The sequence below is a fragment of the Phyllostomus discolor genome, chromosome 1 (assembly GCF_004126475.2).
Source record: "Phyllostomus discolor isolate MPI-MPIP mPhyDis1 chromosome 1, mPhyDis1.pri.v3, whole genome shotgun sequence".
NCBI classification, from domain to species: domain Eukaryota; kingdom Metazoa; phylum Chordata; class Mammalia; order Chiroptera; family Phyllostomidae; genus Phyllostomus; species Phyllostomus discolor.
The window spans coordinates 167,347,083-167,419,171 of record NC_040903.2 but is presented as its reverse complement, the minus strand read 5'-3'; the positions used below and the strand labels follow the sequence as shown (position 1 = coordinate 167,419,171).

The following is a 72,089-nucleotide window of genomic DNA, read 5'->3' as shown; positions in this document are numbered from 1 at the left end:
CCTTTAATCCCCTCTGCCCTGCACAGCCCCTCCCACCCACATCCCCACCCAACCCCTGCTTTAGTTCATGTCCATGGGTCATACATATAAGTTCTTTGGCTTCTACATTTCTTACACTATTCTTAACCTCCCCCTGTCTATATTCTACCTACCATTTATGCTACTTATTCTCTGTACCTTTTCCCCCTCTCTCCCCCCCACTCCCCTGCTGATAACTCTCCATGTGATCTCCATTTCTGTGGTTCTGTTCCTGTTCTAGTTGTTTGCTTAGTTTGTTTTTGTTTTAGGTGTGATTGTTAATAATTGTGAGTTTGTTGTCATTTTACTGTTCATATTTTTTTATCTTTTTTTCTTTGATAAATCCCTTTAACATTTCATATAATAAGGGGCTGGTGATGATGAACTCCTTTAACTTGACCTTATCTGAGAAGCACTTTATCTGCCCTTCCATTCTAAATGAAAGCTTTGCTGGATAGAGTAATCTTGGATGTAGGTCCTTGCCTTTCATGACTTGGAATATTTCTTTCTAGCCCCTTCTTGCCTGTAAGGTCTCTTTTGAGAAATCAGCTGACAGTCTTATGGGAACTCCTTTGTAGGTAACTGTCTCCTTTTCTCTTGCTGCTTTTAGGATTCTCTCCTTATCTTTAATCTTGGCTAATGTAATTATGACATGCCTTGGTGTGTTCCTCCTTGGGTCCAACTTCTTTGGGACTCTCTGAGCTTCCTGGACTTCCTGGAAGTCTCTTTCCTTTGCCAGATTGGGAAAGTTCTCCTTCATTATTTGTTCAAAGAAGTTTTCCACTTGTTTCTCTTCCTCTCCTCCTTCTGGTACCCCTATGATTTGGATGTTGGGACGTTTAAAGATGTCCTGGAGGTTCCTAAGCCTCTCCTCAATTTTTTGAATTCTTGTTTCTTCATTCTTTTCTGGTTGGATGTTCCTTTCTTCCTTCTTGTCCACACCACTGATCTGAGCTCCAGTTTCCTTCCCATCACTGTTGGATCCCTGTGCATTTTCCTTCATTTTGCTTAGCATAGCCTTCATTTTTTCATCTAATTTTCAACCAAATTCAATCAGTTCTGTGAGCATCCTGATTGTCAGCGCTTTGAACTGTGCATCTGATAGGTTGGCTATCTCTTATTCACTTAGTTGTATTTGTTCTGGAGCTCTGATCTGTTCTTGCATTTGGGCCATTTTTTTTTTTTTGTCTTGGCACACCTGAGCCACAAAAGGTTAAGTGCCTAAGGCAGGTTCTGCTGAAAGGACTGATGTGCCCAACTGACTCAGAACATGTAGGTAAAGGTGCTGGAATAACTCATCCCAGTGTAAAAAGTCTACCTGCATCCACACAACTGCAGTTCCTTAGAAGAAAGTACATTCTCAGTGGAAGGGATGGATCACAGCTCTTTTCTTTCCAAGTTTTCCACCTGCTGCATTCCTTTCCTCCTCTTCTTAACTTTAAAGGTTGTCTTCATACATTTAAGTTTTTAATCAGTGTGAGATGTATTTTTTTGTGATGGCATGAAGTGAAAACTAAAAAAATTTCCCCTGTATCTACACTGGCTGTGGCCAGTTGTCTTGGCACCATTTAAATAATCACCCCTCTCTGCTGATACATACAACATCTCTGCCCATGTCAAGTTTCCATATATGTACCGGTCAGTATGGACTTATTTTGTTCATTCTGTTCCTTTGGCTCAGTTTTATGCCCTTGCTCCAACACTACACTGTTTAAATAACTATAGCCTCACAATTAGCCTAGTAGGGCAAATTTCTATCCCTCAGTTTTGTTTTTCAAAAACTTCTTTGCTAATTTTGTTCCTTTACTCTTCCATATGAACTTTAGGGTAGGATTGTTACATTTCATGAAAAATCTTGTTTGGATTCTGATTGGAATTGCAATGATTCATAGATCCATTATAAATTCATGTGGAGAACTACAGAATCTAACAATTATATCCTTTAATCATTCAGTTTCTCATCATTTATCTAGGGCACCTTTTATGTAAATATTATAATTTTCCCCAATATGTATTTAATTAATTTTGGCCTAAGTATCTATTGTAAATGAGAGATTACACACACACACACACACACACACACACACACAACATAGTTTTTGTCTTTTATACCATGAACATGTATTCAGAATGCTGAATTTTCCTATTGGTCTGAATTATTTGGCCACAAATTCTTACATTTTCTATGTCAGTAATACTATAGTCTGCAAATAAGGAAAATTTCTTTTACTCTTTCTAATTCTTATTCTTTTTAAAGGTATTGCCCTGGCTAGGACTCTTTCCAGTATTTAAGAGAAGCTATACTAACAGGTACCCTTGACTTGCTCCTGACTCTGAAGAGCACACCTCTAATGTTGTACCACTAGGTATTATGTTTCCTGGGGGTTTCTGGTAGATACATATAGAAGACACTGCTGGTCTTCCCTGCACCTCCCACCTCCCAGTGGGTTCTTCCATTTTTAACTCAGAAGAATCTTTAAATTTTATTTTGGAGACATGGCTATCAAGAAAAATGCCTGTATTCTCTGCCACCTTCAACTAGGTGAGGATATGTAACTTAGTTGTTGCCATTGGATGTCAGTAAAAGTCATTTATGCAAATTCCAGGAATATCCCAAAAGGGGAACATAACCACTTTCCTCCTTTCTCCTACCTACCACCTGAAATGCAGGTGTGATCACAAATTCAAGCAATCACATTGGATTTGAAGTAATTTTGGAAATAAAGACCACACAAACCATAATACGTAAGAGAGACAGAAAATTCTATGAAATTAGGAGTTTTCTGCCACTCACAGCCAGGCTCAATCCTACAACATTCTTTATCAGGACAATGAAGCTGTAGTCCATTCCCAGTTTTCCAATAGTTTTTCTTTTTTTCCCCTATAAGTTGTAGTTTTATGAACTGCTCATCTGCTTAATGAGATGAATTACAATGATAGATTTTTAATGTTCAATGACCCTTGGAATTCTGCCTTGGCATATTTTTAGAGGCTGCTGATGTTCAAACATTTCCCAAGGTTCTAATATGAAAAATTTTAAGCACACAAAAAAGTTGGTCTGTACAGTGAATACCCATTTATCCACCACCCATATTCTATAATTAACACTTGATTATATTTGCTTTGTGCCTTAGCAATTGTGATGTGTTTTCAATGCATTGCTTATTCACTTAGCTAATATTTTAAATATTTGTGCACATGTTCAAAAGTAAGGATAACCACCTTTTTTATGTTTTCTTTGGTTTGAGTGCTAAGAATATACTTATTTCATAAAATGAAGCAAGGGGATCTTCTATTTTTATCTTTACTGAAAAAGTCTGTCCTGTACAGCAAATAAATTTGAAGATTTAGTAAAATTCACCTCTTTGGGTAAGCACTTAGTTGGCATGGTGCTTTATTATTGGGTACAATTTTTTAAAACTACAGATTTAACTCATTTAATAGGTATAAATAAATACATTGATTGCCATTTCTTTTTCAAGTTTTAGTGATTTATATATTTCTAGAGAACTTTATTTCATTAAATTGTCTAATGTATTAAGGATAGTCATTGTATTCTCTAGTACTTTTAATAATCTAGATTCTATTTACAGTTATATCCTTTTCTCCAAATCTTTTCTCTTTTTGTCTCAATCCGTTTGCTAGGGTTTTCTATTTTATCAGTGTTCTGAAAGAACTAGCTTTTGGGTCTATTGATTCCTTACTGATTATTTTCCCTTTCATCTATTTCTTTTCTTTTTGTTATTATTTCTTCTACTTTCTCTGTTTTTTTAGGATTTTATTTATTTGTTTGTTTATTTGTTTGTTTATTTATTTATTTATTTATTTTTAGAGAGGGGGAAGTGAGGGAGAGAAACATCAATGTGAGAGAGAAACAGTGATTGGCTACCTCTCACACATGCTCCAATCAATAGGGAACCGAACCCACAGCCTAGGCATGTGCTCTGAGCAGGAATTGAACAAATGCCCTTTAGCTTTGTGGAACAATGTCCAGCCAGCTGAGCCATACCAGTCAGGGGTATTTTCTCTACTCTGATTTACTTTTGAGGTACATGCTTCCCTCTTTTCTGTTACATGTATTTGAAACTAAATTTTCTTATAAATACTGCTTAAATGGCATACCACACATATTGGTACTAGCATTTTCATCATCTGGGCAGGGCAAAACGTGGTAATTTCCACTAATTTGTCTATCTTTATTATTATTTAGAGATTTGCAAAATTAATAGAACAGTGTAAATATTATAGTGATTTCTGATTGTATTGCATTGTTGTTAGAGAACATGTTTTATGTGACTGGGGGTCATTGGGTATTTGTTTGAAATTTATTTTTTTTTTTGATATTTTTATTTATTTATTTTTAGAGAGGGAAGGGAGGGAGAAAGACAGAGAGAGAGAGAAACATCAATGTGCAGTTGCTGGGGACCGTGGCCTGCAACCCAGACATGTACCCTGACTGGGAATCGAACCTGCAACACTTTGGTTTGTAGCCTGCGCTCAATCCACTGAGCTACACCAGCCAGGGCCTTGAAATTTATTTTTTGATTTATTATAGTCAGCTTTAAAAAATGTTTCATGTATGCTAGAAAGAATGCATTTCTTGAAATTTGGGTATAGGATTAATTAGGTTGTTTACATCTTCTATAGCATGATGACAGATTTGTACATGTATGCACATATTTGAGGTTCCAAATAACTGTTTCTTCAGTGTGAATTAATTTATTTTTATTTATCTTTGTATTCCTATGTAATGACTCTTTTCGTCTTAAAGTTTTAAAAGTTGATATTGTTATGAGTTTAATATTAATATTTTAATAAATATTAATATTTATTTATATATTAAATATAAATATTATATCTTTATTTAGTTTGATATTAATATTTTCCTAGTAAATTTTATTTTGTTTATATTTCTTTACATAATGACCTCCCCATCATCATATTTTAGGTGTGTCTCTGATAAGCAGTACATAGTTGAATTTTATAATATCCTTCTGAGAATCTGTGTTTTCATAAGCAAGTTCAATATATTAATATTTATATATACTTTGATTATTGATCTATTTAGACTTACTTCTACCATTACATTGTGTTTTCTCTTTACCATTCTTTAAATTTATTCTTTTTTTCTCTCTTTTCTACTTTCTATTGGGTTGATACAGTTTTTAAATGTATTTTTCCCTTTCCTCTCTATTGGGAGTTTACTATCTGCCTAGGGTTGGGATTAAAATGTAAAAAGTCCCCTGTGAGAAATTAAAACCCTAGGCTTCCATACCATTTCCCAAGCTAGGTGGCTGAACTTTTCTACTTCTTTTTTCATGGCAGGAGTAGCTCTTCAAGGGTCTTTCTCCAAGGACATCTCTTGGGTCCTCAGAATCGTTGGCTCAGGGAGCTCAGGGAGATCCTCTATGCAGCTTCTGAACTTGAACTGAGAAGGTGGCAAAGAACCTGGCCTGGGCACAGAGCCAGGACTTCTCTGCCCAAGGCTAGGGGTCAATATGAGATACAAGGGCACCTGAAGATAACCCTGAGCAAGAACTCTTTAGACCATTAAATGAATCAGAGTCAACTTAAACTGAATCCACTGTGGGTTTGTTCTTACTATTCATTCTGACAACACTTTTTTTTTTAAAATTTTGAGCTCAGCTATTCAGTTAAAAATTATTTTTATTGCATTTTAGCCAGCATTTCCATGAGCAGATACCAATCTGTGATACTCTAAAAAGCCATGGGAGTCTATTTATTTATTTTACAGAATAAATTAGAGGTTCTAAGTCTTTTTTAAAGATATGTTTATTTATTTTTTTACAGGTTCTAAGTCTTACCTTCCACCTCAGATCGATTTATTTATTTATTTATTTATTTATTTATCTCTTTCTTTCTTTCTCTCTTTCTCTCTCTCTCTCCCTCAGTTTCTGATTAGTCGACTTACAAGCAGATTCTTTTTTTTCTGGTTTGCTCTTTGGCAATGATGATTCATTTTGAAGTTCTGAGTGACTATTGTTCTGGCCTTTCCTCAAGTGCCCTTGTCTCTCAGATTGAGGCAGGGAAGCTCTCTCTGGTGCACAAGCTCCTAGACACCACGCTGTGTTAACACCCACAGTCCGGGCATGAAAATCAGACATACTTTTCTGTAGTGAAGTTTCAGGGTGTGTTGCCCTTCCTCCAGCAGTTTGTAAAATGATGGCCCTGACAGATCTCAGCCTTCCTGTCTGGACACGCCCCCGGCTGTGATGGAAACATACCCAGCTGGAGGCAGCTGACATGCCCAGACCTTCCAGCATTAGGCTTTCTAATACAGCTCTTAGGGCCTTTATTTCCTATCACTACTTTCTGGCCAGGTGGCTCCCTTCAGTTACAGGCTTTTCCTGGGCAGCTGAGTTAACATCTGAGCTTGGCCATCACTAGTGCAGCTATGGGCCCTGGCATTGCCTCTGGTGAGTACATTCCCCAGTGAGCCTGAAAAGCTGCCTTGATTTCTCTTTCAGGTACGATTATCTTAGAACAAAGCCAACTTGTCTTTATAAATGTGAGACCTATGCAGTTACATTAGGCCACACACTCAGAAAAACTAGTACTTAGGTTAATACTCTGATGTTGCTCTCTTGAAATTTTAAGTAACTTTTGAATAAAAGTTCAAAATTTTTATTTTGTATTACATTCCATTACTGTGTAGCCTTTGCTTGGGAGAAACAGACATACTGACACTTGAAGTAAGTGGAGCTTCTTGATTCACCTAGCTTCTTAGGAGTCTTAGGCAGGGGTGTCCAACCTTTTGGCATCTCTGGGCTGCACTGGAAGAAGAAGAGTTGTCTTGGACCACACATTAAATACATTGTGACATATAATCACCAAAAAAAAATCTCATAATATTTTAAGTAAACTTATGATTTTGTATTGGGCCATATTCATAGCCATCCTGGACCACCTGCAGCCTACCGCTGGTAGGGTAATAAACATTAAGAGTAATTGTTTAAAAATATATTTTCAGATATAGTGCCACATCCTGTAAAACTTATTTTTATGGGAAGTTTCCATATAAATAAAACACTTTAGTGCTTCAGGAAAGGGAGAAGGGTACCACTCGAGAATAGCTATCCAACAGAACTTTCTGCAATGATGTTAATGTTCTGTATCTTTGCTGTCCAATATAGTGGCCACTAGGTACATATGACTCAGGACCTGAATTTCCAAATTTTAATTAATTTAAATTATTTAAATTTAAAGTTAAATTGCCACATGGGGCTATTGGCTACCACATTAGTGTAGACCTAGAACAACAAAATAATTTCTGACCTCTTGTGCTTTGATTGTATTTTGCATTGATTCTACATCAAGACTTGATATTAAGCTTTGTTTAAAAAGGATTTTCTAAATTTAGACTTAAGGCATATCTACAACTGGGTGGGAAAACTCAAATCACAGTGTTCTTGTCTTAAGTGTAGGAAGATATCCTTCCCACTTATGAAAGCTAAGCCATGTTGCTCACTGACAAGGGAGATATTAATGGACAAATGAATTGCCTAAAGACTGCCCCTCTCAGCTGTAAGGGATTATGAAAGAAATAGGGAAGACAAAGTTAGGAGCCAAGGTCAGAGGCCAGAGTCTTGGCAAGGACTGATGGTGAGGAGGCGTAGTGGGAGGTGAGTTGGTAGATGAGCTTGAGCCATCCTTTCCGGGCCTCCGTGGCCTGGGTGTACATGTAACTCAGCAAGTCCCAGGTGTTCTGATGAGACATGGTCTTGAGAGCACAGAGATACAGCAGAGGACTCTACTCAAAACAAAGAGGTAGCTGAGTAGGAACTTTCAGAGGGCCAGAAACACAAATATCAGAGGCAGATAGTACTTCATCTCAAAAAGCCACACCAGAGAAACTACACTTCGGTATCAGCCCAGGGAACACAAAATCCAGCCACTGCACTATCCACCAGTGAAGATCCAGGTAACACCACCCCTGCTGCCATGGGTCATTACTGCTCTGACAGACCTCAGTACACACGGTTGTTACCTTGGAGGAGAACAAGGACATGGAGAGAAAGTTTGAAAGACACCATTTTTCCCAAAGAAACTCAAGAGAATTCACATAAAGGGGTTGTCGGAATTATTGAACTGAACTAAGTTTAAGTGAGTAGAATAAGTTTAGGGTTCTTCTTCCTACTTCCCTGTTAGTGAGCAATGAGTTGGAAATAAAGAAGCACATTTTCTCTGCATGTCAAAGTACAGAATGAGTGATATTGTGCCCCATTACAAATATGTATAACTTTCTGCCATGCCAGTTATAGATAGAAATTCTATTCACAAGTGTGAGTAGAGGTAGAATATGAGACAGGGGTGGGGCAGTGATGCTAACTGACTGTGTTGAGTCTAGGAGCCAGCATCATGACAGATGCCCTCTGGCATGACAGAGGTGTCTTACCTCATAGCCAGATGCTCTCTATTCAGAGGTACTAGCAACCTCACATGGGTAGGTCATTTGGGACTTATCTGGAAGACAGTTTTTCTCTTATTACCCACCTGGATTATACGAGGAGGTTGTACATAATCCAGCCTACTAGTCCAAGAACTTTGAGATCAGTGGGAGAGGGGCAGCCTGGAAGATTATGGTTCTTTTGCCTGTGCAATGCTCTAGTCATCTTCTTGTGCTGAATGAATCACATCCGGGATCAAGGAGGCAAGATCTACTTGGACAAAATCCTAATATATTTATCTGGATCTAACATCCCATCAGTCCCTCACCCATACAGTCCTCTGTGGGCTACAGCACCACCTGCAGGCCAACACTGAAAAGTACAAGTCTAAGAAAATGGAAGAAGTCCTGGTTTCTACTCTGTACAGCCAAGATATCTATCGGCCTTTTGCTTCAAGTATTCATGGTTCTAGAGTAAGAACCCACATGGTTCATAAAATCTATTTAGCAATTCCTGGAATTCATTATAAAATTCATTACACATTTCTTCTCAGCTGTTACGATAACTGACATTCTCAAAAGCAAAGGAGGCTTTTTAATGTTGTTGTTCTCAGAGACAGATGCAGCCTTCAAATATGCCTTGCTTAATTCTTCCAACCTCCTCCTAACCTGCCTGACCCAGCACAACCCAGAATGAACATGGCCAACCATTGAGATGGGAAATATTAGACCCCAGTAGGACCCCAGCCCTTGTGCCTCCATCCTTTGGGTTTCTTTCTCTGGGAAATTGGCTTTTGGAAAAATTCAATTGTTTATCCTCCTTGGGAAAATAAATTGCTTGTCATAGAAGCTATAATAGCTAGGATAGATACAGACATTCAGTTTGCACCAAGGTCATCTTTTTCAGGCATCTTGGATTTACCATTTCATGCCCAGTCCTGGGAGCCCCAGGGAAGACTGTCACAGCACCAACCCTAGAAATCATCTGGCTGGGAATTCCAAGGACATCTAGGTCTAACCACTATTAACTTATAATCAGGCGCAGACAGGGGTCTGTACAATTGAATTTTTATGTTACCTAGGTGTAAGAGGAATAAAGTGGTTAAGAATGAGCTATAAGTTTATATCCTGAGCTACTAGGTTTTCTTAGTTCATTCAGGCTGCTATACAAACTGCCACAGACTGGGTATATTAAAGCTTATATACAACAGGAACTTACTGCTCATAGTTCTGACACTGCAAGTCTGAGATCAAGGAGGCAGGGCGATCACCTCCTAGAGAGAGTCCTCTTCCTGTTCCATAGCCAGCACCCTCTTGCTCTGTCTTATGCTGAAAGGGCTCTGGAGTTCTTTTATAAGGGCACTAATCCCATCCATGAGTGCTCCATCCTGAAAACCTAAGTCCTTCCTAAGGACTTATACCATCAATAATACCATCCTACTAATACCATCACCTTTGGGGGTTAGGTAGGATTTGACATATGAATTTGGGGCATACATTCAGACCATAGCATGGATAGGTGGGAAAGCCAGTGGAAAAAGATTTGGGAAATAAGATTAAGTTCTAAGTAAATGTACTTCAAGGTGAATATTTTCCTACATAATAAGTGAGGCTGCTTTAAAAAAACCCCACACACCTTATATTGAAAGCCAGACACCTAGTTTGTCATGTGTCATGACTGACTCAGAATGATTTTGGAATTTCTTCTTTGGAAGTACCTCAGAGCTCTCTGTAAAATAGGGTGATTAACCATCTCAGTTTGTCCTGGACTGAAGGGTTTCCCAGGGTATGGGACTTCCAGTTTGAAAACTGGGACAGCTTTGGGTAAACAGTTCTGTTTTACCTGGAATGTAGAGAGATTTTTAGTCCTAAAACTTGGAGAGTTCCAGGCAAAATGGGTCTAGTTTGGTCACCTTCTTTATAAACTGTATAAGAACCGCCAGCTCATTGCTTTGTAGTCATAACTGTATTCTTCAACTCGATCCTCTCCTTATTTTAAAAACTTGGCCCTAAATGTCTTTTGGCTGTTTCAAAAGATCATACTTATCTTCCACAAACAGATATATGACAGCACTGAGAATAGTCTGATTTTGGATGGCAATTTGAAACAGTTTTCCCTTCCCTCTCTACTTTCCTTCTTCCCTCCCTCTCTTCCTTCCTTCCTATCTTTTCTTCTAGGTCTTGACTTTGACCTACATCCTGTCTTAGGCTTGTCTAGCCCAGTTTTACCAAAAACCCTTCATAGTCAATTTAGCAAGAATCCCACCACCCATGATCACCCTCAATATCTAATGAAATATTTCATCTTCCACTCTTAATATCTGATCACTTTGGCTTATCTACAGCAAGAGTCCTGTTAAGTTGTTTTAATAAGAATTCTCTTACTCTTTATTTTTAAGATTTTATTTATTTATTTTTTAGAGAGAGGGAAATAGAGGGAGAGAAACATCAATTGATTGCCTTTCTTATACTCCCCAACCGGGGTAGGAACCCACAACCCAGGCATGTGCCCTGACCAGGAATAGAACTGGTGACCTTTACTCTGTGGCACAACACCCAACCAACTGAACCACACTGGTCAGTGCTCCCCTTACTCTTGATGTCTCCTCTGAGTAATCTTTTATTCACTGACCCTCTATTCATTGGCTGTAAATCCCCAACTATCTTTGCTGTCTTTGTTGTAATCTCTCCCCTAGTGCAATGCTCTTATTGAAATAGTCCTGAAGAAAGTCTTCTTTACTATTTTAATGTGTCTGAATAATTTTTTTAACATTTTATGGTGTCATAACTCAGACAGGATCAAATTCATCATTGGACACCTGAACCTTTTGTCCAGGACCACAAGTGCTGGTGAGGATGTGGAGATAAGGAACCCTAGTGCACTAGGATTGGTAAAAATGCAGATTGGTGCAGCCACTGTGGAAAACAGTGTGGAATTTCCTTACAAAACTAAAAATGGAACTGCCTTTTGACCCAAAATTACTGCACCTGGGAATATACCCTAAGAATCCCAAATCGTCAAATCATTTGCACCCCTATGTTCGTAGCAGAATTATTTACAATAGCCAAGTGCTGGACACAGCCTAAATGCCCATCAGTGGATCAAAAAATTGTGGTACATTTACACAATTCAATGCTACACAGCAGAAAGAAAGAAGAAACCCCTACCTTTTGTGACAGCATGGATGGAACTGGAGAGCATTATGCTGAGTGAAATAAGCCAGTCAGCAAAAGGCAAACACCATATGATTTCACCTATAAAAGGAATCTAATGAACAAAATAAACTAATGAATAAAATAGAACAAGAGGCATGGAAATATGGAACAGACTGAAAGTGACCAGAGGGGAGGGGGAAGGGAGATAATTATGGAAAGAAGGGGAAGGGACTAGACAAACATGTTTGAATGACCCACAGACATGGACAACAATGTGGGAATTGACTGTGGGAGCAGGGGGTGGGAAGGGTGGAGGAGGGCAAAAGGGGAAAAATTGGGACAGCTGCAATAGAATAACAATAAAAAGTGATTTAATAAAAAAAGAATGTTATATTTCACATCATTAACAACAGAAATAGTATCCACATACAGGGTCCAGCACAAGTAATGCCCCTTTCTTATTACAAAATTGTTTATTACAAAATCATAAGCATATAATTCTGTAACATAAAATATCACACAGAAGCACACCATATGACATTTTAGGTGAAATGTTCAAAGTAAAACTATAAATTATTACACCCATATTATTACCCTACCAACCACACTCAAGCAGATATTACTTCTGCCAGACCCTGTTTATTAAATTATATAGTTCTGTTACTAAATATGACTAAAGATGATGAAATTGGCTCATTGACACATCTTGTTAAAAAGTGTATGTAAGACAATGGGCACAATATTTACCTCAGGGGGCTGAAGTTCATGGATTGAGGAAGCCAAGTAAGAAATAACATAGGGATAATAAAATTTAGATTTTTCTTGAGAACAAGAGTGTTCTGCCTTGTTTCTTCAGCAATGAAATAGTGCTAGTTTATAGAACCTGTCATTAACATTTTAATTTCTGTTTATTTGTTTATTTACTTATTTATTTATTGGCACTATTACAGATGTCCCCGTTCCTCATTTGCCCCTCCACCCAGCCCTGCCCCACCCTCCTTCTGTCCATCACCACACTGTTGTCCATGTCTGTACTCCCTGGCTCTTGAGTGGAGAATTCCTGGCTCTTTTGGAGGCCTCTACTCTAGAAGCTGGTTAGAGTCCCAAGCTTCTCTGTTTATAAGGTACCATGAGTTAAGAACCCAGGAGCTTCTCATACCCCTGCTGACTACATGCCCCACCACCATGGCATCAACTCTGTCCACTTCCTTTCATGGTGGAATGATTTTTACCAAGGATAATTTGGAACTTCATATGAATTCCCCAAACTGGTTCCCCTAAGACATCGTGAAGATTCCTCAAAAAAATAAAAATAGAACTACCATATTGGTCTACTGTTAATAAAAGATTATAAAAAGGCTTTTCTTTACCTTTTAAGTAATTTTAAGTCTTTTGTCATCAGCAGATAGTTTTTGTTTTGCTCTGATTTTTCTCTGAAAGCACTTATCAGCTATAGGCAAGAGTGCTTCATCTTGAACAAAAAGAGACTGTCACTGAGATTCATTGAGTGGTCTAGGACAGGTCTCTGGGATACAGGCTTCTGATGGCATTGCTAAAATAACTCTGAGGCCATATCATTCAACTAAGAAAGGGTTTCTAGAACTCTAGTGGAGAAGCTGATGGATTTATCAAACTGCTAACCGAAGACCAAGCAGAATAAGAAGTAATTACATGAGACTCAATGAACTGATGAAGTATGACTATGCCTTTTGCTTTGGAATATTTCTGCTGGATTTAAGGGACCACTTTCCCTTTTCTCTTAACCCATTTCCTGTTTAGGAAAAAAGTGCAGCTTGCTGTTACCACTACTAAAAACAGTATGCTATGAGTAGGATGATATCATTTATTTCCAAAGACTATCAATATACTAGAGCAATATGAAAATAATAATAATAATAGTGAGATATTTCATGGTTAAGGTTAGGACTGTAATCCATGAGTTACCTCGGGGTAAACGCTGCAGCCCCAAGCACTGCAGGTGAGTATTATCAGGCAAAAGGGAAATGGGTTAAGTTATAACTCATTTAGTAGATAATACTTTTGCAAGCAGAATTGAAGCATTTTTTTCTTCTTGCCTGATCTCTCCAGAATTCAGAAACACTTAAAAGAAAAGATTTTATTTATTTATTTTAGGGAGGGGAAGGGAGGGAGTAAGAGGAGAGAAACATCAATGTGTGATTGCCTCTTGTACGCCCCCTTCCAGGGACCTGGCCTGCAACCCAGGCATATGCCCTAGACTGAGAACTGAACCAGTGACCCTTTGATTCATAGGCTAGCACTCAGTTCACTTAGCCACACCAGCCGGAGCAGAATTTAGAAACTCTTATTGAGTGTTCTCATTTTTATGGGAATATAGTTATTTGCGTAAGTTCAATAAGAATTTGTCCTCCTTGCCCTGACTGCTGTGGCTCAGTTGGTTGGGCATCATCCTGCAAAGTGAAAGGTCTCAGGTTCGATTGCAGGTCAGGGCACAAGCCTGGGTTGCAGGTTTGGTCCAGGGTGGGGGCATGTACAAAAGGCAACAGATGGATGTTTCTCTCACATCAATATTTCTCTCCCTCTCTTTTCCCCTCCCTTCCCCTCTTTCTCTTAAAAAAAAAAAAAGTCCTTGAAAATAACATAATTGGAAACATTGGTTATATAACCAAGTCTTTGACTGAAATGTCATATTTGAGAATGATGTGCACCGAATCAGATATAGCCAGATAATTTAAGAAACTAAGGTTGACTTTATGGAGCCAGTGCTTATAAAACCTTTTTAGGAAAACAAAGCTGGAACCTGGCTTACAGTGTTCCCACCTTACAGCTAAGCAAGGAAGGTCATTTACTGGCAGGCCTGGGAAACAGGATATTTTAGGACCTAGAAAAGAGAGAAATTCACCCAAATATATAGGTACCACAGATCAAATCTGGTGGTAAGTTCTTAGCTTGGCTTTCTAGTTTTCAAAAGTTTTTAAAAGTCTAATTTGAGATTCCTTATGAAAAGTTACAGCAAAGCAATCTTTCAAAGGTCTCTGTGGTCAATTACTATTGTTGCTGCACTTGTGTAAGTAATAGGCCAAATCTAATGAGACAAGACTTATTTTATAAACAAGAATAATCTCATTTTGGTTAACTTTGATGCAAAAAGGGTAAGTGTAGAGAAAAACTGTATGCATCAGTGGACAACAGTAGCACAACCTGGTGAGTTATCAGACTCTAGTCCTATCTTTATCTTTGAGGTTTTATTATCTACTTAGAAATTAGACTGAAACCTGCATCTTGCCATCCTTACCAAATTCTCAGTTCTTCTAATTTCCTCCAATGTCTGGCTATAACTCTCCAAATTAACATTTCCAGTTTTTCTCCCACTTTGCTAACTTGGCGTTCCTGAGAACTAAAACTAAGCCCAGCTCTTACGGGGACTCAGGTTGTCTTTCAAGCTGAAGATGGACAACAGGAACCTTCATGCTTAGAGCTACGCACATGTAGGCCACCAGGAACTTTACTAACATTTCTCATCTTACATGCTCTGCTCTGGGAAATAACTGTGACTGCGACACTGATGTTTATGCCATCACCAACGACATTCAAACTGGAAGGAAATCTGTCCAATTGCCACTATTGTCCTCATTCCACCATCTAAAGATGCTCCAAGTCAAATATCTAGAAATCTCGACTGGCTGCCCTCTGGACTTAAAAACTAGATTTATGGGCTGCTCCAACCATTCATCTTTGTTGTTGTTGTTGTTGTTGTTGTTGTTTTCATAGAAATTCTCTTTCTTAAATGTCTGATGATTTGCACCCCCCCGCAATATCCTCTAGTCCCAACAGATGGCTCATCTAATCCTTAATAAAAAAAGGAGACTGCACAAGAAGTGGAGTTATATTGTTCAGAGGAAAGAAGAATGTCTCTGCTTTTGACTCTTCTTTCCTTGAACAAGAGGAGGTACTGAAATTCTCAAGCCTCCATCATGGCATGCCTAGCCTAGTTTTAACAAGAATCCTGCTTAGTAAGTTTAGTGAGATTCCCCTTCGCAATTAATAATCTGACAACTCTGGAAATCTGGTCAAGTGTCTCATCCCCTACCTTTGAAGTAGAAGTCCTTGACCTGCCTTTAGCAGGAATCCTGTTGAAAACGAATCACACTACTCTTGATCTCTCCTCTTAGTAATTTTCCATCCACTGACGTCTCACTCTGCCTCTTGGCCTGTTGTATTGGGAGGTGAGCCCAATCTCTCTCTCCTATTGCCACGGCGTCGGGGCCTATTGCAATCGCCTTGATAAAACCTCCTTTACCATTTTAACAAGCGTCGGAAAAATTTTTTCAGACACATCAGACAAGAGGGGTTTTCTAATCAGTAAATAAATCACAAGAGATATGCGAATCAGCATCTCCTCTTTTAAAGGTCATTTTGTCCTAGCTCCCAACCAGTTTTGGAATCCCCTTCCCCTTATTTTTGGCTGCTTAACACATTTCATGGTAATCACTAATTCATCACATGGAACTGAATAAGAACCATTTAATATGATTATCTTCTCCATTAAAGCTGTCATCATAATTAGAGCTGCAGTGATCTGTTTGCCAGGAATTATAACTCTGCCAAGAAAAACTTGGGTGTCATTTTAGAAAAATTCTTCAGTGGGGGAGGAGGAGATCAGGACCATCTGTGTTGGGATCCAAAACCGAATAATGAGAAATAAAGCCCCTTCCCTCTGCTATCTGCCGAACCCTGGCCGGCCCTCTGACTGGACCTGGCCAGAGACTTTCGAGTGATTCAGCTTTCAGGGCGGTCCAAAGAGCACACCCTCTCAGGGAATCACAGCCTTGGAAAAGTCACCTGTTAAGAAGACAAAAAAGGCAGCAGCAAATAAAAATTAGGCCTTCATGCATAAGGCTTCCTAAAAGTTGTTCCAAACGGTTTTGTTTGCCGCCCCACTGTTTCCAGGGTAACCACCTCAGCCAGGACAGAAGTAGAAGGAGACATGAGGCTAGAATGGGACCACCCACTGCAATTCTCATTTTATCCTGATGGCAAGAACCTTTATATCAACTCAAAGTGTTTGTCAGGCCTCTCGCTGTGAATCACTGGAATAACATTTACCCTGATGGAACTGTGTCACAGGCTGCTGCTCCCACATCCCCCCATACTGAGGTGTTTTTAAATGGAAGCAAATATCCCAGGGGAATTTTCTCTGCACTACTAGCTTTGCTTTGTCGCACATTTTCAGATTACACACTGTAAATTATAGATAAAATGCATTATGCTAATTTCCTCCTGCATATCTTGTAGTTATTTTTAGGAAAAATGTCTTTGACATTTAGCTTCTCAGGTAAATGTTTAAAATGAAGAGAAAAACAGAACCGAGGCAGAGGGATGCTTGCGACTGAGACTGCAGCCACATTATAGTGTGGCACTTTGTAGTGAGCATACGTGTGTTCAGCACGGCTTTTAGCTGCAGAGAGTGGAAGCATCCCTGGACTGGGCATAATGAGACTTGGTTGTGTCTTTGGGTTCTGCAAATTTTTCATTTTTATTTCATATTCCTCAGTCTTAGTTTCCTCATCTGTGAAATGAAAAATGTTCAACGAGATCTCTAAGGTATCTTACATTTCTCACTCCCCATGACATTCTACTAAACTGAGTAAAATGCCCTTGAATCACGTAGAGAAGATTATAAGGACCAGCTTTAAAAAGAATGAACTAACTCAATCTGTATGCATTTATAAAATTCAGTAACTCCAAAAAATAAAAATGCTGTATTCCCCACCCACACCAAAACAAAATTCAGTATCATTAAAACACTCAAAACCACATTCTTTATGATGTCTTACTGCAGTGCGTTGTTGATTTTTTCACTTGCTGTGCTGGGTATGTCCCACCTGCTCCCCAGGTCCACCCTTTGTTGCTTTCCACCCGGGGGAGGTTGTCATGTAAGGACTACAACACAGGTTCTTGTTCTCTGACTTCCAGGTGGGTTCGAGGAATTGACAAGAGAGTGAAGGAGGGCAGAGTGTGAGGTTGCCATGAGTTAGTTGCATCCCTCAACTGAAAGTCACAGCTCCTGGAAAGCATCCTCTCTACATAACGGTCTCCAGGTTTTCAAAAGGGCTCCCAGTCAGTTTGGGCTGCTATAACAAATTGCCATAGCTTATAAACAACAAAAATTTATGTCTTACATTTCTGGTGACTGAAAGTCTGAGATTAGCATAGGGCTGATTTGGTGTCTAATGAGTGCACTTCTTGGTTGCAGACTGCCAAATTCTCACTGTATCCTCAAGTGATAGAAAAAGGGTTAGAGAGCTTTCTGGAGTCTCTTTTATAAGGGTACCAATCCCATTCATGAGGGCTCCACCTTCATGACCTAAGTGCCTTCCAAAGGCCCCACCTCCTAATACCATCACTTTGGGGGCTGGACTTGAAAGATACAATTTGGACAGGGGACACAAATATTCAGTCCATCACAGGCTCTCTTCTCTTGCTACTTCACATCTACGGGCACTGCATAATGCCTGTAGTTCTCTTTGCCCCATGTATATCTTTAAAAATTGGTCTTTATTCACCTCCCCAAATTACATAGTTTGAATGAGTCATCTATAGCTTGCCTGTATGCTGACTGACACACTCATTTAATTGAGACACAGGTATGGCAAGATTGAAAAGGCCATGATGCTTATGACTTCAATGTATCAATTTACTTTGAATATATACTTTCCCCCCTCTTAATTGTGACTCTGAGAAAATATGAGACTCTCCATGCAGTCTATTGGTTATGTAGTATTTGACCTCTATACATTCTTCTATGAGGCAGGATTCAGAAGCAGATACTAGAAACTGGGTGTCTAGTGGTTTAACTAGAAAAGTATCAGGTACAGGGAATCAGATGCTCAGAGTTAAAAGAGCTGAAGGAGTTGGCTCTAGGCTGGGCCCTTAGTAATGGCTTTCCCAGCACCACCACAGGGTTGAATTGTCTAGAGAATTCTCTCTGCAATAATCAGGAAGCTGAGGCAATCAAGGAGTCCTGTGTCACCTGCCACCTCCAAGATCAGACTACTTTTGCCACAATTCAGGAACTGGGAAATTGGAGCCTCAGTTGTTGGTCTCAAACCATGTGTACCTGATTTGTACCATCAGAATGAAAGCCTGCCTTCCTTTCTACTCAACTCAGTTCTAAATTCAGTTTTCACACAAGTGCATCTAATTGGTGGAATCTAAATCATATTTTGACTAGCAAACAAGCCTGGGAAATGTCAGTTTTAGCTTCTCGGCCTCTATTGTATGGGAAGGCACACTAAAAGGATAGTGGGATGAATTCTGAGCAAGCCGATCTATTCTGTCACAAGATTATTTCTGAAAGCATGCCTCAAATGGCATACTAAAAAAAACCGTGAACTTTGGAGAATGTTTAACAAAGGGACTATAGAATTCAAACCTCTGCTCTAGGATTCACCAGCTGCATGACCGTTAGCAGGATGCACTTATATTATTGGATCTATTTTTTCATCTGCAATGGGAATAATAATGTTTACCTTCCAGAACTGTCATTAATTTATTGGATTTAATACTTGTGTTGCAGCCTATCAGGGCTGGACAGGTTCACGGTATTTGGGCAGACAGAAGAATATTCACGGAGCTCTTGGGATGTTTGACATACTATTCGAGGGTGGGCGATCCACGCACACTGCAAGCTGCATGTCCTGCTGCTTGTCATCTGTCCCACTGCGTGGCACCTGTCCCCTAGTGTGGCCCTTGCCCCCCAGCGTGGCACCCAGCTGGGAGTCATTACCCACTGAAATACTAAAGATAAACAAAGCCAGCAGGGTGCCTACAGATCTTATGCAACAGAGCTTCATACTACTCGTGCGAGCCCACCCAAGGCTAGGGGAACAGTTTGTCGGACCCAGTCTGTAGGCTATAAGGACACTGCTTATCAGGCCCATTCTCAAGGTTATGGGAAACTGCTTCCCTTAGTTGCCCAGACACCTGGGTGAGAAAGCCAGGCTGCCTCTGTTTACCCTATACTACTGTTAATCAGTATAACAGACTTTTACCGATTGTTAAATTAATACCAGAAATTTTAGTTGAAAAATGACAGAAATATAATTGACTGGTTAAACCAAGAAGAAATTTATTAAAGAATATTTGGCAGGTCACAGAATTGCCAGGAGGGCTAGAGAGCCAGGCTAAGGCTAAGCTTCTAGACCACCACCTAGAACAGGCATGAGAACTAGCCCGAGGACGTTGCTCCTGCCTCCACAACCCCCGCCTAGCACTCAGTGCTCTGTTTCACAGACAGTAGGAATTTTACAGGTGCAGGTGCTACTGCCAGCTCTGTTACCAGAAACTCAACAGTGCCACCTCTGAAGGCCAAGTAATGGTGGTGTCACTCTTACTGGCAAAAATGGATTCCATGTGGCATTATTCCTTCTCATTAGACCCTTCTCAAAGCACGTTTCACAGGGGTGTCTGAGTGGGGGGTCACGTGCTTGTGCTCAGCTACAAGGAGAGCTAGGGAAGCACAATTTCTGACTTATAACTTGGGGAGTAAGAAAACTCTCCAGGCAAAGGGAGAATGTTCACAAAGTGTTGGGCTTCAGACAGATACCTCCAAATGGTGAGGCAGGAGACAGTGTGGATTTCATTATTGGGAAACAGAGTATTAATGGCACTCCAGCTATAATACTTACCTTCTGTTAAGGGAGGGCAGGGCATTTTGCATGATTGCCTCACCAAGACTGGAAAGGAAATTGTTTCAAGATGTTCTTAACAGGAAAAGATGGAGGGAATGCCAGACAGACAAAATTCAAAGATGTTCACTATTCGTTCACTATATGCTAAGCACTCTCTTAGTTTATTTAGATCCACAGATAAATAATGATGTTGGCTAACATTTATTAATCATTTAATTGGTGTTACAAATTTCCAATGTATTATTTCAGATTTTCTTTATAATAAATACTGTAAGTAGGTACTCTTATTTCTTATATCAGTGTTATTGATTGGTGTCTTCCAACTTCAAATTCATAAGTTGAAGTCCTAACCTTTGTACCTCAGAATGTGACCTTATTTTGAACTAGGGTCATTGCAGATGTAATTAGTTAAAATGACATCATTAGCATATGCCCTAATGCGATATGACTGGCATCTTTATAAAAAGGAAAAATTTGGATGCAGAGACATGCACACAGGGAGAATACCATGTGAAGATGAAAGCAGGGACAGAAGTGCTGTCGTGACAAGCCAGGGAATGCTAAAGATTGCCAGCAAACCAGCAGAAGCTGGGAGAAAGCATGGACCAGATTCTTCCTCACAACTTTTAGAAGGGAGCAACCCTATCAACACACCAGCCTTGGATTTCTAGTCTCCAGAAATGTGAAAAAACAAGTTTCTCTTGTTTAAGCCACCCAGCTCATGGTCCTTTATTACTGCAGCCCTTGAAACTAATGCAATTGAGTTTCCTAGAAGCAGAGCCCAAGATGGAATTCTTATGCAAGACACCTTAGGAATACCTTTCTAGGTTTCTCCTGCATTTTTCAAAATGACCACGGTATTATTTCTGGTTCCATATACTCCATATTTCTCCTCAAATTGCCACTCCTCCGTCAAAAAGTGAAGTATTTGAACTTAGGAGGACCTTGTGGGTGTCTTGACTAATAGAATAAGGTAGAAGTAACACTGTGACTTTCAAGTTTCAAGGTCATGAAAAGCAGTTCAGCAACCTTCTTTTAGATCTTTTTTTAGGATACTTGCCATTAGAACTCAGCCACCATAATATGAGGAAGCCCAAAATTAGCCCATTCATAAAGACCACTTAGAGAGGGACTGAGGTCCACAGTAAATGGTTTACACTAATTGCCTGACACATAAATGGTGGGACTTCAGATGTTTCCAGTCCCCAACCTTCAAGTCCCCCATCTCACAAATATTATGAAAAAGAGACAAGCCACTCCCATAAAGTTTCTGACCCACAGAATACATGACCATAATAAAGTTGCTGTAAGCCACCAAGTTTTGGGGTAATTTACATTGCAGCCATAGCAAGTGAGGTTACATGGGAGTAAGGAGTAGCTGTAACAAAACTCCAAAAATGTGGAAGTGCTTTTGGGACTTGGGGGCAGTAGATGGAAGGTGAAAGGGCCTTGAATAGACTGGTGACAGGATCTAATGGCCTTCAAGAGGGCTGTCAGAGAGAGTGTAAAAGAAAAAACAGTGTTAATTGGAGAAAGAAGATCCTTGTTATGAGGTGACATGGTGCTAGCAACATTGTAACCTATGATACAGTAGAAAGTAGAAAATATACAGAATGAGCCGGATATTTTAACTGAGATTTCCTGGAAGAATGTTAAAGGTACCACCTGGCTGCTTCTTCGTGCTTATAGTAAAATGTGACAAATCAGAAATAAGCTAAATAAAGATCTGAATTTGAAAATAAAGTTATGGTTTCCAGGCTCTTCAAGATTGTTAGTTAAGGAAAAGCTTCACAGCAAAGATCAAATTCAGGGAATAACTGAATTTGGGAATAACTGTAAGGTCCATTGTTAAGATCTCAGAAAAATCTGAAGTTTCCTCAGACAACAGTTTAGTCAGACAAAAGTCCTCTAAGAATCCTAAGGGTGTCTGTATTTAAAGAGGATTTCTAAGAATCGTAAAGGTGTTCTCTCTCAGGAACATAATAGGAAGACCAAAGTAAGAGAACCTTATCTCACAGAGATCCATGGATATAGATTCTACTTAATGGAGTGGATTATAAATTGATTCATAAAAAAATCTACAAAGGTTTGAAAATAATTTTATCAACTTGGACTAAAAGATATAGAGATAATACAAAATGAAAAGAGGTCTTTGGACCCCTAACTTTCTACGGGCAGAAAATTACTCAGCTGCAAATGTGGGCTATTTTCTATGGAAAATGAAGAGGGCAAGAATACAGAGGGTAGAGCCAAGAGCCTTGGCAAAAAATTCCCAGACAGCAGGACGGATCCTTTCTAATCAAGGAACTGGCAACGATATGAACAGCTGGATTTTAGTATTGCTCTGCACCAGTGACTTCTGTGTACTTCATTTTCCCCTCTTTTTGAGTGACACTGTCTATCACAGTTATTTTGTGCCTGTCCAATTGCTGCATTTTGGGAATGTGCAGAAAAGATATTTTGTCTCTGGTTTGTAGGTCTACAGATTAAAAGGATCTGTTCCCAGGGGGCTGTATTTGAAGAAATACTTCCGAGGACACTTATCTGCACCTAGACCTAAATTAAATGGCACTATTTTCCCTTATGCCCTAAGCACTGACATAGTGCCTGACATATAGAAGGTACTTGGAAAATATTTGGTAAATGATGGCATACATTAAAGAATGTGTTACCCATCATACTGGAAAAATGGGCATTCTGGTGAGTAAAAATAATTATGGACTAGCCTAAAGAGAATAAACACATATAAAATTGAGAATACACAAATAAACCCATATATTCATGGGCAATCAATTTTTGACAAAGATGTCAAGACAACTTAATGGGGGTAAGAAGAGCGAGCCTCTTCAAGCAGTTGTACTGAGAACTGGATATTCATATGCAAAAGATGAAGTGGTACCCCTACCTTATACCATATACAAAATTGGATCAAAGACCAACATATAAGAATTAAAGCTATAAAACTGTAGGAAAACCTATCTGTGGGCATGGGTCCTATGCATCGGACCTTGCTTTCCACTGGGAGCTGGGCTGACCCCATGCAGAAAGGTCTCCTACATATAACTCTTAGGAAAAAATATAGGTTTAAATCTCTATGAACTTGGATCAAACAGTGGTTTCTTAGATATGACACTAAAAGTGCAAGCAACCAAAAGAGAATTGAATTGGATTTCAATAAAATGAAACATTTTTATGTTTCATCCAACACTGTCAAGAAAGTGAAAACAACTCAAAGAATGGGAGAAAAATATTTGCCACAACTGGTCCTTTTCCACAACATATACTCTACTATCCATTCTAAGTTTCCCTAATGGGTAACTATTACCTCTACTTGTTTCAGTGGCTGACCTGATGGTATGGACAAAAAGCCCAAATTCCCAAGGGGTCTGAGTCACACATTTGGCTTTGATTACTAGCCCATGGAAGTAACAAAATGTAAAATACATGGATAATATACTAAGGTCTTTTAAGCACTTATATTGTGAGATAAGGCAAGAGTTGGCAATCTATTTCCTACAGGCCAAACTCAGCCGTTTGTAAATAAAGTTTTATTGGAAACAGCCACACATTCATTTGCATATTTCCTACAGCTATTTTCATGCACCACAGTGAAGTTGAGTGATTGACACAGAAAAATAATTGTCTCTAAAGTCTATTCATTTACCATCTGGCCCTTCACATGGAAAGTTTACTGACCCCCTGCTCTAAGGCAATCCTTGTCAATAGGATATGGCATGTTAAAGGGGTGAATCCCTCACAGGGATATCACCCCAAACTTGACCCTTGTTCTCTTCTTATTAATTTTATGCTTTAAGAGACCTCTCATCCTTCAAATGATTCAAGTTCTGTTGGAAAAATAATTATGGCAGAGTCTGATAGCTGTCCAGCATTCATTTATTTATTTATTCTCTTTCACTAAGAGAACCCTTGAAATTTATTTAGGCACAGGGCTGCCAAGAATAAAGGTTATATTTCCCAGCTTCCCTTGTAGGCCATATGGCTAAATTACTATCAATTAGATATCATTTCCAGAGAATATCCCTAAAGTAAGGGTTATGCCTTTTGGGTTGTATTTTCTTCTTCTTGCTGGTAAGAATGCAGATGCAATGATCAGCTACCCAGCAGCCACTTGGACCACATCTATCTGGTCATACCCTTATGTTGATAAAGGAGAAAGCTAGAAGGAACCTGGTTTCTGCCAAATAGACAATTTATATGAGAGAATAACATCTTGAGTGTGAAAATCACTGTGAAATTGGGTTTATTTTATCACATTCTACATCACCTAATTCTTACAAATACAATATCATAAACAGTAGAATTATGACTATCTGAAGGCAGGAGATATTTGTAAGAGCATCTAGAATGATGCCTGGTACATGACATACTCAGTAAGATACTCAGTAAGTACACATAGAGAAATGTACAAATAAAATATAATTAAGAAGAATGAAGAACCAATGCAAATAACTGGGGCCAGAGCTTCCCACATCTAGAGAATTTTTCATTAATTGTGGTAAAATACACAACATAAAATGTATCATCTTAACTATTTTTAAGTATATAGTTCAGTGGTATGAATTGCTTTCATATTATTGTGCAACCATAACTCATATAAGTAGAATCATACCATATTTGTCCTTTTGTGAATGGTTTATTTCACTTAGCTAATGTCCTCAAGGTTCATCCATCTTGTAGCATACATTAGACCTGCATTACCATAAGGTTGAATGATATCTCATTGTATGTATATACTGCATCTTGTTTATCCATTCTTCATGGATGGATATTTGGATGCTTCCATCTTTCAGCTATTGTGAATAATGCTGCTACGAACATGGATGAATAGAGAATGTTAAAAAATTTCTAGGATATTTTAGATTCCCTGACTTACTCAGTCAAATCTTAGAAGCAGGAGAAGAAGAGTTTGGAAGATGTATTTTTATGTTTTCCAGGTGATTTGTGTTACAGACAATGTAGTCTTTGGATTGATAGTTGGGAATTCAGTGATCCCACACATTGATTATGCTAATCTAGAAGGATAAACAACAATAACAACAATAGCAAAACAACCCAGTAATAAGGTTATAAGATGTGAGTTCGGTGTGTTGTTAAAAACTGAGGAGAATTTGGAGTATTCAACAACAACCAAAATAAAGCACTATGTCAGGAATTGTAATTAATGAGGAAAAAGAGAGTTTCTCACATATAGCTTATAGTTAAGTGAGAGAGACAGGCTTTTATGAGAGAATCTCACAAATAGATGTATAATTTCTATACTTTCAAGTAGCACAACTCATTCCATATCATGCTTTGAGAGTGATTAACAAGGATCTAGTCTGTTTCAGGACTTGTGGAAGGCACTTGGGCTGAGTTAAAGAATAAGTAGTAGAAGAAGCATAACATTGGATATGTGGGAGGCCAAGAGGATTTTAGAAAGAAGCAATGGCATGAGCAGAGGTTAAAGGTCAGCCTCTATGGCTTAAACCCAGGGAGCAAGTGTAACTGTACTTCAAGTTGTTTTAAGGACCTTTGCCTTTATTCCATGTGCAAAGAACATTACCTTGGATGTCCATTAGCTGAGCATCTTCAGCCGGGAGTGATGGAAAACTCAATCTAACCTGCCTTAACCTCCACCCCACCACCCCCAAATCATTGGCTTATGCAATGGTGAAGCTCAGAGGCCAGACCCTATCCAAGCACAGTTCTATTCATAGCTCTGGCTCTCTGGGATCCCTTGATTCTGCTCTCATCCTTGTTCTAGCTTAGTCTTCACTCTGGTTCCCATCATGGTCACAAGAACCAATGTCCCTGATTTGATCTGCTTAAATGCCCGCCTTGAACCAATTCCTTTGGCTAGGGGAACACAGTACTTTAAGTGGTGTAGGTATGGGTTCAGTGCCCTTCTCTAAAACAATCTCTGTGGCTAGGGGAAGAGTATGCCAGTTAGAGCATCCATAACTCTGGAGTTTCAGGTGGGGGTAATCCCAAACCACTTGGGGAAAAGTGGTTTCCTAAAATAAATTTATAGTGTCATTACCATAGGGAGGGTGGAAATTTGCTGGACAGAAGCTATCAGATGTCCAATAGACGTTTGAAGAGTTTTAAGCAGGATAATAGAGGAAGTAACATACATAGATCTGCATTCATACACACACACACAGATAGTCTTCAGAGTAGAAAATGAATTGAAATGAAATGGCAAGGAACAATAATACACACAGGGAAGACCAATTATAGGTTGGAATAGCAGGCCAGTACGACAGCTTGAACAGAGGAAGTGGCAACAGAGTTGATAATAAGCATAAAGATTCAAGAGATGTTTGGAAAATAAAATAAGTACAACTTGGTTATTAATTGGATACCAAGGAAGTTAAGGCAAAGAAGTTATTAAAGATAACCCCAAGTTTCTGACTTATACGTGAATCAGATAAATGACGGTGACATTACACTGATACGAGTATTAAAAGAAGACCAGCTTTGGGAAATACAGTCTCAATTTCAGATTAATTTCCATTCCTTTGAAGATATCCAAGTGGAACAGACTAGAAGACATTTAGATTATTTTTGATTTACTCAAATACATGTATTAAAGGCTTTGGGACAAATCACCTTTCACACTTGGCTATATTTCCCTAACACCCTTCCTATTACAGAAAGGTATAGTAGCTCCCCACCCCCTATCCATGGGGGTATGTTCCAGGACCCTCAGTGAATTCCTGAAACTTTGGATAGTAGCAGTCCCTATGTATGCTATGTTTTTTCTTATATATTATGGATGAAAAGGGGGCCACATACTAAACCTGACAAGCTCAGGGAAACTCAGAGACCTCAAGTAGCCACATAGGAGACTTGACAATGAAAACTCCTAACTAAAACCAAATTCTAGTGGGTAGTCATGTTCTAGGCCAATATCTTCCCTGAAAAAGGTCAATCTTTACCTTGACTGAGCCTGTTTATTGTCTTTTTTGTGTGTCTATAATAACACCTTTGGAATGTCAAAGTAATACCCTTGTTTTCCAGGCCCCTCAGGGCACAATCTCCCACTAGACTCAAGACCATGGAACCCCTCATTATTATCTTGTTGCCCAAATACTATCACCATGTGCTGCAAATGTTAACTGCCCTATACCCACCAATGTAAAAGATGTATTTGTCTTTTCATTTTACTCTGTATCCGTTCTCAGAAATTTCCCCACTTGGCTTTCTCCTGCCTCCCTAATCTACCGGCAGTGAATTTCAGGTAACCCTCCTTATACTTTGTCCTTTGACTGTAATGTATAAAATAAATGGCAAAACTGCCATTCTCTGGAGCATTTTCTCAAGCTGTCCAGTTTGTGTTTCCCAGCAATTGTCCTCAGTTTGGCTCAAATAAACTCATAAAAATTGTCTATAGGTTTGGATGTCACAACATACATAACTTTTCACTTAAAGGAAGCACTTCACAGCTTTTCTTTGGCATATCAGCATTACTAGCATCACTACTTTCATGTTTTGGGGGCATTATTAAGGAAGCTAGGTGTTAATTGAACACAAGGCCTAAGGTAACCTGACAGTAGATCTGATAACTGGGAGGGCTACTAAGTGACTAATAAGTAGGTAGTACTGAGGCAGGCTAGTAAACCAAGCCAAGCAGAATAGGGAAACTGAGGTAGATAGTTAAATGGCCAAGCAGTTTATAGCCACATAATAAATTGCAAAATCCTATCTTCTATAAACAATGACACCTGAGAGTAAATGGTTTCTGCTTCTCCCCAAGCAGAGGGTGAATACCTTAAATCATCCCACTCAGGGAGATACATAGCAGAAATCCAATTAGTGCCATTTGCCAACCACAGATGAAGTTAAGGAAATAAATCTCATTTTGGCACATCAGCATGAAAGTAATGAATATTCTGTTGAGATCCTCCCCTAAGACCTCCCCTAAATCCCTAGCCTTTAAAAACCCTCAAAAAGAAGGCGCCAGAGTATGTTCTCCCTTCGAGGAGCCACCTGAACCTTTCCCTTCCCCACCCCTTCTTCTTCCTTCACAGCCACGTGTCTCCTAAACTCTAAGGGACCCCACAAGACTTGCAACCAGGGGAGCAATGAGCAATGGCAGCTTGTCCTGGGCTAAGCCCCTGGACCTGTCCCCTGGACCCCCTTTTTTCTGACTTTTCAGTGAGCCAAACCAGCCCAGCCTAGACTCATTTCCCCATCTAGTCCCTCTCCTGCTGCTGCTTCTTTCCTAGGCCCTTCCTTGTTTCACTGTCTCCAGCTTTAATAAAAGTCCTCTAAAAAGCACCTGGCTTGTATTGTGAAATCTTTCCTGCATGAAGTCAAGACCCCAAACACTGGTGGCTGACTCTGGGAAGACCCCGCACAGGGCCAGGTGGCCTTTTTGATAACAGGATAGGCAGCGTAGATATGTGGGTTGATGGAGCAGGAAGGCCTGAGATTTCATCACACTACTCAGAATGATGCAAAATTTAAATCTTATGAATGGTTTATTTCTGACAATTTCCACTAAATATATTCGGACTGAGGTTGACAGTGGATTACTTAAAACACAGAAAGTGAAACTGTGGCTAAGGAGAGACTACTATAGCTTTCCATTCCATTTAACCCCTACAAAGAATTATTAACATTCCTCCCATAATTTTCCCTTTATGAATTACATAAGGATCATCTCTTTTCATTCTTAAATCCTAGTCTCTATTAAAGAATCCCCTGGTGCACAATAGTCCCTGATGTGGGCTCCCAGACATCTACCACACAGTCAATGGGAGACACGGAATCCTGACCTTCTGTTGGTGTTCTATTGTGCTCTAAGTACTGAGGCACTGGAGGGGAAGGGTGTGACTGTGCACCAGGACCTGCCCAATTAGGAATTTATGATCAGATCACCCTGTGAGGTTACTTTTGGTTAGATTTACAGCACTACCCCTTTCTTCATCCTCACTATTCAGTATAGTAACACGCTGTACAGGTTTCTAGCCTAGGAGCTGGAGGGGAACAGAATTTGTCACCCCAAAATGTCTTTTTGACACAAGGATTATTTTAGGCTTGTTAATTTTAAGAAACAGCAGACTCGGGAGAAGCTCTGAAAACCAAGTAGAAGTTACCCTTTGTAAAAGACATTTAAATTTGAAGGGAAATCTCCATCTGTGAGGGTGTCTCTCTGCTGTTCCAAGGAGAGGGGGATGACCGTATCTCTAGACACTCTTCTCAATGCAGAAGCTGAAGACTTAAATCTGCATCACAACCCTTGTTTTCTGTGCTTTTCCTGACACTACCCATAACTGACTCCCTAGCCCCAACCTCTTCTTTGTCTTCAGATGAAGATGGTATTTGAGGTGGTGTCTTCAGCCATTTTGGCAAATTCCTCAGTTTTTCGGGGTCTCTCTTATGTATAAAAGAGTTAAGCATTAAACCTTCTTTTTCTCTTTTTTTATTTTCTTTTTTTAAATTGTTGTTCAATTACAGTTGTCCCCATTTTCCCCCTGTTACTCTCTCCTTTCTCCTTTCCCCACTTCCCGCATTCAACTCTCACCCCCGCTACCCTGTCTTTGTCCATGGGTCCCTCATACATGTTTTTCTCTTGTTAATCTGTCTTTTATTATAGGGATATCTCCAACAAGAACCCAGAAAAGTAGAGATAAAATTATTTTTCCTCTCTGTTGATTTGAGAATGTCCAAATTTTTATAAAAATTTATTTGACTCAGAGGATAGATACATCTGGAAGCAAGATTTCAAGAGTCTGTGATAAATGCTTCAAAGAAATAACAGTTTGCTGATGCAGATCCTGGCCAGCAGGATCCATGTGTTGTGGCTGCAATGAACAAATTGACACAGACTACAGAAGTCCTGTGGAGAAAAAGGGACAGCATGGCTGCTCTCTAAGTGAGAGAGGGCCCCGACCCCTGCCTGGACAGGCTTTTATTGTTTTTCTGGGTACATTACATGCGGATGTAATTTACTATGCACAGTTTCACTGTAGGTGATTACTTTTTACAGATAACAAAGGAAAGAATGTTACTAATTACTTCAAAAAGAAGGATGTTACAGATCAGAGGGAAGAGTGGTTGCACTCATTACGCTCCACACTTGGGAGGTTTAGCACAGATCTTAGGAAGTTACAGTAAGCACTTGCCGCCTCAATCCAGGGTGAGGGAGTTTTAGCAAAAAGCAAGTCTCATAGCAGTCTAGGTACAATGCAGGCCTGATTCCCCATGGGAGAACCTATCTGTGGGCATGGCTCCTGTGTGCCGGAAACTCACTTCCCACTGGCCTTTCTGAGTGGGAGCTGAGTTACATTCCCATGCCACGCAGAATGTCTCCCTATATTTTCCTGCTTATTTCATGCACGTGAGAGTGAGAGAAAGCAAGGTGAGGATTAGATTATAGGATAGTTAAGATTATGTGCTATTTCGAGGGTGGTTGTGTCACAGGTGGGCACAGGTAACCAGGTTCTTAGTGATCGGGACAAAGAATTGAACCGAACACCCAGAGTTCATAGAAGAGAACATGGGAGCAGGCCAACTCCAAGCAGAGATTGACCTCATGGGCTAGAGGGACTCTATTCTTAGAGGGAGGATCCTTTCTGGCTAGTTTTGGTGGGCTTTTACTGAGTATATACAAGTAGTTGCATTACTTTAAAGCTACTGCGCATGTGGTTTCCCATGATCCTCCACTATTGGCCACCAGGGAAGAGGGTCCCACAATGCTACCGAATTGACCCCCGTTTCTCCTGGGGTCCCCCTGTACTAGGTTCACCATTCCCTAAGCCAGAGAATTATAGCTTTCCATGCTAGAGATTGGTGAAGAAGAGTTATTTATTCAAGTTATGCAGACTAAAACTAATGACTTAATGTCTTTGTTAAAATCCCAAAGTCCCTTGAAACACTCACAAACACACACAGTCCTTCCTTCCCTCCTTTGCCCAGTCTGGGGTACTGTATCTCAGGAAAAGAAGTAGAAGTCCATGGCTTAGGCAGCTCTTGGTTTTTCCTAGTAATTTGTGCTCAGCTGGCAGGCCTTCCTTAGTTCCCAGCACCATTGGTTGTGTTGCCAGGATCTCCAGCTAAAGCCGCATGGTGATTCTTCTCATGGCTGCAGGGGGGCGGGGGTGATCCCTCTTTCTGGGAGAACAACGGCAGCAGCAGCACCACCACCGAGAGGGCTAGCACGGAGCTCATCGTGTCCTGGCCCCAGGTCCAGAGCAGGTGGCTGGGAGGTTGGCCTGAGACTCCAAGAGCCGAGTGGTAAGTGTGGGCACAGTGCGCCAAGGGCTGGAGGTGGCTGCGGCAGCAGGGCAGTGACCCAGTGCTTCCGAGTGAGTTACTGGTGGCCACTTCTCCTGGCTGCAGAGCCAGCTGGGGCTCGGAGCTGCAGGCGGCTGCATCACTGGCGGTGTCTACGGGGCTATAACAGGGCAGGCGGCCGCGGAGACTCCCATCTGTCCACGCTGGCCCCTGCCCCCTCCTCACATGGCTGCAGGAGTTTCCAGTTAGCCAAAACCACATGGATCTCTCTTCAATGGCTGCTGCACCTGAGTTTAAATCCCCGCACCAATCTTCCTCTGCAGCCCCATTTCCGACTCCTCCCACACTCAGCTTCACATGCCAGAACTCTCAAAGCCTTCCAGCTTTACTGGGCTGCCATCATGAGTCTGGGCAGGCGTGGCCCCTTGTCATGGAGTCAATTTTCTCTGAGCTCCCACACAGGCGCTGTAACTCAGGGGACCTGCCCCCCAGTTACATCTTGGTGGGGAAGTTGCTTCCATTCCCCTGGCTCAGAGCTGGTCACAGCTATTTAGCATATCTATGCAACCAGTTAAAGGTTATATATATGTTAAATGACCACACCAGAGGGTAGCTGCAAGGCTGTTGCTATGCGAAACAGCTCTCAATGGCCCTGCTTCATTTGTCCCTTCCCCCAACCCACACCTGGGGAGTGGGGGTGAGGACATCCTATATACTTTTTTAATATTTCCTGGACACCTTGAGTTCTGAACTCCATTACAAATCCTTGTTTTGGGGACCCTTTGGCTGCACCCTCCTACAGTTGTGCTTTAAAAGTGTTAGGTAGGATAGATAGCAAACCAAGGCAGGGAAGAAGAGGGATACAAGTCCCACTCACTAAATCTGCAGTCCTTGAAATTCTACGTATTTTTTCCATTATCTGGGAAAGAAAGACTTTGAAACTGTGTTTTTATCCCAATGCCTGAAAGGCTGGAAAGGACCCTCAGTGCCTAAAGGAGGAAGTCCCTTAACACCTTTGGGTATTCATGCCCCAAAGGGGAAAGCTAACACCACCTTTACTTGTCAATTAATATGTAACTTCTTCCCTCTCCCTCATCCCAATAAATATATAAATCATCTAAACAAAGGATCTCTTTTGCTCTTGCCACTCCTGCCCTTGTCACCCTTGCTTTTGCCTTTCTCCCTGACTTGGGCAAGGCCTGTTCTCTTCCATGAGAATGTGTCACCAATAAACCCTGCTTGCATGATAAACAGACTTGCTGATCTGTAATTTTTTTACTTGGTGAGAAGAATCAAATTTCTGAGAGCTTCTCCCATAACTGAAGGAAGGGTCTGAAAAGAGGCATTTCAAAAGCATGTTAACCTAGATGCACAGAAACAATGGATAGGGCTTTCTTAAAGCAAAGACGAAATTTGTACTGAAGAAGTCATATGCCTGGAATGTGACTACACACCATGACCTGCCCAGTTAGGAATTTATAATTAGATTGTCCTTGGAAAGGACAGTACTGTTCCATCTGGAATGTGTAAGTTCTTGACTTTGTGCCGGAAAGATTTCATGACACAAGTCCAGGTGATTTTGAGAGTACATTTATTAAAGCTAGGGACAGTAAAACAAAAGAAGGACCTAAGATGGAAGAGGCAAGAGCACAGCAACAGGAGTAAGCCTAGGCTGAGCTGCCTAGATGCAGAAAAGGAGACCACAGTAACAGAAGTGAGGCTGCATGGACTTAGTATAAAAGGTACAGAGGTGAAAAGGTACAAGATACCACTGCCTGCTGCTCCCCTGGTTCCAAGTCTCCTGGGAAGCTTTAGAGCTTAGGAGAAAAGAAAGAAGGAGGTGAGGAAAGAAGAGGGTGGAGGAAGGCACAGGTGTGCTCGAGGGAGAGTGCATGCTGGGTCCTTTGTCTTAAGGGCTTTTATCTGTTTTCTAAAGGTGGAAATTTTAGGGGAGATCTCAATCAGAATATTCATCATCTTTCCAGGCATATCATTTGATATGCTGATGCATCAAAATGAGTGTATAGAGGGGTCAGCGTCATTCTCTGGTCAGTTTCACCTTCACTGGAAAGGAACTGGGACTGAGGTGGGTCTGCCCCTGCACAGTCTGGACTGTGTTTACCATTTGCTCCTGAATGTCCTTTGTTAGGGAAGATAAGACCTTGCAATTTGTTAGTTGGCTGTAAACTACTCTGCCTTATTCAGCTATCTGTCTCAGTTTTTCCATTCCACTTGCCAAGGAATTTTTCTAAATTTTTACTAACCTGCCACAAGATCACCCTATGAGGTTACTTTCTATAGAACCCCCTTTTTGTCCACATTCCCTACAGAGCAATGGGCTTAATCATATACCTCAGGTGTGCAGCAGGCTATAACATTCATATTTATGTAAGTTACAAAATTACCTAACAGCATATTTCTCAGAAAGTATTATTAAGTTGTGGATGCCTCTTTTTCTAATTTAAATACCTGAGAAAAGACATCTTTTTGGCTCTGCTAATAACTATCATGACATCAGAGCAGTTTCTTAGGTTGGATTCCCACAGAAGCTGACTTGGAGGCACAAATGCAAGAGCTGATAGTTAACTTGGGATGTGGTTCCTGGAAGCACTTTTCAGCAAGCAGGGAATTGAGACAATGAAGGGAAGGAAGCCAAGAAAGGATTCATTAATGAGCAAGTTACTGCTATGTGCAACTGTGCCAAGATAGAACTCTAGAAGACAGTGTAGAATATTCCTCAGAGTTAACCAGGCAAAGACGTTGGCTATTTGTTCTTTAACTCCCATCTGTCATTGGCTGGGGGCTGATTCCAGGGCAGAGTTAACCCATGTACACCCAGCCTACCCTACTTCCCTTAAGTAGAAAGTGGCAGGTGCTTACAGCAGGATGCTGTCAGCATAATGTGGATCAGGGACTGTGGAGAGGATACAGGCAGGGAACCAACAGCATCTGTTATTGGCAGAACTCTATTCTGGTCAAATCATAGGTTAATGGCCTTTGGGTCAGTGTTTATCAGCTTGGCTCCTGTAAGGGTTGCAGTTATGTAATATTAAGAATTTCATAGGATACTTTTACAGGAGGGATGTGGGCATGGCAAGAAACATGAAGATAATTACAGTGGCAGATCACTTATCTGGAAGCCTAAACACCATAGCAACCAAACAACAGAACTATTAAAAAGAATATTGTAGATTAACCAGTGATAACAATAATGTAACAGCTATGTCACTGGTAATGCATGTGTTCTGATACTACTTAGTTGTTTGTAGGTTTAGGCACACAAAAACTGTTTCTAAAGCTTTGTATTAAAGCTATGCAAATATATTTTATATAGGCCCCAATCTAAATAATAGAGAGAAATCAAGAAAAAAAGGGCTCATTTCCTTCCTCCAAGGTTTAGCCCAAAAGTCTGTGTAGGTGGCTAGGAGCCTGGGGATGAGCAGTGGTTGTGGTGGGCTGGCATACAGTGTTGCACCTGAGCAGTCTGAGAGGGCATCCCTGTGGGGAGGAGGCAGTCTGGAGCAAGGTGTCAGCGTGTCACTGGAGCGTGTCACATGGAGGGACAGCAGCAGCAATTCGAAAGTAGTTATACATAGGGTTATTGAACAAACATGTCAGTAATACTCACTCTTTAACAACATAGGGGATATGGGCACCAAGCCCCTGCACAATTGAAAATCTGTGCATAACTTTTGACTCCCCAAAAACTTAACTATGGTCCCTCAGTATCCACAGAGAAATTGTTCCAGGACCCCTGAGCATAGCAAAATTTGCAGGTGTTCAAGTCCCAAAATGGAGTAGAACATTGCATAGTTGATACTGAGATCTAATCAGATCACTGGGGAGGTGGGGGGGAGTGGGGAGAAGGGAGAGGCTGTAGGAGGAGGTTGGCTGAGGCAATGCTAAACAGTCTAAGCCAGGATTGGCTGAGAAGCTAAATGCCTCCAGAGCACATGGAAATATGGGCCAGAAGATTTAAAATAAAAAGAGGGCAGAAACTGGCTCTTGGGCTCTCATTCTCATGGATGCCTAGATGGATGATCTTGCTACAGCTGCTTGCATTTCCCAAAGGATGGTATTTTGGATGGGAGAAGAAACTTTGGGTGCAGCCTAGGATCAGGCTGGCCTGGCAGAGGGTGGAAGGATTATTCTTCTTTGGGTGTTTTAGAGGGGATGAGCTCTGAGGCAGAAGCTTGCCATACCTCCAAAATAATGTAGCTTTTGAATAAAGGATTCCTTTCCTTTGTCACCAAAGCTTTGCCTCTGGAATTTTGCTTAGAGAGTGGCGGTGGGCAGCAGAACTCCACTTGCTTCTCAGTAACATAGCCCTGAGCATTGCAGATACCCAACTGCAGATGGAAAATCCTATTTTCAGTCCGTGGTTGGTTAAATCCCTGGATTGAAATGCAGGGATACGAAGAGTTGACTATATACACTGTATTTAAAGAAAAAAAAAGTCACGTATAAGTGGATCTGTGCAGTTCAAACTTCTGTTGTTCAAGGGTCAGCTATATATTGAGGATAATGGTTGCCTGGATTCTCATTGTTGGAGAAGGTAAGTACAAATGAGAAAACTAGAATGAACCCTGTGTTTTTGGATTGTCAATACCAATGAACTCATGGATTTCAATAGGTGGGTGGGTACTTAGATAGATGGGTGGATAGATAAATGTGGTTTTAAATGTATATAAGTATATATACATTTCCTAGCTCTGTCCACTGTGACAGCCTGGGAAGAGCAGTATTCCAACAGCAATAAGCACATCTAGGCATCCAGATCTTGGTTTCTAAATTGCATTTTCTATTTAAAGGAACAAGGTAGAGAGGAGGCAGGGAATGTACAAGATGAGCCTGGAATATCATGTGTCAGAAGGTAAGAAAGCATTCAGAAATGATGAGCACATTAAAAGAACAGAATTGCCAATTTCTGAAGACTCCCACTGGCCAAACTTGGGACAATTTGATCATCAAAATAAGTAACAATAATAAGAATTATAAAATTAAATTGAATAGGATTCATGACTCCACATTGATATACATAAATAAATGAGAAAGTTTTCCCTTGTAACTAGTAAATGTAGAAAAAATGATGGAGTTTTAGAAAATCACTATTTGACAATCATAATAATAATTGAGAAAAAATGCTAAAACCAGTGGGATGAAAAGCCTCTCAACAAAATATTTTTTAATTAGAAAGTTAAAGAGTATAATTTTACAGAGGAGAAGCTTGTACTAACCTTAGTCAAATGTAACTAAAGACCCACTGAGGGGAGTTTCCTAAAGCAAAAGGAGTCACTCCAAAGGAATAATCTTTTTACTTCCAAGGATCAAAATTCTAACCATCCCTGTTTACTACCTTCGGTATTCTCCCTCACTATCTCCTTTTCAACTGACCTTTTTGACCAAGTACCTTATTTAAAAATAAAAATGATATCATTTCACTCTGAGCCTTTAAAAGATCTCTTTTATTTTCATAGCTGCTTTGTTTTCACAAAAATGTCAAAATAGTTTGAATGAAAATTGTGATTAATTTTTATTTCTTCTTTAAGTTGTGGCTGTGTGATTTACCATGAGAACTGCTCCCACAATACATAAGGTTTTGACAGGTTTTTCAAAGTCAAAATGTTCTTGGTGAAAGTCTTACAGGAATTAATAGAACTCTTTTGACGGAATTTACTCCATGTAGTGAATTTAAAATGGCCACTAATTCTTTGCAACTCCTCCCACCAAGAGGTAGAGTCTGTTGAATCTGGGCCAGCCTTGTGACTTTGACCAACAGAATATGGTGAAGTGACATTTTGACTCTTCCTGGCTAAGGCCTCAGAAGTCTTGATGTCTCTGCTTTAGCCCCATTGAAAACAGCTGCCACATGATAGCCCCTCAGCTAGCCTACTACAGAGGCCCATGTGGAGGCAACCTGAGGTGCCTAATCAACAGCCACAGTCAACTGCCAGACATGTTACATGAGACCGATCATGACCATTCTGCCCCCAGCCAACTTGCCAATAACACACATGTCGACCCATTCAACCAAGAAGAGTAGAGGCAAGTCATCCCCATTGAGAGCCCTGTCTAAAATACCAGTCCATAGAATTATAAGCCTTAATAAACCAGAAGTCAAAACACTATGACCTGTGGGCCAAATCTGTCTCACTGCCTGTTTGTAAATAAAGTTTTATTAGAACATAGCCACACCCATTTTTTTTACATATTATCTATGGTTTCTTTTGAGCTAAAACAGTCATTTGAGTAGTTTTGATGGGGATTGTATAGTCTACAAAGTCTAGAAATTTCTATTTAGCCCTTTACAAAAAGGGTTTGCCAAGCTTTATTTTAAGCCATTAAATTTTGGGATTGTTTGTTATGCAGCAGTAGATAACTCAAACACTCCCTATAAAACAGAAGAGCAGTCAAGTCTGCTTGAACTATAATTAATTTCTGTAATTTCATGTACACATGTTGAGGTCTGTGAAGGCATTTAACTTTATGTGGGCCAACATCTGTTTTCATATGAATAACAATGTCATTTTTCTAGATAGAGTATGTTAATAATGCTGGGCACAATATCCACTTTCTTAATACAAAGCACTTTTTGAATTTAATAACCAGATAAAATCCAATATGCTTCTTTTCCACCCTCAGAAAATGTTTTATTTAAAAAATTTTCCTGCTAAAATGATTTTAACTTGATGTCATAAATGAGCCTGGGTAGTACATGAAAGTCTTTCAAAGTGTAATAATTCACTGTAGAAAGCCAACCTCTAAGTATTACTGCTACATTTTCACAACTTTTGCCTGATAGCTCTTATCTTATTTTTTTTTAAAGAAAAGTAACGTATTAGCCTGTCTTTAACCTTCAAAGAGATGAACCATATTTTCTGACTTTTACAAGGTATTTTAAAAAACTAATTTTAGGGATTGGCAGATATACTATATAATCCTCGCTTGTTGGAAAGTATATGAATAGATTTCTTTATGAGCTTGGAAATATGAATAAATATAATGTGTAAAGCACTGTCAAGCTCTGATATTTATCTGTGTACTGCAGAAGTTTACTATCTACTCTTCTTTGCTTAAATGCATGGTCAATCAGTTAATGCTGATTAAATGTTACTATTTCTGCAAAAATGGTAAAATAAAATAAATTATAAATGAAGAAAATGGGAACTATAATGTGTTTTTCCATCCAGCTTTAAAGAGATATGAAATGTACAGCAGGACATGAGTGTACAAACTTAATTGTCCTCAGACAGTTTTTAAACAAACACAACTATGAGAGAAAACAGTAGTTATGGAAAAAAAGTGAAAGTGGGAGCCTGAATTGTTATCAGTGTGAGTTATGATTCTGAAGGCTGAACTCTAGGTTAGCGATCAGACTTAAAGGATTTTCCTCCAAGATATTTTCAATTGTCCATTCATATTTTAAGAAAGCCTCTCATAATTCCTAACTTGATCTCTGGCTTTCCTACATGCCCATTATTTATAACACATATCCAATATTTAAAAGTTATACTTAGCATATACTTTTAATGTCCTTGAACTAGAGTTGTAGGATTTGGTGACTGGAAGAGACTTCACAGGTTTTCTGATCTACTGGCTTCATTTTGCAGAAAAGAAAATTGTTTTCTTTTTGAGTATGTGTGTGTGTGTGTTTGGATACTATATATAATAATATGTAAAGGACCAATTTATGTATCATTTTGCATATATCTAACAAACTAGCAGATTCTAGAAATTTTTGAGTGGGATAGAAATAGTAAGCATCAATATCAGCCAGGTGAATTTACTGATTTTAACAATAATTTAATGAAGAAGTTGAGAACCAAAGCATCGCAGGTTCGATTCCCAGTCAGGACACATGCCTGGGTTGCAGGCCATGCCCCCAGCAACCTCACATTGATGTTTCTCTCTCTCTCTCTCTTTCTCCCTTCCCTCCCTCTCTAAAAATAAATAAATAAAATTTTTTTAAAAAGGTTGAGACTATTCTGTTTTTTTATATATATATATATATAAATTATAAGAACTTGGGTAGAATCCTGCAAGATCAGCAAAAAAAAAAAAAATCAAAGGGATCTAAAAATGAGGATAAAAATAGAATTTGTCAGTAGTCTTATGATTTTATCTGAATTATGTACCCTCATTGAAGTCTTCACCCCAATACCTCAAAATCAGACTGTTATTTGGAGATAGGGTCTTAGTGAGGTAATTAAGTTAAACAGAGTCCATCACAGTGAGCTTTAATCCAACTATCTCATAAAAAGAGGAGATAACACACCCAGACACACTTGGAAAGAGGGTCACGTAAAGACATTGGAAAATGGCCACCTACAAACCAAGGAGAGATGCCTCGAAGGAAAACAATCTTGTTATTTCTTTGATCTTGGTCTTCTAGACTTCAGAAATGTGAGAGAATAAATTTCTATTGCTTATGCCACCCGTTCTGTGGTACTTGGTGATGGTAGCCCTAGCAAAATGTGATACCCAGGGCTGAAGGTGACCAAATGACATGACTGCCATCTTTATTACAGTGAACACCATAGTTCTTTTGATGTGACAGAGGATTCTGTAAACTGTATACAGTTCAGATACTCTGTGACAGTTTCTCAGCTCAAGGTTCCATACAAAGACACACATTCTAGACGTCTAAAAATGAGTGGAAAATATTAAAATTTTACTTTGGTCTCTTAAAACACACATAAAGTGACTCAATATTTATAACACATGACAACGTTTCCTTTAAAACCTCTTTTCTCATCTAAAAACCTCCCCTGTCACAGCAGCTAGTCAAATTTCTTTCTCTTTTCTCTCTTTCATAAACTTCCCAAACTTTCTCTCTTAGCCAGCGCTTATTAGCTTTGCCTTTCTTAGTGCCTCCTCTTTCATCTTTGGCATCTCTCCAGCTTTTCCAATAGTTCAATCAAACCTCTTTTCTCTTACCCACTCCACCCATCTCTTTAAAAGGCCAAAGAACTGACCCTGCCAAGAAAGAGCTTTCCTTGACTGAAAGATGGAGAGGAAAGGCTGTGTACAGTCACCAATTTTTTTGCCTGTCAGAATTCTTTTTGGCAGCTGTTTCACATTGTCAATGATATTAAGTTTACAGTAAATTAAAATGTTTCCAAGTTTAAGTGTTAAGTGAAATCATCTCTATCTGAAGTCTTTTTTTTTCACATTAAATGCAAAATTTTTAATTTCTTTCTGTTTCATCTTTTGGCCCAGTGTTCCAAAATTCCAGGATCATTTTGAATCTTTTTTTCTTTCACCTAACACATAGACATTATTTCTAGTCCTATGAATTTGATAGCATGGGACCACCAGCTGAGAATGAGTCAGCAATACAGTGTGGCTGTTTTCATAGAGCTAATTGTGATAGTGAGACATATTAATAGGTCTATGACATCCAAGAGCTAGGAAAGTATCCCTCTGCTAAACTTAGAATTGGTCACACCCTGAAAGTATTGTGCCAAGTTTGTGCACTGTCATTTTAACATACATGTGAAATGCCAGGGAGGGTTTGAGAGTAGAATAACAAAAATGAATCAAAAAATGAAATGAAATGTGGTTAAATGAGTTGAGATTCTTGAAACCAGAAAAGAAACTTTTATATATTTCCTTAAAGCCTCTATAAAAAATGCATTGACCTATTGTTTTTCAGTTTCTCAGGGAGTCCCGGACAAAAGCAGAGGGCGTGGCCTCCAGAAAGTGGGGAAACAACACAAAGTTCTAACAATGGAAGACTGCTTGTGTGGTGCCTCAGTATAATAACAACCAGCAGGAAACACTTGATAAAACACAGTGAACAATTTTTCGTCATCTCAGAGTGAGGAAGGCTTTTCAAAAACTCACATAAAACTCAAGCCATAAAGTAAAAAATACATATAAATGTAAAATTTCCATTAGGAAACTAATAAAACTAGAAAGTTTAAAAAGTCAAAGAGTAGATAATACGCAAAGTCCTAATTTCTTCAATGCACCTAAGAATTGAGTAATTCAATAAAAAAGACTAATAACCCAATAGAAAAATGTACAAAGAATTCAAAGAAAAAGTTTGTATTAAGATAAGTGCAAATTACTAATAAAAATAGTAAAAGTTATTCAACCTCACTAATAAAGAAGTACATGTTATAACTGGAATTAGATATACATGTGAAAGTCCTGTTAAAACGCAAAGTTGGAAAAGTTTCACAATACCCAGAATTGTCAAGAATATAAATAGGTAGTAGTATGAATTGGTATAATCTTCTTGGAGAGTAATTTGGCAATATTGATAATATCTGTAAAAATTTTAAATATTTACACCCTTTGATCCAACCATTATACTTCTAATAATTGATTGTACAGATATTCTTGCACAAGTACAGAAAGATAAAGACACAATTGCAATGTTGTTATAGAAAAAATACCCAAATGCCCATCAATTAGAAATAATTTAAGTAAATTATGGCTCATACATAATATGAAATTCTGAGCATCCATTTTATATTCCTATGCATTCCTATCCACACAGAAATGGAAAGATGTCTTAATATGTACAAAGGGGGAACCTCAGAAAACCCCAGAATTATCTTCTGAAGGGCAGGCCCCTTGTAGCACAGGCTTCCCCCACTAAGTGACTGTTCTAGGGACCTGTCTGTATCAGTGTACCAGCAAGCGCTATTGTGAGAGGTTGCGGTCGGCTTCAGTGAATTTTTTTGAAGACTCTTTTAATGAGTTTGCCTATTTCAGAATGGGTAATTTACAAGCACACCTGTCCACACTGTGCTGCGTGTTCAGCAGTTTTTGATCAAAAATGTAATGACCCCTATGCCCCACCCTCCCTTTTCACCTGATGCCCAGAGTGGCTTTCTTTGTCTGTTTCCCCAGATGAAAAAAGTCCTCAAAGGGAAACATTTTGCTGATATGGAAGAGGTGAAATGAAAAAAAAAAAAGGCAGAAACACAAAAAGGCATCAAAATTGACAAGTTCAAAAACTGGAGCAGTGGGAAAATTCTCAATAGGCATACTGTGTCAAATGGAGGGTACTTTGAAGGTGACTGAAGTCTAAATATGTAAAAATAAATACACAATTTTTTATAAATAAATCCTGTTTTGGGGGTCCCCATCGTACTGTTAGATGAAAAACACATTGTAGAAAACATTATGCACAGTATGATCCCATTTATGAAAAACTGTAAATACATGATATATGTAAGGCTGCACACTAGACTGGTGGGCAGGCCAATGTCCCACAACAAGAGAATGCAGAATTCTCCTCTATCAAAATAGATCAGTTTAAGAGACAGTATTGCAGTTGGTTTCTATAGTCCTATTTGTTCTGTTGCAGAGAACTCGTCAGTCAGCAAGGACCACTCAGGCACACAAAGTTTCTAACCAAATCAGTTTTTTAGTGGCTTCTTAAATATGAACAGATAAAATTACCAGATATTTGGGGAATGCTTCCAACAAGAAGACTAAAGCAAAGAAATTACAAACACATACACATACAAACACCAAAAATAACAACAATAACAACTCAGAAACAACACATGGAGAAAGGAAACATTTTAAAAAGTCATTAATAGCTTCAGTTTTCATGACACACAAAATAATTCCCTTTTATTTAAAAACATCAAAAAAAGAAAGGGAAAAAATAGGAACTTTTATGGATAATAAACCATCATGGAAAAATTCAGTGGAAGAGCTAGAAGATAGTTAGGGAAATCTCTTAGAAAATAATGCAAAATGCAAGCAAGGTTAAAGAGGAGGAAGGAGGCAGGTGGCCACCCCCTCCCAGCCACATGGGTGGAAGCATGACCGGATTGCTAAGCCTCAGAAGAAACCCATCTATTGCAGGCCTAGCCTGGGTTGCTGCCTTTAAAAACAAGGGAAGGTGGGTAAATTATCAGCCGCAACACAAATTGGAATTTCCAGAGAGGCCTTATTTCAAAACTTTATAAAGAATGAGAACCATACAAGCCAGGCAGTGAAAGACAAACACCATATGATCTCACCTTTAACAGGAACCTAAATAACAAAACAAATAAACAAACAAAATGTAACCAAAGACACTGAAATAGAGGACAGGCTGACAGTGACCACAGGGGAGAGTAGAAGGAATTTAAGGGGACAGTGGGAAGGGTTCACAGGAACAAACTTAAAGGACACATGGTCATAAACTAAGGGGAGGGTGGTAATGGGAGGGAAGTGAGGAGGGGTAGGAGGGGGGACTGGATTGGGAGTAAAAAGGAGAAAACTGTATTTGAACAATGATTAAAAAATAAATTAATTAATTTTAAAAAAAGAATGAGAACCAGATGAACTTCTTTCTACAAGGGAAATTGAACTGGCCTGAGTTGGAGGGAAAGGGCAACGTGTGTCTAACCTGTAACTAACACCAGGTCTTGTATGAGCGACAGCCCTTTCCTGATTAACTATGTGGACCAACAATTCCTGGAAGAGCTCTGGAAAAAATCTAAGCAGGGAAATATCAATACCGAGCTGTGGTATTTGTGACCAGCATGGCAACTCAGCAGCTGTGTAGGGTCTGTGTTTTTTGTGGTCACCTGGTGGTATATGGACAAGGGTCTTCTGGCTTCTGGTTGGCTTTTGGGATGACCTGGCTTCCTCACTGACTGGCTGTTTTGTTTGATTTCACTGATGGAGGAGAAGGGCTGAGGAAGAGCAGGCAAACCCAGTGGGCTGACTTCATTAGTCTCACATTTGGTTTTTCCCCAGTACTGAAGACCCTGAGAGTGTGTCAGCTCTGGCACCACCTACACTGTGCCAGTCTTCATGCTCTCAGGCCCCTCCATCTTCTTTAACTATGGTACCAATGCTGCCATTGTGTCCAGTACGTTGTCCTTGAACATGGCCATCTTTGCTTCTGCCTACCTTGACACACGCCTGTCCTGGTTCCTGCATGCCTTCACCATGGTGAAATTTGCCATGCAGACTTTTGCCCTGTGGCCCATGTTATAGAAAAAACTGAAGGCATGTACTCCCTGTAGCTATATGGGTGGGAGTCACTCTTTTTTTTTTTGCATTTAAGAGGCCTGCATCCATCATTGTTGTAGAAACCAGCCTCTTTGACCTTCCACTGGTGTTCGTCTCCTGTCTCTGCCCTTTTTACCTCATTTGTCTGCAACTTTTTTAAGAAAACATTCATGGGCCTTGGGAGGAGGCTGAGATCAAAGAAGACTTGTCCAGCTTCCTCAGTTCAATTAGGGACCTCCATTTTGTTGTCATGGTAAGCTGATAGAATATCCAAACAGGATAGATTTGAAAGAAGAGTTCCATTCTGGAAGCAACAGACTGCTGTGGGTGGTGATGCAGATCTTGGCCGGCAGGATCCATGTGTTGTGGCTGCAATGAACAAATTCACATGGACTACAGAAGTCCTGTGGAGAAAAAGGGATGGCATGGCCACTCTCTAAGTGAGAGAGAGCCCTGACCCCCACCTAGACAGGCTTTTATTGTTTTTCTGGGTATATTACATGAGGATGGTCCTCATTTACTATGCACAGGTTCACTGTAGGTGATTACCTTTTACAGATAACAAAAGAATGTTGCCAATTACTTCAAAGAGAAGGATGTTGCAGACAAAGGGGAAAAGTGGTTGACCTGGTTACACTCCATACTTGGGAGGTTTAGCACAGACTTTAGGAAGTTACTTTAAAGATATGCAGAAAACATTTGCTGCCTCAATTCAGGGCGAGGGAGTTTTAGCAAAAGCAAGTCTCATAGCAGCCTAGGTACAATGCAGGTCTGATTCCCCATGGGAGAACCTATCCATGGATGTGGCTCCTGTGTGCCAGAACCTCGTTTCCCAGTGGCCTTTCCAAGTGGGGGCTGGGCTACATTCTCATGCCATGCAAAACGGTTCCCTACTGGCTGGGAGAACAGAGATCAAAAGAAAAAGTTAACCAAAGGCTTGGGTGGTGAAGATGCTTATCCTTTTGTTAACTGATGGAAACAATGAAGCCATTTGGGGCCCTCATGGATAATTGCCTCCCATTATTACTCACTGTAACAAATGAAACAATATGGTTTCTATTTATTAGAAAAAACAACATAACCAAAAGAAGAAGAAGAAAACACAAGAAGATAAGAATGCCAGTCCATCAAGGCCAATACCCGAATAATAAAAGTTCCATAAAGAAAAAAGAAAATGGAGGATGGCAATGATCACAGAAATACAAAGTTTACCCAGAATGAAAGGATACAAGTTTTCAAATGGAAAGAGCATAAAGAACATAATAAATGACCAGCACACTGAATGGATAAAGACCCATACCAAGCACACCATTATGGGATTTCAGATCCCCAGGCATAAAAAGAAAATTTTAAATAGGAAAAAGCACACAAACAAAACAGACAACATACAAAGTTTTAAGAATCAGAATGGCAGATATGTCAACAGCAATTGTGAAAGCAAAACCAATGAAACAGGCCTTCAACAATTCAAGGAAAAACTATTTGCAATGTCGAATTATTTATCTAAACTATCAACCAAGTGATTGTAGTAGTTTATAATAAAGGCATTTTCAGTTATTCATGAGCACAAAAAATTTACCTTCCATGCAAAGTTTTTCAGGAAGTTACCCAACTGTGCTTCATCAGGGGCTGTAAAGCAAGAAAAATGTATTGGGATTCAGGAAATAAGAGATACAAGATAGAAAAGAAGTGAAAGCACTTTCCAGAAATGGAAACAAAGCTAGATTCAGTTCTAGTTCACATAGGAGTAAGATGATAGAGTAGTCTAAAAGGGATATTGTAAAAGAGAGAGAGAGTCAGAAAGAGAGAAAGAAGAAGAAGAAAGAAAGAAAAACAAAATCAAACAAAAGCTATTGATATAGTTATACTGATTTAGGTTTTATAGCTCTGTTGGAAGGTTTGGGATCAGTTCCATACATACTGAGCAAATGGAAAAAAAAAACCACAGGCAGTTACTGACTCTAGAAAAAAATAAAAGTGGTGGTAAAAGTGAAATGCAATATATAGACTATATATATATTAAATGACTAATTGTGAACAATATTGATATTACTTATTTTTCACAGCTTGTGTTTTTTTTTAATTTGTAGTGAAATACACATAACATAAAATTTACCATTTTAACCATTTTTAAGTGCACAGTTTGGTGGCAGTAAGCACATTCACACCATTGAGTAATTTTTTGTTTGAAATCATTTTTGTTTTCAATTACAGCTGATATACAATATTACATTAGTTTCTGGTGTATAAACCAATGATTAGACATTATAGAACTTGCTAAGTGATCACCCAGTAAATCTAGTATCCTGCCGACACTATACACAGTTATTACAATATTATTGACTATACTCCCTATTTTGTACTTTACATCCCCCTGACTATTCTGTATAATCACCAATTTGTATTTCTTAATCTCTTCACCTTTTTCACCCATCCCCCCAACACACTTCCATCTGGCAACCGTCAAAATGTTCTCTGTATCTATGAGTCTGTTTCTGCTCTGTTTATTTTGTGTTTTAGATTCCAGATATAAGTGAAATTGTATGGCATTTGTCTTCCTCTGTCTGACTTATTTCACTCAGCCAATATCCTCTCAGTCCATCCATGTTGTCCAGATGGCAAGATTTCATTCTTCTTTTATGGCTGAGTCATATTCCATTGTAATAAGCACCACTTCTTTTATTTTTTAAAAATATTTTATCTATTTATTTTGAGAGAGAAAGAAAGGGAAGGAGAAAGAGAGGGGGGAAATATCAGTGTGTGGTTGCCTCTTGCATGTCCCCTTTTGGGGACCTGGCCCGCAACCCAGGTCATGTGCCCTGATTGGGAACTGAACCAGCAACCCTTCGGTTCACAGCCTGTGTTCAATCCACTGAGCCACACCAGCGAGGGCATAAGCACCACTTCTTTATCCATTCACCTTTTGATAGACATATAGGTTGCTTCCATATATTAGCTATTTTAAATAATGCTGCAATAAACATATGGGTGTATATATCTTTTCAATTTAGTGTTTTGGGTTTCTATGGGAAAATACCCTGTAGTGGAATTGTTGGGTCCTTCTTTGTCTTTGTTATAGCCTTTGTTTAAAAGTTTATTTTGACTCTGACTTGTGTAGCTCAGTGGATTGAGCACGGGCTGTCAACCAAAGGGTCGTTGGTTTGATTCCCAGTCAGGGCATATGCCTGGGTTGCAGGCCAGGTCCCCAATGGGGGCCATGTGAGAGGCAACCACACATTGACATTTCTCTCCCTCTCTTTCTCCTTCCCTTCCTCTCTCTAAAAATAAAGAAATAAAATACTTTTTAAAAAAGTCTATTTTGTCTCGTATAACTATTGCTACCTCAGCTTTTGTTTGTTTCCATTTCTATAAAATCATTTTCTAACCCTTTATTTTCAGGCTGTGTATGAAGTGAGTCTCTTATAGACAGTATATATAAATATCTTCTTTGTTATCCATTCAGCCTCCACAGGTCATTTAATTGGAACATTTAATCTATTTGCATTTAAAGTAATTGTTGATAGATATATATTCATTGCCATTTTTTGGTTCATTTTTAATCTTTTTCTTCTTCTCCTCCTCCTTCTTATTCCGGAAGACTCTTTAACATTCCTTTTAATACTGGTTTGGTGGTGATGATCTCTTAGATTTTTCTTGTCTTGAAGCACTTTATCTGTCCTTTGATTTTAAGTAATAGCTTCGCTGGGTAGAGTAATCTTGGTTGTAGGTTCTTGCTTTTCATCATTTTGAGTATTTCTTGCCAATCCCTTCTGGCTTACCTTTGTTGAGAAATCAGCAACCACAGTCTTATGGGAACTTTATTGCAGGTAACTAACTGCTATTATCTTGTTGCTTTTAAGATTCTCTCTTTGCTTTTAACCTTTTTTTTAAGATTTTATTTTATTTATTTTTAGAGAGGGAAGAGAGAAGGAGAGAGAGGGAGAGAGAGAGAGAGAGAGAGAGAGAGAGAGAGAAATATCAATGTAAGGTTGCTGGGGGTCATGGCCTGCAACCCAGGCATGTACCCTGACTGGGAATCGAACCTGCGACACTTTGGTTTGCAGTGCTTTTAATCTTTTGCAGTTTAATTCTGATGTGTCTTGGTGTGGGGCCCTTTGGGACTGTCTGTGTTTCCAGGACTTGTATATCTATTTCCTTCACCAAGTTAGGGAAGTTTTCTGCTAGTGTTTTTTCCCATAGGTTTCAATTCCTTGCTGTGTCTTCTCCTTCTGGCACCCCTATGATGCCAGTGTTGGTATGCTTCAAGTTGTCCCAGAGGGTTCTTATACTATCCTCATTTTTTTTGGATTCTTTTTTATCTTTGTTGTTCTCATTGAGTGTTTTCCACTTTCTTACCTTCCAAATTTCTGATTAGAACTGCTGCTTCATTTACTCCACTGTTGATTCCCTATAATGTATTCTGCATTTCTGACTGGTTGCTTTTATGTTTTCTATCTATGTTTTTATGTTTTCTATCTCCTGGTTGAAGTCTTCTCTTTTTTAAGTATATTTTATTGATTATACTATTACATAATTGTCCCACTTTTCTCCTCTTATTCCCCTCTGCCCTACAACCCCCCTTCCACCAGCATTCCCTCCCACCCCTCAGTTCAAGTCCATAGGTTATAAACATAAGTTCTTTGGCTTCTCCATTTCCTATACTATTCTTAACCTCCCTCTGTCTATTTTGTACCTACCATTTATGCTTCTTATTCCCTATTCTCTCCCACCCCCTCCCTGCTGATAACCCTCCATTTGATTTCCATTTCTGTGATTCTGTTCCTGTTCCAGTTGTCTGCTTAGTTTGTTTTTGTTTTACTTTTATGTTCAGTTGTTGATAGTTGTGAGTTTGTTGTCATTTTACTATTCTTCCTCTTTTTTATTTTAAAGGTTTATTTATTTATTTTTAGATAGAGGGGAAGGGAGGAAGACAGCCAGGGAGAGAAACATCAATGTGTTGTTGCCTCTCACACACCCCTACTGGTGAGCTGGCCTGAAACCCAGGCACATGCCCTGACTGGGAATGGAACTGGCAACACTTTGGTTCACAGGCTAGTGCTCAGTCCACTGAGCCACACTAGCCAGGGTCAATTTACTGTTCATATTTTTTATCTTCTTCTTTTTCTTAGTAAGTCCCTTTAACATTTCATATAATAAGGGCTTGGTGGTGATGAACTCCTTTAACTTGATCTTATCTGGGAAACACTTTTTTTGCCCTTCCATTCTAAACAATAGCTTTGCTGGATAAAGTAATCTTGGATATAGTCCCTTGCTTTTCATGACTTTGAATACTTCTTTCTAGCCCCCTCTTGCCTGTAAGATTTCTTTTGAGAGATCAGCTGATAGCCTTATGGTAACTGTCTCCTTTTCTCTTGCTGCTTTTAGGATTCTCTCCTTATCTTTAGTCTTGGCTAATGTAATTATAATGTGCTTTGGTGTGTTCCTCCTTGGGTCCAACTTCTTTGGGACGTTCTGAGCTTCCTGGACTTCCTGGAAGTCTCTTTCCTTTGCCAGATTGGGAAAGTTCTTCTTCATTATTTGTTCAAATAAGTTTTCAATTTCTTGCTCTTCCTCTTCTCCTTTTGGTACCCCTATGATTTGGATGTTGGAACGTTTAAAGATGTCCTGGAGGTTCCTAAGCCTCTCCTCAATTTTTTGAATTCTTGTTTCTTCATTCTTTTCTGGTTGGATGTTCCTTTCTTACTTCTGGTCCACACTATTGATCTGAGCTCCACTTTCCTTCCCATCACTGTTGGATCTCTGTGCCTTTCCTTCATATTGCTTAGCATAACCTTCATTTTTTCATCTAATTTGTGACCAAATTCAACCAATTCTGTGAGCATCATGATTGTCAGTGTTTTGAACTGTGCATCTGATAGGTTGGCTATTTCTTTGTTGCTTAGTTGTTTTTCTGGAGTTTTGATCTGTTCTTTCACTTGGGCCATATTTCTTTGTCTTGGAACACCTGTTAGGTTGGAAGGGATGGAGCCTTAGGTACTCACCAGGGTGGGGCAACCCAGCTTGTTGCATTGTGGTGCTGCTTATCAGGGAGGGGTCAGAGAGGAAATAATGCCACTTGCTCAGCTCTCACCCCATTTTCATTCACTTCCTCTGCCACCTATGAGTAAATTGGGCCCTTCTGGTGCTGATTCCTGGGTGGGTAGGCTTGTGTACATTCTAGGACCCTGTGGGTCTCTCCAACAAACTCTCCTGTGAGGCTGGGAGTTCCTTCCACCACTGCAATTCCCACAGATTTTTACAGCCAGAGGATTTAAGGTTTTCTTTTCCCATGCATGAACCCTGGGTTGCATTGTCTATGTTGCTCCCCAGTTGTTCCTCCTAGTTTATCCACATGCAGATGTGGGACTGTCAGCTGCCTCACCTGCCTGGTCCTCCAGCTGCCACCTTGCCAAATATCCTCTCCACCCTGGCTGCCTGTCTTTGCCCCTCCTACTAGTCTTGATAATGTTTCCTCTTTAACTTCTTGGTTGTTGGACTTCCATACAGTTTGATTTTCTGGCAGTTTTGGTAGTTTTTTTTTGTTTTTAAATTTGTTGTTGTCTTTTTCTTTGGTGTGCAAGGAGGCAAACTATATGTACCTATGCCTCCATCTTGGCCAGAAGTCTGAAGTTTTCACTAAGTTCATCAACTCTTCCCTTAAGTTCACTGAGGATCCTTATAACCAGTGTTTTGGTACTCTGCCACTGATAGATTACTTGTTTCTTTCTTTTTTTTTTAGTTCTTTTTGTGGAGTTTTGTTCTGTTCTTTCATTTGGGACATGTGTCTTTGTCTCCTAATTTTGGCAGCCTTTTTGTGTTTGTTTCTATGTATTAGGTAGAGCTGCTACATGTCCTGGTCTTGGCAGAGTGGCCTAATGTAGCAGGTATCCCATAGGGTCCAGTGGCATAGCTTCCCTATTCATCTAAGCTGGGCAATGCAGGCGTGCTTCCCATGTGGGCTTTGTATACCCTCCTGTTGTAGTTGAGGCTTGACTGCTATTGGCACCTCAATGGGAGGGATTTGCCCCCAGGTGGGTTGGCTGCAAGGTCTAGCTGTCATTATGATTGGGGATCAGCTGTGCATGGGCCAGCCAATCCCAGGGAGCGGGACTTATATCAGTGGGGCTCTGGCATTTGCAGAGGCTACACCTTGAGTGTGTTATTTGTGGAGGTAGTTTGGTGATGCTCTGGCATCTGTCTGCTAGGTGTGTTGGCTCTGGGACCTCTTAGAAGGTGCAGGACAAGGTCATTCACCCATACCCTGCCCTCAGCCACTGGACTGATCTACTTAGATGGCTGCTACTTGTGCTGGGCTTGGAGGTGCCCCGGAGAGGCCAAAGTATGAATCAAGGCCAGCTACCACTAGTGCCAGGCCTAAAGCCCCTTAGTGAGAGGCACAACACACATCAAGGCCAGGTGCTGTTTGTTTGAGAGAATTTAGAAAAGTTTGAAGCATGAGCTAAGACAGGCTATTTATATGGAAAAGCCACTGGAAAGGGTTGTGTGTGCCCACAAGTTAAGTGGGGCCAGGGAGTCAGGGAATCGCCAGGACAGGGTGAACAGTATTAGCCAGGTCAATGGAGACACAGACATGGTACCTGCCTACTGGCTGTGTCGAGGGAGGTCTCAGCACTTCTCTCTGGGAGGAAGTGGCCCCTGTAGGTCTCACCCTGATGCCAGACAATTTAATTCCTCTTCTTATGTCCCTGGTGCCTTTGGAGCTACTGCCCCAGCACTGGAGTTCAGAGCAAGTGAGTCTGAGTTAGTCCATGCATGGGTATTAAGAAGAATGTGTAGGAATCCAGCAGCCCTTTGTCTCCCTCAGCCAGAATCCCCACTGGTTTTTATAGCCAATAGTTATGGGGACTTTTGTTCTGGCACTGGGTCCTTAGACTGGGGGTCTGGTGTGGGGCTAGAACCCCTTGCTCCTCAGGTGGGACCTCCTCAACTGAGATAACCCTCCTGATTTATACCCACCACACATGGGTGTGGAAACAGCCCTTTTGTATCTCTGCCCCTCCTTCCAGTCTTGATGTGGCTTCTTTATATTCTTAGTTGTAGGACTTCCATTCAACTAGATTTCAGGTGGTTCTGAAGGATGGCTGTTCTGTAGTTTACTTGTAATTTTGATGTTGTGGGAGGATACTAGTACGTCATTTACCTATACCACCAACTTGACCAGTACCCCCTCGTTAATATCATTTTAATGTAAACACCAAATGATAATTTAGTAAACAGTGTCATATAATTCCAAGTATAGGGAAATATGTGTATGCTTTGAGGTAAGAGTTCATGAGTTCAAAGTAATACATACAAAATGATACCATAAAAAAAAGTACGCAATCTATATGCATAACCGAAAGACTAAACAGAAAGAACATGAACCAAAGTGTTACTAATGAGTATTTTTGGGTGGTTGAATTATGGATGAGTCCCATTTCTTTTTGGTTGATCTGTATTTTTTATGGTCTTTTTTTTTAACAAATAAACAAGTATTACTTTTGAGATGAGAAAAAGAATAATCAAAACATACTTGTATCCACAATAAAGTATATAGGTTTAATTTGGCTAAAGGAGGAGTTTAATGAGATAGTAGAAAGACTTAACCCTACAAGTAACTTTCCTGACATTTCTTTCTGCAAGAATGCATGTGTGCCAGGAAAGTAAGGAATCCAGAGGGAGAAGGTAGTGTGCTGAAAGGGCAGCTGCTGGAAGCTCCCAGAAAGAGGGGAGAGGACTTGAGTTGATGTGACAGAATGACGGAAAGTTAAAAATATATGTATAAAAACAAAATTAAGTCTCAGAAACCCTGGCGCCTAGATAGGACTCTGCCTGGCTTTCAGTCAGGGCTGTGGAATCTTGTTGAAAGCTCATTAAGAGGGAGAAGAAGTGAAGTCACTGGGCCACACACTAGTGTAAATTCTGAGCAAAAAGAAGAAAGGAATAGGGGGACAAAAGAAAACAAAATATTGTTGGCAGTGGTGACTTTTATCATTAACAAAGCATGGGAAAAAAAGAAATCTTATGCAACATATGCAAAACAACCAGTGTTTCCTGCTGGAAACCTGCCCTTGGCAACATTTGTAGGATTTGGGAGGTTTCTAATCAATTGGCCAAAATGTGATGGAATAATTAACTTTCCTTTCCTACTGCTGTGGCTGTAGCCAGGCACATGTTCCTGATATCTCCTCATGAAACTTTGGATACATTTTCCCATAAAAAATTGTACACATAAACTCATGGTTCTTTCCTTTGTTCAGTTCTTCTTGTGTCTCCAGCCTCTCTGAAGTGCCCTCAGTCACTACACCATTTGCAATCCCCTGAAAATGCTATAACAAAGGCTGTTAGTTGCTATAGTCTCCCCTTTCTTCATTTTTAAGAGAATTTTAATTTTGTTGGAGGCAATTTTGTGCCCAGCTTAAAAAGAATAAAAATAAATAAAAGGAAACCTTTGTTTCTCAGCTTCCTTTCAAATAAAAGGCAACAAGAACCTCAAAGACCTAGCGCCTGACATCCTTGAGTCACTACACCAATGCCAGCAACTGCTAGATTTCCTAGCATGTAGGAAAAATAAATACCTGTGTTTAAACCACTGGGTTTTTTTTTATTTTCAGTTAAATAGAGCCAAATCCAACCCCTCCCTTCTTTATATTTTTTGCACCCTATTTCCCCTGCCTGGTATGTTATTCTTCCACCTATGTAGCAGATGAACTACAACACTTCAAGACTCATCTGAAGGGATTGTTCCCTGGTCCATCTTTACATTTCCTCTGCAAACTTGGATAGTTGTGCCTTCTTTTGTGTCCCCTAACACTTTGTATAAATGCTTAGCATTTATCGCAAACCTTTAAAAACATCTGTGTATTGGTATGTCTCTGTTACTTGACAATAAAGTTCTTCAGAGCAGGGCTGAGTTGTATGTGCTTTGCATCTTCTTGCATAGTCACAGATCCATGCAGGGGCTCAATAACTATCGGTTAAATGAATGTTGAATAAACTCAGACTATCTTGAGAACCCAAAGTACCTGTTAATTTCCTGATTGTAATTTTATTCTCCCAAATGTAAATGTGGTATATAATATTGCCTTCTGTGTCACAGACTTTAGCTTCATCTAAAATACTGAAATGAACTATGTGGGTGGTCATTAACTCAAGCAATATTAACTGATAATTATATAAATAAAACTTTTAAAGCCTGAATTAGGCAGAAAAGGAAGGAAACAAATGTTTATTTAGCACTTATGTGCAAAGCATTGTGTTTGGGGGCTTATCTCATTTACCAAAGTAATTCTACAAGATAGGTATTAATTTCACTTAGAAAAACCAACTGAGGATACGGATATTAAGTAACGTGCCCAAGGTCAAAGCTAGTAAGAGGCACAGCCAGAAAATGCTTTCTGACTTCAAGTCTAGTGATTTTTCTACTCTATTAAGCTGTTACTCATGTAAGACTAAGGAAGTGAACTTTAAAAGGTAGTCTAGTGTTGCATTATCCCTGTCTCTAATCTTCCCCATTGCAATTCCACCAACACTTTGTGGTAGAATTCATCTACTTGGAACACAGTTCTAATTATGACATTCATCTGGATAGAAACATTAAATGGTTCCCCATAGTCTAGTGAGAAAGGACCCCAATCCATGCTCTGTTTCACCCAAGTAATTGTGTCCCAGCCAGACTCTGTCTATCCCTTTGTTAACACTATTCCTGAAGCCTGGACACAACTTTCTACATCAGAGACATATTTAAATCTTATCTACTGACAGAGACTTTGCTCAGTTTTTGATTCTACCACCAAGTCTTTCCCAATTCACACAATTGGAGTGAATATTCTTCTTTTCTCTTGATTCCTACTTCTCTCATATCACTTTTTCTCACTTAATTTTACTTTGTTAACTGCTTATTTTTTTTCTTCCACACTAGATAATAAGTTCTCGAAGACAGGACCATCCACTTTCATTTTTGAACCCCTCTTAGTGTCTAGTATGGAATTGTAGCAGGTGCTCAATAAGTAAATGAATGATAAAATGTCCAAATAATGACACCTTGCCTGTCACTCCTTTTTTGTTCTCTATTTTCCCTTCACATGTGATGTTGCCTTCATTCCAAACATGAGTGAAAGTAGGCTTCAGCATTAAATTTCAAAATTTTAAGTAAGTCTACTTCATCCCTCTATATTCCTCCTCATTGACATCATGTATTATGATAAAATAACATTGAATAAAATCATACATTTTAAATATTTCAGCAGCTAAAAAAGTTAAGAATCAGTGCATTATTCTGAAATAGAAAGCTTAAGATTTATTTACTTTTCCCACTATCAAAAATATAGTGCCTTTTTAAAAGATATTTTATTGATTATGCTATTACAGTTGTCCCGTTACCCCCCTTCATTCCCCTCCACCCTGCACACCCTCTCCTACCCACATTCCCCACCTTTAGTTCATGTCCATGTGTCATAAGTTCTTTAGCTTCTACATTTCCCATACTATTCTTTCCCTCCTCCTATTTTCTACCGACCATCTATGCTACTTATTCTCTGTAACTTTTCCCCCTCTCTCCTCCTCCCACTCCCCTGTTGCTAACCCTCCATGTGATCTCCATTTCTGTGGTTCTGTTCCTGTTCTAGTTGTTTGCTTAGTTTCTTTTTGTTTTTGTTTTAGGTATGGTTGTTAGTTATTGTGAGTTTGCTGTCATTTTACTGTACATGTTTTTTATCTTCTTTTTCTTAGAGAAGTCCCTTTAACATTTCATAAAATAAGGGCTTGGTGATGATGAACTCCTTTAACTTGACCTTATCTGAGAAGCACTTTATCTGCCCTTCCATCCTAAATGAAAGCTTTGCTGGATAGAGCAATCTGGGATGTAGGTCCTTGCCTTTCATGACTTGGAATACTTCTTTCCAGCCCCTTCTTGCCTGTAAGGTCCTTTTTGAGAGATCAGCTGACAGTCTGATGGCAACTCCTTTGTAGGTTACTGTTTCCTTATCTCTTGCTGCTTCTAAAATTCTCACCTTCATTTTTACCTTGGCTAATGTAATTATGATGTGCCTTGGTGTGTTCCTTCTTGAGTCCAACTTCTTTGGGACTCTCTGAGCTTCCTGGACTTTCTGGAAGTCTATTTGCCAGACTGGGAAAGTTCTCCTTCATTATTTGTTCAAATAAGTTTTCCACTTGTTGCTCTTCCTCTTCTCCTTCTGGTACCCCTATAATTTGGATGTTGGAACGTTTAAAGATGTCTTGAAGGTTCCTAAGCTTCTCTTCATTTTTTGAATTCTTATTTATTCATTATTTTCTGTGTGGTTGTCTTTTTCTTCCTTCTGGTCCACTCCATTGATGTGAGACCCAGCTTTCATTCCATCACTATTGGTTCCCTGTGCATTTTTCCTCATTTCACTTATTGTAGCCTTCATTTGTTCATCTAATTTGTGACCAAAATCAACCAATTCTTTGAGCATCCTGATCACCAGTGCTTTGAACTGTGGATCTGATAGGTTGGCTATCTCTCAGTCACTTAAAAGTACTGATTCTGAGCCCTGGCTGGCATAGCTCAGTGGATTGAGCGCGGGCTGGGAACCAAAGTGTTGCAGGTTCGATTCCCAGTCAGGGCACATGCCTGGGTTGCAGGCCATGGCCCCCAGCACCCTCACATTGATGTTTCTCTCTCTCTCTCTCTCTTTCTCCTTCCCTTCCCTCTCTAAAAATAAATAAATTTTAAAAATCTTTAAAAAAAAAGTACTGGTTCTGGGGCTTCCAATTCTGTTTGAGCCATCTTTTTTTTTTCCTTTGGTCTGGTTGCACCTGTTACATACGAGGGGCAGAGCCTTAGGTGTTCACCAGGGCAGGGCACCCCAGTGTCTGGGTTGTGACATTGTATGTGGGGGTGGGGTTCGAGAGGGAACAATGGCGCTTGTTCCACTCTCTGTCAGACCTCAGTCCCTTCCTTCACATCCCCTGAGCAAACTGGTCCCCTCTGGTGCCATTTCCCATGTGGGTGGGCTTGTGCACCCTGTGGGACTTTCCAATGAACTCTTCCATGAGGCTGGGAGTCTCTCCCTGCGCCTCACCCTCACAGGTGTTTTCAATAAATGCCCCAAGACTCTATTTCTCAGCACTGTGATCCTGGGTTGCGCACAGTGCCTTGCTTCACAATCACTGCCTTGCTGGATCTTCTGGTTGCCACTCCATGCCCGGGGCCTGCCAGCTGCCACTTGCACACTCTGGGTCTGCCCACTTCAGTCTTACTCACCCCAGATGCCTTACGCGCCTGGTCAAGATGCTCTCTTCTCTCCACGAGCAACATGTGCCCACCTGCCTGACCCGGTCTGGATGAACGGGTCTATTTTAACTTCTTGGTTGTCCAATTTCCATACGGGTTCAATTTTCTGTCAGTTCTTATTGTTATTCTGTTTCTAAATTGTTGTTGTCTCTATCTTGATTGTGTGAGGAGGTACAGTGTATCTACCTATGCCTCTATCTTAGCCGGAAGTATCAAAAATATAGTGTCTTTTAAATAGTTCGGCCCCATACAATTTCTTTAAGTTCATATGGCCACTTGACATCCTATGGTCTATAAATGATGTAGAATGACTAACACACACACACACAAAAAAACCCCACCCCCAAAACCAAAACCAAAAACTTTATCCACTTCTTCAGAAAAGAATGTACCTGAGGAGGTGACCATGAAGATGCAAATCCAAATCATTCTAGAAATTCCTTTCAGAATTTTTTTAAAAAGCAAAGCTAAACATGTTGGGCACCAAACTCTGACAAGTAGGGGATGAGACACAGACAGTGAGTTGGAAAACAGAGCTTGAGTCTCTCACTGCTGAGAATGTCAAAAAACGACAGAGAGAGAGAGGGAGAGAGAGAGATAGAGAGAGATAGAGAGATCTGACTAACACCAGAAACTCGAGTTGCCAGATACCCAGTCAACTGCCTCACTAAAAAATTTAGGAAAGTTTGCTTCCCAAATACCACAGAATGCCAGCACCTTTGGCACATTGCAGTCAGCAATGATTTTTAAGCCTCAGGATACATTAGGCTAGAGCTGAGGTTGGGTGTAGTAACCTATAAATCAGAGTTTCTCAACCATAGTGCATTTATCATCACAAGATATAAAAAAAAAGTGGCCAAGAGAAGGGAGAAAGGAGAATTATTGTGTAATGGGTATAGGGTTTTAGTTTGGGATGAGTTAAAGGTTTATCAATGAATATATGTGCCTTAAATGATAGACAAGTAGCATGTAGAAAATGCTGAAGGAATTTGGAGGGAAGAATGATTATAAAAGGTCAATGTATATGGTAAAACTTCAGAATGGACATAGCTTTTGAGCTGCGCTTTGAAGATAGTGTAGCATGCAGATGAAAGGTGAAAAAAGGAGAAGACAGTTTAAGTAGGAAAGATTACATGACTCAGAGGGGAGGAAACACATGTGTCCCGTGTGGGGAATCCGGGCGTGAAGAATGGATGGCTCCTTCGAGGAGTGGTATAAGAAGAGGCTGGAAATGAAACTGGTGACACGGTTGTGAGAAGGTTAAATTTCAGGCTGAGGAATTCGATCTTATTCTGAAATCAGAAGACAGCTATTAAAAAATATTTGGGGTTGTATTAGTGATATAAAGCTTTCAAAAAACAGCAGTATTTTTGAAAGATTTATTAGCATTGTGGAGAACTGACTGGAAGGCGGAGGGACCCACGTGGTGAAAAGAGCAATTAAAGGATCTCAGCAATTATGTAATTCTAAGGCAATAGGGGCCTTGACGAGGTGGGCAATGGTGACATTAAAACATGAGAACAGATTTCAGCCACATAAGACATCTGGGTAAGGTGGTGTATGGTGATGGATGTATACTTGTTAAAAGGAAAATACGACATACACCCTACTAAAGGAAAGATCAAAGCAGGAAAATGTGTTTAAAGACCTTGTTCTAGTTCTACATGCTGAAGTTTTTCATTTTTGTGACCCAGCATGTTCCTTTTAAATGCTGTGTAAAAGCAGATCTCTTTTAATGCACACTGAGTCAGGCAAAGGTGCTGGTGAAAGCTGGTTCTTCTTTCACCCTGTGTTCTTCTGCTGGCCAGTTTTTTGGCCAGTTGAGGGATCGTGGACAGTTGGGGGATCATCACTAACTTGTCTGCACCTCAGCTTATTAATCAATAAAATGAGGGATATAATTTTAGTTTTGCTTATCTAAGGGTATTATGAAAATCAAATTAGTCCAGTTTAAATTACATTTAAAAGTATTTATTGATCATCTACTGTGTGTAAGCTTTGTGCTAGGTACAACAGGAAATATAAAGATGAATGAGACAAAAGACCCTCTCCACAGAAGAGTAAAACAAACACAAAACACAAGGTGGTAAAACAAAAATACAAGATGGGATAATATAATTGTCTCTTAGGAGACAAAGCCCTTAAGCATTCAAAAGTCCTGGAGGATAAATTAAAAAATGGCTTCATAAAAGAGGAACTGTCTCAGGGAAGGCACCAATAGATGGAGAATGGATGATAAAGGGAAAGTACTTCATCCATTCATCTTCTCATCCGTCTATCCATCCATCCCACATTTTCAGGGGATTCTCTTCTGTGACAGATCACACAGATAAATAATACTCTGCCCTTGTGTAGCCTTCTCTAGGAAAAAGCTTATCCAGAGCATTAAATGGAAAATGATTAACTTAGTATTGAACAAACTAAGACAACTGATGTAAACTGCATAAAATCTAAAGTAGAAAAAGCCTAAGATGAATGCAGTAGCTAAATACAGTGTCAAAAGGTAGGGATTGCCTATATTACTAGAAGATTTCTTCTGTTTAGGGGGTAAGGAGGTTTCAGTTACATTTGGGGAGCAGAGATGAGATGTGTGAAAAAATATTTATATGGTTGGTGAACAATCTGAACTAAAGGATGTTTATTTGCACATACATTCCATTTATTTGGGTTCTTCTCTCTTGGTCATCCTTCCTACATCCTGCCCAGAGTTCTGAAACATGCAGCACCAGTGAAACTCCAGGCAAAGCTGTAGACATCTGGGTTGCACAGGTCAGCTCCCTCTCAGTTGTTTCCTGTCTATAACCATCAATGTGGAATTCCTTTTTTTTTTTTTTTTTTGGTGGATCTAGATATTTTTTCTCTCTCTCCCTTCACTGTACATCCATGATGACTGATCCTCCTTTCATGAGGAAGATAGAGTTTATGAAGAAAACTGTGGAGGCAACATATATACTAGAGCATGCTTATAAGTGAGGGAGAGGGGCAGAGGCAGAGACAGAACAAGGAGGTGAGAGGAGAAGAGGAAGGGGAGAAATGTAAGAGGGGAAGGGGGTGGATTGGTCAAATTGACTGGCTTTTATGTACAGAACTGCTGTGTAATGTGAAGTGAGAGCTAACTATTGCTATTTCTGTTCTTATAATGAAAAAAGTAGAAATTATTTTTGCTATAGGAGGACATAAAATTTAAACATTTTAAAGCTTAAACAAGTCAGGAAAGAGGTATTCACCATTGTAATGTAGGAATTCAGAAAAACAAACAAAAAACCCCCTGTTTCTTCCTGATCCCTGGAGCCTGTGTAAGCCTCTTCCATCCTTCTCCTTTCTATAACTTATAGAAATGACATTAGTTCTACCTCTTCATTAAGCCAATTATATATTCTCCCCTTAATAAAGAGGGGAATTCCCCCCCATCCCAAACACCATCAGATATCAGTAGGAGTTAGTCATCTGCTCTATCACACACCCCTCACCTACCCTGCCCATCTCTTAATATTCTTATCTGAGTGCACCCATTTGGTCTCCCGTGACAGGAACATTAAAGTTATCTTTGAATTCCAACACGCCTACATCCCTGCGAACTCAGAATCCTTAATGATGCCTTTCCAAACTGCAGCCTAATTACCGCACCCTATAAAAACTCCTGCGGCACTGCTCTGGGGGCTCAGGAATTTTGACTGTTTCCTCCTACTGTCAGGCTCAGGTTCTGGTCTGAATGTATCCCAGTGTGTTTTGTTGCCATACACTTGGATTTTGTATTGACCAGCTGGTGTATTCAGAATGGTATATCAGTCCCATGCACTGCCTGGCATTCTTTTCCATTTTAAACTATGGTTGTGTTTATTGAGTAGACCTGGGATCCTGCATATGAACTCCAGTTCTCTCTTACACTGACACTCCACCCCGGTGTGACCATCTCCTGCCCACTCTGTTCTTTTTACCTTCTGTCCTACCTCTGGTGTTTTCTTAGAGACAGAAGGGTGTGGTAATAAAATGAATACTGGAGTTGGAATCAGTGAAGTTTTAACTTTCAGTTCTACTCTTTCCTAAACATGGAAATACTGGAAATTCACTTAAGCTCTTTGAACTTTTGTTTTCTCACCTGTTAGGTATATGTGGTAGATACATAGGGACTGCAGCTGGGGCCGCCAGTCAACTACACTCCCTGCAGCAGCGGATCTGAGTGATATGTTTCCACAGATGCCACACACTCCAATCATGCATTGATTGGTACCCACTCCTCCTCTGAAACTGCTTATGTTGAGATCTCCTGTTGCGATCACTACTTTTATCTTTCCAATCCATTGGCAGTTTTCATATTCAGCCTTCATGTTGTTCAACTTTTCAGCACCACTGGACATAGCTGATTAATTATCTTTCCAAAATACTTTCTTTGTTTGACTTACAGAAAGCCACAGCTCCTAGTTTCACTAATACACTAGAAATCTTCACTAATTCACTCCTTGTTGAAATGCCCTAGGACTCAGTTCTCAGCTTCATCTCTATCTACACTCCCTCCTTTGATAATCTCTTCCAGACCTTAGTTTTAAATACCATCTCTATGGTGATGTCTCCTAATTTTATATATCCAGTCAAAATTTGTCCCTGAGCTCCAAACTGAAGATTCATCTATGTACTAGGCAACTACTTGAAATCCTCTTGATTGTCTGACAGGGATATCAAACTTAAATTGTACAAAACACAACTATTGATTTTTCTGTGAGGATAATTATTTGTAGTAGGCAAGATTAGAACAATGAAGACTAAATAGAAAGCTACTCTAATAATCCAGGTGAGATACAGGTTAGAGATGATTCCAGATTGAACAAGTGGTACAAATGTGATTAGGCTACAAACCTTGGGATGAGGAATTATCTTGGATTATCAAGGTTAGCACAGTCTAATCACAAATCCTTAAAATCGGAGAACCTGTCCCAGAGACAGAGAAAGAGAGAGAGACAGAGACAGAGAGAGATATGAAGGTGGAAGTATGGTCAGAGAGATGTGCTATTATAGGCTTTGAAGATGAGAGAGGGGGCCATGAGCCAAGAAATGTAGGCGTCCTCTAGAAGCTGGAAAAGGCAAGGAAACAGATTCGTCCTTAGGGCCTTCACAAAGGAACAAAGCCCTGCTAACACCTTGATTAGTCCATTGAGACCCATGTAGGACATCTCACCTTCAGAACTGTAAGATAATAAGTTTCTGTTGTTTTAAGACATTAAGTTGTTGTAATTTGTTATAGCAGCCACAGGAAACTAATATGGCATGAGCTTACTAATGCTTGTATTAAAAGCAGGTATGGGTGTTAAATGAAGTAAAGAATTATGAGTATTTCTGAATATGGATTTACGTGGTTGCCTTAATCCCCTCAATTTGTCCTCTCAGTAAGAGACTCCTACTCCCTTCTGGGCTCTCCTTATTTTTTTTAATTTTAAAAGTTAATTTGAGCAAAAATCAATTGAAATCAGTCGGTGCCAAACCAGAAGTAGCTAGGAGCACTCCACTGTCAAGAACTTAGGGCGAGACTTCTGTAAAGAAAAGGTGGAAGCAAAGTAAGGAAATTATTGATTGTGTATAGCATAAAGTGAAGTTCGCTCTTTGTGACTGATTGTTCCTTAGTGAGTTTTTTGTATGTATGTTTTTTTTTGTTTGTTTCTAGAGGGAGGGGAAGGGAGAGATAAAGAAAAGGAGAGAAACATCTGTGCAAGAGAGAAACATCCATCGGTTGCCTCTCCTATATGCCCTCACCAGGGACTAAACCAACGTAGGTATGTACCCTGACTCTGAATTGGACCAGCCACCTTTCACTTTGTGCCCAACAAATTAACTGAGCCACACTGGTCAGGACTGTTCCTTAGTGTCTCGATTTCATAACCTTGAGGTATTTACAGGTTTAGAGTTTGGCTTGCTTATATAGGCCACCAGGGCATTAGAGCCACCTTAGCCTAATGGCCTCTTTGTTTAATTAATTTAATAATTCCCCCTTTTGGTCATCCTTATACATGACATATTGACCAAAAATTGGGTGTTAGCACCACTTTTAGTCCCCATCATAGTTAAGTTGCTCTTGTCTCAATGCAAAATCCATAGGTTGTAATGTCAGACCTATGAAATGCTTTTTTTTCTGTTCATCTTATTTCTGTTTCTCCAAGAGCAGCGAGGCCATTGGATGGCTATGAACATGCATATAAGACTGTTGAGAGAACACTAGAGAAACTACAATGATGACTATTAATAGGATAATACCAAGAGACTACAGTATACTTCTTAGCCAGGGCTTCCATGAACCAGAGCAGCTGGTATCAAGTAAACCAAAGAAAGTACCTGAAGAGGCACCAATCTGTTTTAGCCAACCACCTTGTTTTTTAATTTCATGTATTTTCTGTAATACCAGAGGCGTTGATCAGGTACAGCAGAGGTATTTGCTATGGCACAGACTCCTGGTTCAGCCAAATAATAATCTAAAGCAATTCTATTATCTAAAATTTACCTTAGCAAGAATATCTAGGGATTTTTGTTGGGCAGCTATGGCTTCAGCAGTAGATTTAGCCATAGTTGCCAGAGTTTAGGAGCATTGCCTTCATCTGCACTAACAGAGAAAAATCAAGTCATAAAAAGACAAAGGGAATAAGGTTTTCATATAGGAGATGAAGATCTTGATCTCTGATCTTGGGAGAGCTGTTTACTTCAAGATGCCATCATGTTCTAAGGAAAAACGTTTATGCAGTTGAGCTGTGAGCTGAAATAGCAGCTCTTTTTTTGTTTTTGGTTTTTTTTGGTGGAACTACATTTTCACTTGAAAGAATAACTGATAGACAAACTATGATTAGTCAGACTTGCATCTATGACGGATGTTTTCTCAAAAATGAAGTGACCCTGTCATTTCAAGAAAAATGACTGAAAGTATTTGTTACCAATAATAAAATTTGACTTTCAACCAAAAGTAGAATTTTGGAAAACTTTATCTACCATCATAAACTTGACAGTTTCTCAATATTTAGGGATTTGTCTAATGAGATTTATGGTGATAGAAACTAATGTGGTTTTTGATATTATGTAATGAAATATGTCAACATTTGGAAAATCTTCATAACTCAGTGAACTGATATTCTCCCAATGATTAATGCGTGATTTTTAAAAGATCCATTCAGAGTTCAAGATCAACGAATGGAATTCAATATAACAATACAAATGTTAATTTACATGGTTTCAGGCTACATATTGTGATTAACATTTAAAAAACTATTAATTGTCAAGTTTTGGCATAATATTAAGGAAGCATATCCAAGAGACTTCCAGTAAAGATGGTGGCATAGGTAAACACAGCTTGCCTCCTCACACAACCACATCAAAATTACAACTAAGTATGAAACAATTATCACTCAGAACCATCAGAAATCGAGTTGAATGGAAGCCTGACAACTATGGAATTGAAGAAACCACATCTATCCAGAATGGTAGGAGGGGCAGTGATGCAGAAGAGGCTAGTCCCACATCCATGTGTGGTGAATAAAAACTTGGGGAGGATATCTCAGGAGTGAGGAGTCCCAGCTTCACACCAGTTGCTCAGCCTGAGGTTCCAGTGCCAGGAAGATAAACGCCCATATTTTCTGGCTGCAAACATCAGTGGAGATTAAACTGGTAGAAGAAATTCTGGAGTCTCAAGAAATTCCTCTTAAAGAATCCACAAATGGACATATTCAGGCTCACTCCCTCTGAGCTACAGCCCTGGAGTAACAGCTTGAGATACACCAGTGGCATACAGGGAGAAAATTAAGTGTTTGGCATCAAGGCAAATGCTAGTGGACAGCTTTCTCCCAGACAGAAAGGTAAGCACAGGCCACTGTCCCTTTTCTGAACCCTCCCCATACAGAACCACAGAGCCAGCAGGCAGTTGCCATATCTGAGAGTTCATCACCAGAGGCTAATACTGTTTGTCCTGCCCTCAAGATCCCGTAAGGCTCTGTCCCACCCAACTTCTTTTCCCAGGCTTCTTTTCCATATGAATGGCTGGTCTTGGTTCACGCTTCACAAGTTCCTAAATCCTCTCAACAAGCAACAACCACCCTCACTGAACCCCCAGGCCCCATACCTCTTGCTAAGTGGCCAGAAGCCCCACACTAGGTGTAGCTAGTCTAGATTTACAACTTGGCTTCTCCTAGGAATCACTAGGCCCAGCACAAGTAGCAGTCATCTCAGATTGCTGTATAGCTTAGGCAGTGTGGCCCTGGGAAAAAACATATGTGGAAGCTGACCTTGTCCTGCACCACTGAGGAAACCCCAGAGCCTGTGCACCCAGTAGACAGCAACAGACCACATTGGAGCACCATCACCATGTCTCTGCACTGCTGATCCTCCACAGAGAGTGGATGTTGGTGGTGACAGCCAGTCCTTGCATCTGACTGGCCTGGGTAAATCCCTCCCTTTGACCTGTCAGCAGCAATCAAGGCTCAACTACAAAAGGAGGGTGTACTCAGCCCACACAAAGGGCACACCTTTAGTACCCAGCTTGAGTAATACCATAATCAATAAAATATAATTAAAAAAGAAGCACATTCACAATTATATGAAAAAGCAATGGAAATACATCTCCCAGCTTTCAAAAAATGCAGGTATGGACATTAAATGAAGTTAAGAATTGTGATTATTTCTGAATATGTGAGATCACATTTATCTTTAAAATGACACAGATCTTTCTAGTACCTTACAGTGGTCAGAAAGGGGATGAGGCCTAGGGATGAGAGGAACACCATTCACTCTATTTCACCTCCACTGAGTAAATTTTTAAGGCAATAATGAATAATAATAAACACTTTTTTCATAAACAAAATGCAGGTATGGACTTAAAGGCATTAAATCAAGGTGGAAAACAACATAACTCAAAAGAACAGATTAATACATTTTACAACGTGAGCACACAAAACAATTTAATCACAAAACCATAGATGGCTACCGGCAAGTGGAATAGAAGGTGTTTAATAGTGTTACATATGATACAACATAGATTCCACTAATTCCTTACAATATTTAAACCTTTATCAAATTCTATTTGACCTGGAAATTACTCTTAGCCAAAAGCTGAGAGGGAAAAGTATCAAAAGAGAAGCAGACAAGGACTGTATAAAGCAGAAACTTGACACACAGAGGCAAAGAAACCATTCCATTAACAAAGTTCCAAGTAGCATTTCAGAGAAAAGCTATTTGAGAGTAATGAGAGAGTGTTGCTGTGAAAATCCCCAATAGAGCCTGAAATTCCTCTGGCAGTATCTATGGAAAGGGGATAATAATATTATAACCACTGCTTTTAAGTATGGTAAGCCAAAGTTCACTGAGCAATATCTGCATGTTTCCATGGAGGGAATAATATATGCAAATTCCATGCTTAAAGTCCTCTTGTTTAGAAATCTGGTTTGCTTCATTTTGTCTCCCTAATCTACTTATGTGCAGACCTTTCCTTTTGTTTTAATGTCAAATAGGCTTTAGCATGGACAGGTCTAGTGGGACTTTGCCATTGGTGGAGGCTTAACAGGCCATCAGGAGATTGTAAGTAAATTTCATAAGAAAGCTACAGTCTCTACTTCATGAAAGATCATATATATATTTAAATGTAGGGGGTCAGGATATCCCTCCAGTTTGCTAGAGCAATAACCTAGAAATAACCTGCAGGGATTACCTGCAGGTTTCTGATACCCCCTCCATAGTCTACTTCCAGTCATGAGCAAGCCACGTAGACTCAGAGCCCTGGAGTGCTTAGACAACTGAGGTTTTCTGCTCTCAAACAAAGAGTTGAAAATGTTATAGATAAATATGTTTTTGTTTGAACATTGTATTTTATAGAAAACAAAGTGCATATTAATAATTTTTTAACAGTTTCTGCTTTTTATAGTCCTGAAATTCTCTTTGTGATAGAAGAATAAAATATGAGAGAACAGAAGTATTCCTAATTTGGCAGACTCTAAAAAGAAAAAAAAGAAAAAGGAAAAGAAACCTCTCTAGGTTCAATGCAATTAGAAAACATAGTTAGGACTTAATGAAGACCTGTGTAAAATGTGAATTTTTGAGTGTTTGCATGTGAATAAGAATAAGAATTACTTCAAATCTTAAAAACCTTGCTGTAAGGAAGCACTATTCTTCCTTGCTGTATTCATGCTTACTGTAAGGAAGCATGATTTTTAAAAGATCCATTCAGAGTTCAAGATAAATGAATGGACTTTAATATAGCAATACAAATGTTCATTTATATGGTTTCAGATTAAATATTGTAACTAACATTTAAGAAACTATTAATTGTCAAGTTTTGGCATAATATCAAGGAAGCATATCCAAGAGACTCTGGTCAAGATGGTGGCATAAGTAAACACAGCTCACCTCCTCTCACAACCACATTAAAATTACAACTAAGTATAGAACAACCATCACTCAGCACCATCAGAAATTGAGTTGAATGGAAGCCTGACAACTACAGAATTAAAGAAACCACACCATTCAGACTGGTAGGAGGGGCACAGACACAGACCAGGCTACTTCCACATCCATGTATGGTGGATAAAAATTTGGGATGGACATCTTGGGAGTGGGGAGTGAGAAGTCCCAGCCTCACACCAGTCCCCCAGCCCAGGGCTCCAGTGCCAGGAATATAAGCCCCCATATTTTCTGGCTGCAACACCTTCAGGGATTGAGTCAGTACAAGAAACTACTGGAGCCCCACCAACAGACTTACTTAGACTCACACCCTCTGGAACTCCAGAATCAGAGTAGCGGCTTGAAAGGCACTGATGGCATACAGGGAGGATCTGAATTTTCTGGCATGAAGATGATAGCTGGGGGACAGCTTTCTCCCAGACAGAGAGGAGGGCAGAGGCCATTGTCCCTTTTCTGTACTGCCTAGCCCTCTACAGAGCCCAGAGAGCATATCTGAGGCTTCATTGACCTGGCTAACACTGTTTTCCCTGTGCTGGAGATGCCCTAAGACTCTACCCCACCCAAATTACAGACCCACCCAGGTTGTTAAAGGTAACTTTTCCATATGAATGGCTGGACTTGGCTCATGCTTCACAACTTCCTAAATCCTCTCAAACAAGCACCAGCTGGCCTCAGTAAGCCCCCAGCCCCCATACCTCTTGCTAAGTAGCCCCAAGCCTAGCCCAGGAGTAGCCAGTTTAGATTCACACAGCTTGGCTTCACTTGGGAATCTCCAGGCCCGACACAAGTAGCAGCTATCTCAGATTGCTTTATAGCTCATGCAGGGTGGCCTCAGGCAGAACACAGGTGGGGGCTGACCTTGCCCCTGCACAGCTCATCCTTCATGAAGGACAGAGGTTGGTAGTCACTAGTCACAGCCAGGCCTTGCAGCTGACTGGCCTGGGTAAATCCTTCCACTGAACTGCCAATAGCAATCTAGGCTCAAATACAAAAGGAGGGTGTACTCTAAGGGTGCACCTCTTGTACCCTTCTTGGGTGATAAGGGAGGCTGTGCCACTGGACCTATAAGACACCTACTACATTAAGCCACACTACCAACACATGGACTCAAAACAGCTCTACTTAATACATGGAAACAAAAACAAGGAGACTGCCAAAATGAGGACAAAGAGACATGGCCCAAACTAAAGAAAGAACAGTTCAAAACTCCAGAAAAAGAACTAAACAAAATGAAGATAAGCAATCTATTAGATGCAAAGTTCAAAACACTGGTTATTAGGATGCTCAAGGAACTTAGTGAGGACCTCAACAGCATAAAATAGATCCAGTCAGAAACAAAAGATACAGTAATTGAAATAAAGAACAATTTACTGGGAAACAACAGTGGAGTGGATGAGGCTGAGAATCAAATCAATGATTTGGAGCATAAGGAAGCAAAAAAAACTACCAGTCAGAACAACCAGAAAAAAAAAATCCAAAAAATGAGGACAGTATAAGCAGCCTCTGGAACAACTCCAAGAGGTCCAATATTCGCATCATAAGGGTACCAGAAGGAAAGTAAAAAAAGCAAGAAATTGAAAATCTCTTTGAAAAAATACTGAAAGAAAGCTTCCCTAATTTGGTGAAGGAAATATATAGGATAGTTCAGGAAGCAAAGAGAATCCCAAAGAAGATGGATGCAAAGAGGCCCACTCCAAGACACATCATAATTAAAATGCCAAAAGTTAAAGATAAAGAGAGAATCTTAAAAGCAGCAACAGAAAAGCTGTTACCTACAGAGGAATTCCTGTAAGATTGTAAGTTGATTTCTCAAAAGAAACATAGACTAGAAGGGACTGGCAAGAAATATCCAAAGTCATGAAAAGCAGGGACCTACAGCCAAGATTGCTTTACCCAGCAAAGCCATCATTTAGAATCAAAAGGCAGATAAAAAGATTCCCAGATTTAAAAAAAAAGAAAACAACACTAAAGGAGTTCATCATCACCAAGCCATTATTATAATGAAATATTAAAGGGACCTAAGAAAAAAATGGATCAAAACTATGAACAATAAAGTGGCAATATATACATATCTATCAACTAACTAGAGGGGACCATTCCACATGGCCTGGGAAATGTAGCCCAGCCCCCGCTTGGAAAGGCCAGTGGGGAGTGAGGTCTGGCACACAGGACCCATGTCCATGGATAGGTTCTCCCATGGGGAATCAGGCCTGCATTGTACCTAGGCTGCTATGAGACTTGCTTTTGCTAAAATTCCCTCACCCTGGACTGAGGCAACAAATGTTTACTGCATATCTCTAAAGTAACTTCCTAAAGTCTGTGCTAAACTTCCCAAGTGTGGAGTGTAACCAGTTCAACCACTTTCCCCCTTGATCTGTAATATCCTTCTCTTTGAAGTAATTAGCAATATTCTTTCCTTTGTTTTCTGTAAAAAGTAATCACCTACAGTGAACCTGTGCATAGTAAATGAGGATCATCCTCATGTAATATACCCAGAAAAACAATAAAAGCCTGTCCAGGCAGGGGTCGGGGCTCTCTCTCACTTAGAGAGTAGCCACGCTGTTCTTTTTTCTCCACAGGACTTCTGTAGTCTGTGTGTATTTGTTCATAGCAGCCACAACACAGAGACCCTGCTGGCCAGGGTCTGTGTCAGTCAACAACTGAGTCTAAAAAACAAACTAAGCAAACAAGAACAGAGACAGAATCATGGATACAGAGAGCATTTTGATGGTTGCCAGTTGGGAGGGAGGTATGGGGGAATGGGTGAAGAGGTGAGGGAATTAAGAAATACAAATAGGTAGTCACAGAATAGTCATGGGGAGGTAAAGTACACATACCAAATGGAGTAGCCAAAGAACTTACATGCATGACCCATGGACATGAACAATGGTGGGACTGCCTGAGGGAGTGGAGTTGCTGCGTGTAGGCAGGCAATGGGAGAAAAATTGGGACAACTATAATAGCATAATCAATAAAATATAATTAAAAAAATAAAATTCCAGAAGTATAAAGTATACAATAATTTCTTTTTAATTCCTATCCAGCCACCTAGTTCCCCTCCTCAGAGGTAACCAATGTTACCAGCATCTTATTCTTCAATGTATATGAACAAATGTATATACAGTTTTTATACAAATGATAACGTTCCATCTACGCTGTCCTTTTTCTCTAATCTATATCTTGGTAATAATTCCAAGAATTTCAATAACTACATGCAGGTTATGCTAATTTATGTTCCTGTTGATAATATATGAAAATACATCTTTAACACTCTCACTAATGCATTGCTACCAAGCTTTGTGACCTTTTCCAATTTTATGAATTAACCATGATATTTCAGTTTAATTTTAATTTTGAGATTGAACAACTTTTCATATATGTTTTAGAGTCATTTATATTTCCCTTTATGTAAACTGTTCATATCCTTTGCCCATTTATCTTCCGGGTTATTGGCTTAGCTGTAGGTTTTTTTGTTTGTTAATTTATTTTTTCTTTTTATTCAATCTCTTTACTTTAGGCCAGATTGAATCTGGAGCTGACGTCTATAACGATAGAATATATTTAGCTGGTCAAATGAGCCTCTGGCTTGTATTCAGGTGAGTGTTTGAAATTCCTTTTGAGTATTCAAGTGGTTCAGTGAGGTTACTTTTTACAGTGCTGCCACTGAAGGAAGAGATATTTATGAGTAGAAAGAGGCTTGAACTCTCTGCTAGTTCAGCCACTAAACTTCATCCTGTATCCTAAAAATGATGTCTGATAAATGATTGAGCCCCGTTGAAAGTAAAGGCAGGGATGAGCTTTTGAAAATACATGTATACTGGAAATGGGGATAGTGAGATACTTTTCCCTTTCTCTAAACCAAAACAATCTCAAAATCTTGGTAGTAGTACTTTCAAACCCCCAAAGCTTTACAATTGTCTCCTCT

General features: G+C 39.7%; 1 pseudogene; it reads left to right on the top strand.

The window, feature by feature from the left end:
• The first annotated feature begins 36,021 nt into the window (after nt 1–36,021).
• Nucleotides 36,022–44,829, top strand: LOC114492205 (annotated as a pseudogene).
• Nucleotides 44,830–72,089: the final 27,260 nt, after the last annotated feature.